The sequence below is a fragment of the Physella acuta genome, unplaced genomic scaffold (assembly GCF_028476545.2).
Source record: "Physella acuta isolate Inbredline_101_S28 unplaced genomic scaffold, ASM2847654v3 ptg001322l, whole genome shotgun sequence".
NCBI classification, from domain to species: Eukaryota; Metazoa; Mollusca; class Gastropoda; family Physidae; genus Physella; species Physella acuta.
Genome location: NW_026732837.1, coordinates 606,770 through 664,972, shown reverse-complemented (window position 1 = coordinate 664,972; position 58,203 = coordinate 606,770). Strand labels below are relative to the sequence as shown.

The window sequence follows — 58,203 nt, the reverse complement described above, 5'->3', positions numbered from 1 at the left end:
ATTTAAAAACCAGTGCGTAGAACATCCAAAAAATATGGGTTTCGTGAGGTCTCTGATGAGGATGACTGGACTCTGTACTGGACAGATTATTCTGTTGCCTTGGAGAGGGTTATGGACATGAAGAAGTATCAGGTAGGCTGTTTTTATCTTGTTGAGGAAATTTTTCTCTGAACGTCAATATTTTATCTGGCACATCATCTGTTATAAGTCACTGCTTGTATAATAGGGCTTATAATGCCACATACGTAGCACATAACTGATTTTATCACTCAACTATAAACTCACTGGTATACATTGAAAGTACCCTCCCTTGTTACATTTCAATGTAGTAAAAAAATATGCCTTATGATACACCATAGATACACCACTGTGGTGTGATAGGTAAAGTTACATAGACAAAGATAAAAACTCCTGGACTAAATGAATGCCACTTGATTCTGTTTTTTTCCCTTCCAGAAAATTAACCATTTCCCAGGCATGAGTGAAATCTGTCGCAAAGATCTGTTAGCCCGCAATTTGAACCGCATGCAGAAACTATTTCCTAAAGAATATAACGTGTTCCCCAAAACCTGGTGCCTACCTGCTGAGTAAGTCGTGCGGTTTTTTTCATTTTAGGAATCAATTCAGCTTAATTGTTACTCCTTTTTTATGGATATTCAATTTTTAATTTAAATAAAGTCTAATTTAACTAAAACAAAAAAAAAAAGATAAAAATAATTTTTCCTTTCAATATTATTTATAAAAAAAGACGTATTATTTTCCAGTTATGGTGATTTTCAAGCGTATACAAGACAGAAAAAGAACAAAACGTATATACTAAAGCCAGAGTCTGGGTGTCAAGGCAAAGGTATTTGGGTGACCAAATGTCCCAAAGAAATCAAATCAAATGAACACATGATCTGCCAGGTCTACATCACTAAAGTAAGGCGTGCTTTACAGAAATCTAACTAAGATTTTGTAAAGTAAGGTGTGATTTACTGAAATCTAACTAAGATTTTGTAAAGTAAGGTGTGATTTACTGAAATCTAACTAAGAGTTTGTAAAGTAAGATGTGATTTACAGAAATCTAACAAAGATTTTGTAAAGTAAGGTGTGATTTACTGAAATCTAACTAAGATTTTGTAAAGTAAGGTGTGATTTACTGAAATCTAAAAAAAAAAATGTCAACTTTATATAGCAAAGATTTTTAAAAAATTAATCTAGCTTTGTTATTTTTATTGGAATCTATTTTTAATTGAATCTAGCAATTTAAAAAAAAATTGAAGCTAGACAAAAATGCAAAAAACAATTTCTTACGTTCTATGTCAAGTGATGTAAAACTTTGCTGATAATAAAAGATGCCAAATTTTATTTACTTTTGAATTAAAATTAAGTAATTACAACAATGCATTATTAAGTAGCTTACAAAGAATGTTTAGGTTTCAAATTTTGTTGGAATATATAAAACCAAAAAAAATTTAAGTTGCAAAGTAAAATATCTGAATTTTCTGTATATGATTGTTGTGTATTATTCTGCTTTTTCTATTGTTTTATCCTATAATTTATCATTTCAAAAACGTCCTCTTGCACATTGTTATCCTTTTTTATCTGCAGCCTTTTCTGATTGATGGGTTCAAGTTTGACCTTAGAGTTTACGTACTGGTGACGTCATGTGATCCCTTGAGAATATTTGTTTTTAAAGATGGCCTGGCCAGGTTTGCCACCAACAAGTACTGTGAGCCAACTCACAATAACACTGTGAGCAGTTAATTTGGTCACACTTTTCTCATTTTTATCTGGCATCACCTCATTTTTCAGATAGTCACTGCACTAAATATCTATGTATATGGTTCCTGTTTGCCTCTGGAGACAATGGATTTATCCAGTGAATTGAAATCCACTCTTGGATAACTACCATGGCAGCAGATGAAGAGATTATGGTAGTTCATTCAGTGTGATTCCTCTCTCAACCTTTTGGTCCAAACAAATGCTAAGCATTATGTTTGGTACCAGCTTGGGTTGCAAAAGGAAACTGGACTTAGTAATCATATCACCTAATCTAATGGGCTCAACTCCTGATTTGTTTTACAATTTACACCTAATCTAATGGGCTCAGTTCCTGATTTGTTTTTCACCTAATCTAATGGGCTCAATACCTGATTTGTTTTAGGAGTATTCTAGGTGGCTTTCTGTACCCAGGTAATGAGCCTCATCTCCCTGAGGCAGAATTTGGGACTTTTGGGTTAGCAATTGTGTGCTCTCCCATCTGACCATACACAATTTATAGACTGGACAAAGTGTTGTTCCATTCATATGCTGGGGTTACAGAAATGGATGAACATCTGCATCTTAGATCCTGACTAGCCAGCTTGTAGCTAAAATAATGCTGAATTAATTTTTATTTGATAACAATAGTTATTACCAAGTGCAGAATATATTATTTTAAAATTGAATTGATTTTTTTTTGCTTGCAGGACAATGTGTACATGCACCTGACAAACTATGCTATAAATAAGCACAGCCAAGACTTCGTTAGAGATGATGAAGCTGGTAGCAAAAGGTAATAAATAATAGTCTACCTTCATTAGGGCCATGAGTACAAAGTAATTATGGTCTACATTTATTATGGTCTACCCTTATTATGGCCAGGGTACAAAGTAATTATGGTCTACCCTCAATATGGCTAGGGTACAAAATAATTATGTTCTGCCTTCATTAATTATGTTCTGCCTGCATTAATTATGTTCTGCCTTTATTAAGGCTGGGGATTAATGCTAATTGTGGGCCACATGTTAGACTTAGAAAAAGTAACGGTCCTTTCATTTTAGTTTTTATAAAGTGTGTGTGGGTTGTCAAAATATGTGAAGAATTTTCTTGAGGGCTAGAGGGAAAAGTTATGTTATTTTTTTATAGTTAATCATTGAATTAAAATCTTATCAAAATAGAAGAGCTTTATATTTTCTATACATTAATATAAATAGCCAGAAATGTACTCTTAAATGGTTTTATTTTTAATTGTGTAACCACTTTCACTAAACTATAATTAAGTATTCTTCATCAATAAAGCAAATAACATAGCACATATTGAATTGAGATTTTGAAAGCCTTTGCTTTTTGACAGACGCATCAGCACGATCAATAAATACCTGAAAGAAAACGGTTATGATGTGGACAAATTGTGGACAGAAATTGATGATGTCATCATCAAGACCATGATCTCCGCTCACTCTGTGCTGAAACACAACTACCGCACCTGTTTCCCCAACCACGTCAAGGGTAGTGCCTGTTTTGAGATTCTCGGATTTGACATCATACTAGACAGGAAGCTGAAGCCTATAGTGCTTGAGGTTATTGTTTTTCTGTTTTATGACATCATACTAAAAAGTGATTTTTATAGTAATAAGTGTCCACAATATTTTTTCAAAAGGGGTGTTTAAAAACTTAGTCTTATAGTTAAATGGCAATGAACAAAACTGCGATCCTTAAATATTTATTGATTAACATTGATTATTATTTGAATGTTCAGTCTTGAAATCTGTTAGCTTCCCTAATTTTCTTTTTCATTTTGATGGTTCCGTTTAAGTGGTTCCGTTTAGTTCCACTAAAATGTTCTTTTCATTTTGATGCTGTCATTTAAGTGAACTATTCACCAAGTTTTACTTATTTTCTTCCTTATTTAGCTTCTGTCATTTAGGTGAACCATTCACCAAGTTTTACTTATTTTCTTCCTTATTTTGCTTCTGTCATTTAGGTGAACCATTCACCAAGCTTCACCACAGATGCTAATCTTGACAGAGAAATAAAAGGAACCCTGATCTGGGATACTTTAGGTCTGGTCAACTTTGGAGCTGTGGACAGGAAAAAGTGCATGGAGGAGGAGAGGCGGAGGATCAAGGACCGGCTGCTGGGCAAGACTGTCAAGAAGGAAACAAAGTCAGTACGGATGGGGGGGGGGGGGGGGGGGGAATTGTTTCTTTTTTTTTACATCAGCTCTGCAGGGTCTAGTGGTAGAGTAGGAAATTCAAAACAGTTTAGTAAGTTATCTTGGGTAGTTGACTTACTTGACTTAGATCTAGGAAAGTAAAGTGGCTGGACATAGTATTGACCATACTGTCCATCACTTCATTTGCTGAAGCAAACTTAATTTATTCTAGGAAAATCTAGATAAAGATCTGATTAGTTTTTGTTTTTATGTTAGACATAGGAAATGATTTAGGGTTGAAGTATTATATTCTGCTATTCTAGCTGTAAAAATATGAAGTTACAGCTATTAGACATGTACACATCTTTAAAAAATCTGAACCCTTGAGTTTTTCTGTTCTCCATCAGAGAAGAGCTAGAAGCAGCCTTCACTGTGTATCTGGAACAGTTGGAGAAGTATGAGGAGAAGCATTTTGGTAACTTCCGCAGGATTTATCCCATGCCAGGCTTTGAGAAATATGACAAGTTCTTTCACAGCAGTGGAACTCTTTTCCAAGAAACAGCAGCCTTCAAAGCCCGACAGGAAATGGCCAGGTAATTTATACATTTTGTACAAGCAAATGGTCAAGAAATAGTGAAGTGGTTTATAAATGGTTACAAGCAAATGGTCAAGAAATAGTGAGGTGGATTATAACTGGCGTACAAGCAAACAGTCAAGAAATGGCCAGGTAATTTATAGGTAGTAAAGAAATGGTGAGGTTTATAAACAATGGTTATATTAACAACAGCTTAGGAAATGTTGTGTTCACAGCACATTGTCTTGTATATCCCTTTGAAAGCCTTGATCGAATTTCCACACACAGTCTAGATGTTTCTTTAAAACATATTAGTACAATAAATAATGCAACTTGCTAGGAACCTGAATAGTTTATTGATATATTTGAGTGCAACACTCCACAATAAAACTGACATTAACTATCCTCACAGGCAACAGAGGGAAGAGATTCTGAGAAAGAAAGAAAAAAATGAAATGATGCTGAAAGGGAAAGTCAAGAAAGATGTTTTAAGGCCAGAGAGCCCTGGAAGGAGAAAGAGGAAGTTGAGCAGTCGACCTACTTTACCACTCAGACATCTTGGAAGTCAGAGGATTTTTCCTAATGAGGTCAGCAAAGGTCAAGATCAACATAGAAATGCTGAAATAAAATACTTTTTCTGTTGTTTTTTTTTTTTTTTAATTTTAGAATGGAAAAATTGAAATATTAGGGACTAGTAAGTTTTAGAATGGGAACAGTGGGGACTGGTCAGCTTAGAATGTAAACAGTGAGGAATGGTCAGTTTTAAAATAGAAACATGAGGGAATAGTCAGTTTTAGAATATAAACAGTGGGGAATGGTCAGTTTTAGAATGGAAACAATTTTTGTTTTCAGCTACCACAGTCCCCTATATGTTGAAAATATTTGTTTGTTTCTGCTTCCTGGTTGATTTTTTAAATATATTTAGTCCCCATCTTAAAGCAGACTTCACACTTTTAATTTCAAACTATATTAAATAATATTTATCTGTCTTAACTATCATGCCGAAAACTTAATATGTGATTTTAATTTGTTTTGTTTTTATTTGCTGCATTGTTGTATCTATTAAACAAACAAAAAATAAACTGCAAAGTTGATCTGAAATCTTTTTCTATTTTTAGATTGCTGAGCAGATTCCTGTACTTTTTGTAAGTTTATTTTTAACCAACATTTACCTATTTGAAGTAGTTTGCACTCTTAAGACAGATTCTTAGCAAGAATAGCAATAAAATTTCTTCCTTTAATAATTGCTTTATTCACCTTATAATTATTTGTACCTTATTTAAGAAATGTTAAATAGTTAGTGGTTTACTAGATTATAACTTAGGGGTCATCCATAAATGACGTCACACGTTTTTTGACAATTTTTACCTCCCCCCTCTCCTCCGTCATACGTCGTCACAAAAAGCCAGATCCCCTAAAATGACGTCACACCTCAGTCTACAACCACCCCTCAAAATTGCAGTTGAATTTTTTTTTAAAACATCGATATTTTTAAAAAATCTTGTCTGAACTCTATCAAAATAGAGTATTTTAATCAATTCCTTTTACAATTTATTAAAACAGTTTTCTAAAATGCGAAATGACGTCTAAAATTCGGTTTCTAACATTGCTTTTTTTAAATAATGCAAAAGTGTGACGTCGCACCATCTGAACCCCCCCTTCCCCTCATCACACACCGTCACAAAATTACAGACCCCCCCTCCCCCCTACGAGTGTGACGTCATTTATGGACGACCCCTTATAAATTAAATTTACAAAGCATTTTGAATATCTGAAATTATTATTTTTGCACACTTTTTACCCTTAGCATTAAAAATTGATTTTAAACCTTTTTTGTTTTTATTTATTACTATAACAAAATATTACATTTTTAAATTTAACAAGCTGTTAATTTTTGTGAATGTGAAACAAACATGTTCAGATTAAACATTTGTTAATAAGTTTTATCATTAAGGTAACTTCTATAGCCCTGTCATTTCAACTGTACTTGTCTTTTTACAGTACTCCAAAACTATGCTTGTCTCACAAAGACATGCAAAGTTTGTAAGTTGCAGACAAATAACCTTACCACATGTAATATTGGTTGTCTTCTCTATGAAACATTCCTAAATATATAATGCCATTTATACTCAGCATATCACATACATAAAATAATACCATATATACTTCAGCATATAAGATCTATAAAATAGTAACACATATGCTTTAGCATATTAGGTGTATTTAATAATACCACATATAAGCCTATTTCAGCAAGTTAGGTCTATAAAATGATACCACATATATATATATATATATATATATATCAACATATTAGGTCTATAAAGGTATAATACATATAGTATAAAAGGTATAATACCTTATATGTATAAATCAGAATATTTGTAAAATAATACTTCACAACCTTTGGCATCTCAGGAACATAATTAATCAGGATATTAGGTTTATAACATAATACCACATACACTTTAGAATAGGAAGCTAATATGTCCTGCTTAGCATGCAAGATTATTAGTTTAAAAAATCAGTATCTGTATATATTCTGGTTTTATATTTTCTTTACCTCAAACAAAAAAAAATAGTTTTTTTAGTTTCACCCATACACTCCATAAATAAACAAAAAATGTTTTCTGTTTATGGTGTTGTTGGACAAGTATATTTTTAATGGCATGGTAGTATTTTTTTTAAATTAAATCATTTATGGTATTTTTAAAAAGCAAATTTTATAATGGACTCTACAGTTTGATTGATATTTATCTCCCCTATACTGCATTTGTTGAACTCCTCCAAGTAGTGCCTAGAAGTTTTATATCTTACTTATTTTGACATTAGAAATTGTCCTTAATATTTAACATTCCCTAGTAGTGGTACTTTTTACTTATGCATGTTCAAAAATGTATATTTGATGCACACTATAATTACTGCAAGCTTTATTCTTATGCTAGTTACAATATGATTTTTCTTTCTTAATTATTCATATACATTTGAATCTGCACAAAATTGTTATTAAATTTGGTATTCTTTTTTATCTTTATTTAAAAACTATATTGCTATTATTACAATTTTACAAAAGGTATAGCTTAAGTTTTGGTACAAAAAAATTGTGTAGATGAGAAACAAAATCTTTGTTAGAGTTTTTATACAGTTAAACCAATACATCTATTAAATGTGTTTTTGTTTTATACTGAAGTATGTCTGTTCATCAATTAACTAAGACTGTAAAGATTAGGATCTCATTGATACATTAGAATGTGTGTTTATCATTAAAATTGGATTTTATACATGGGATCTTATTGATACAATACTAATTACTATGTGTGTTTATAATTACATTGGGATTTTAAAGATAGGATCTTATTGATACATCAGTATGTGTGTTTATAATTAAATTGGGATTTTAAAGATAGGATCTTATTGATATATTACTATATAACTAAATTGGGATTTTAAAGATAGGATATTATTGATACATTAGTATGTGTGTCTATCATCAAATTTGTGTGTACTTTTGTCTTTCCATTAGGATTATAAAGATGAGGACCCCATTGATACAACAAAACCCATGGACATCATAGAGGAAGAAGAGCTTGAGCGCTTGTCTGGTCTTCTGCAGCGAGACAACCTGGTCCGTGGCCTGGGTATTGTGGAGCATGCATACCGTCTGCTGCACTGTACGCCTGGCACACTCAGCAACGTCAGGTCTGACCCCAGGGTGCAAGGGATGTCTGGGGGACTTAGTCAGACTTTGGTAAGTTTTCTTTTGTGGGAGCTTTTGTGTTTAGTTTGGTGAACTTAAAAAACTTATAATAAAGTTTCATCTTTGTTGCGTTTAACATTACTTGTATTAATAAGACTATAGTAAGACTTTACATTTGTTCAGTTTAAACATTATTTGTGTATTTAGAAAACATCATAAGATTATAGTAAGGTTTTACAGAGTGTAGTAAGTTAGTTGTGTAGATAATAGTAGTAAATTAAGAGCATGATTTTTTTGTGGTTATTAATTTTTAGATTTAAAGTAATAAATTGTTTTATGTTTGTGGATGTTAGAATTATTAAAACTTCTACTTTAGACAAGGGAAGCAAATTATATGATTATTGACTTACTGAACAAAATAGGTTTCTAAAGTTTCTTAATTTTTTTTTTGTTGAGTAATGTTGGCTTGATTAACTTGATCACATAAGGGCTAAGAGGATTATTTCCTTTTTGATTTGTAGCCTTCATGAAAGCAATCAGAGCTAAGATAATTTACTTACCTCCCCTGTCATAGTAATATGGTGGCATATTTTAAAAGAGGGTTTTTCACTCTAAAACCTCATAAGTTTACATCACTAGTTAACAGCTGCCACTTGCTGCTGTCTAGTTTCACTGTTAGTTATTTAATTTTAGACTCTACTTACATACCGACAAAATACATTACACAGCGATTGACTTTATTTTTGTTTTATGCTACATTCATAACACAGTATACTGAATTCCGCTCATGTCCATATTTTAAATTATAATTTTTTTACTGGAATTTATATTTATTTAAATATTTATACATTTACTGTTTATTTTTCTGACATTTTAAGAGCACTACTATAACATTTTTTTAATGTTGCCAGATACATTTTTCACAGATAGATTCATCCAAATCACATTTTTTAAACTATGAATCACTTGTTCACAGACATATGCATTGAAATAACATTTATAAACTTTGAATCACATTTAACTGTGGTTTGTCTGGTCAAATTGTTTTCCAGGTCTGTTCTTTTGTTGGCCAGGCAAATCTTTTGCTCATAGGTTTGACTCACCTTTCTCTCCCTTACGTAGTTTGGTTTCAGTATTTCTTATGTTTTAAAATCTGTTTTCTTGATCACATATTTTATTGCAACAAAACATAAAGTAGATGTGATCAGCTTTCACTATTGCAATCACAAGCAAGCCTTTAATTATATTTTTCCTTTCTTCTTACACTGATGTGATACATGGTTGTCATTTTTTACTTTAAAAAAATGTTTGCTGATAAACATTGTTTTGAAATGGTTGTAAAAGCTATCAATATATTCTATATTTTTAAAATTATCTCCCTTGAAATTTTTTTTACTACCATTAATTATGAAACTGTGAAAGTAAGATTGTTAAGCATCTAAGATCATCTCTCTACAGCATTCCCTACCAGCACCTTATAGGTTAACTCAGGTATGTTCCATCTGTTTGGAATATAATCCTCTCTAGCAATATTAACTACAAGGCTACCTTTTAATTTTAGTAGATTTTTAAATCAAATTTTAGCTTAAAAACATAGCTTTAAAAATGTATCTTTTTCTAAAACATTTTTATTACAGCTGCTTGTGTGAAATATTTACTAAACTTTTTCTATTTTTCTAATCATCTAATTCAAGATACATTAAATTTTTTTGGTTATTTCTTTTTATTGATTGATTGTGTCATGATCTATGAGAAACAGACACTTAAATGGTGTCATTATTTGCTGATTAGTCTGATTTTAAAAACCTTTCCCCCCTCTTATATTGTAAAAAAGTTTCATAAAATAATTACCTGTTTCACTTTAGGTTATTGAATCTGAATAATACCTTATATGCTAATAGAAATATTTAAAAAATTTTATCAGATAAATGAAAATTGCAAAAACTGAAATTAAAAATTTCTTATTATCTTATTTCTAAATGATTTTATTTTTAGTTGATTTGCAGCAGAATATGTAATGATTCAACTCAAAGACATAAATTTTAATTATGTTGTTTTCTTTACACTACTTTTAATAAATGATTAAAGCTTTGAAACAACTTCCTTTAGGAAAAAATAAAAGAATACTCCAACTTATTGTAACAGTCTAATTTTTTAAAACCAATATCCACTTCTGTTAACTGGGTACTTGTATCTGTTTACTTAAATTCATTCAGTTATAATAAAAAAAATTCCTTTACAGTTGACAGCTCTTAATTTAAATGATGTCACAGGGTGTACAGATTTTTTTTCTCCTAAATGAGGAGAGCTCTTGTTTTGAATGATGTCACCTAGAACTATTTTCCTAACAGTTGAGAGTTTTTGTTTTGAATGATGTCACATAGAACTATTTTCCTAACAGTTGAGAGTTCTTGTTTTGAATGATGTCACATAGAACTATTTTCCTAACAGTTGAGAGCTCTTGTTTTGAATGATGTCACATAGAACTATTTTCCTAACAGTTGAGAGTTCTTGTTTTGAATGATGTCACATAGAACTATTTTCCTAACAGTTGAGAGCTCTTGTTTTGAATGATGCCACATGATTTAAAGCATTTTGTTCTCCAGCATGCAGGTAGCAGTAAAATGGCCCTACGTCTTGAGTTGGCCAAACGAGAACTCGAAATGATGAAACCCATCCCTAACAAAGCTAAAGATACATTTTACTACAAAAGCCTGCTTGACCGTTACTTTGGGCCAAACCATGTTTTATCAAAAGAGGGATCATTCCAACAGCTGCAGAGATGTCTATCCAGCATTTCCTCCCCTGGGGTCTCCGCGGTGAAAAAAGTATCAGACAGTCAGTTCCCACATATTCGCTTCTCCCGAACTGTGGCTCCCATTACTCCACCTGAACAGACTTTAAACAACCTGGAACTACAACAACAGCTGGATATCTCGGCCAAAGTGAGCTCGTTTATCTCATCTGCACCTTTTCGACATTCAGCTCAATGCAATTTGAATAACATGAAACACAAATTCTTCTAAGTGATCCAAGTGGTGTGCTGAACTAACAGGTTGTTTAACAATTGCTAAACCTGAAAAATTTAAGTGTGGGCTCTTCCCTCTAACCTGCCATACCACGTGTGTTGCATGCCATGGAACCTGTCACATGGGCCAATCAGTGGTGCTCAAATCTGGCTTTACTATCATACTCTTATACTAAAAACTAGATAATGGGTTGTTGATTTGAAGACTTGTCTTTTAATGTTAAGATCACCACAGAGAAAAAAAGACTGATCTTGTAAAAGCAATCCTTCAGACCTCAAAATATTTTTAAAATTCTCAATGCATTTAGTGATGTGTTTATTTAACATTACTGAAATAGTAATGAATTATTTCTTGCAAAATATTTGTACGTGATGATTATAAGTTTGATAAATTTAAGCACATCTAAGTCAACATGTACTTTTTGTTTTAGAACGTGAATGGATATTCAGCATAAAAATAAGTCCTATTTTTTACTGATTAAGTTAAGATCTAAGATTTATTTGTTTCATCAGTCATCTGTCTTCTATTCTTTTTTTTGTAAAATAAAATTGGAGTAAATTAAGTTATGTGAGGCAATTTATTAAATATTGAAACTATCAAAATGAGACGTTGCTGATTCATTTATGTTTTTTACTGACAATGTGCAATAACATAATAAAATCAGTTTCCTTTTACACACAATGGTTTGACTGCATTTTTAAATTATTTTTAGGACTTTTATTTTGTTTTACTGTTTTTTGTAAGGTAATCAATTCATTAATACATTATTAATCATAATACATATCTAGTCATATGTGATTAGTTTTAAGTATGTTTGAAGTTGACAAACTTATCTATAAAAAAAAAAAAAAAATACCAAAAGACCTGTCATTAAAAGATAGAAAAAAATTTCCCCATTTTAGTCATGACAGCAACTTAAAATATTGATTAAATATTCAATATTTGTTCCTGAGCTATTTTAACATCATTTTATTACTTTGGGAATGAAAGGAATCTTAATCTGTTTCAATAAGTATTGACTTTCTTGTCTTGTTTGCTAAGTGTATACTTGTGTAAAATAAATTTGAGACAATACTTATCTCCCTTGTATATTTGAAATTCTTTTCCTACTTTTGAAATCGATTTGTATTTGTTTATTGTATTTCATAATTTTTCTTTAATTCAACTAAGTTTTCTAGTTATTTGCCACATTTAGCAGAAAATTTTTTCTTTAAATTATTAAAATATATTTTATTAGATTTTTGCATACTTAAATTAAAGTTGTATTCTCATTATTATTTCTGTAAAGCCACATTTAAATAACCTGTTCTAATTTTGTTTGTTTATTTATTCTTTTAATTCAATTTTTTTAAATTCATATGCTAGTGTTTTTTTAACTGCTATCTTAATATTTCTCTTCTAATTCATAGCACTTTATCTTTGGCTTTTGTGTGCTTATTTTCAGGCTGAAATTCAAGAAGCTTCCCAGCATTCAGCCAATTTTCAACTTCCCACTAACGCAGAGCATCTGACTCACCTTGCTCCAGCTCACTGTAGCCTTAGTGCCTTACACCTGCTTACTCACACTGATGCTAAAGTCACTAACTCCACTGAATCGGCTAGTGCTCATGATCTTTTTATCACTAACTTTTCTGCTTTAACTAACCTAAACCCGCCGGCTTATAACAACACTAACAGGACCGTAGATGATAAGGTCAAATACACGTTAACCCACACAGCCAAAGCTACATCAACCAGCACCACACCAGCCACATCTTCTAATCAGCGTGGCATCACTATATCACAACATCTCCACCAACATATACCCAACAAATTGAATTCAAATCTCACTGATCTGACATTGTATACCATGCCAAGTGTCATACCTACATCAGTTAGTACACCCTCAACTCGCTCTGCCAGTGTTAAAGGCAAGAGGTTATATAAGAGGAGCTCTTCTTCAAAAAGAAATAAAATCAAGAGTTCATATTCTGAGTTTTCACCATCATTAACTCTGCATTCACACAACTATCTCTCTGCTCGTCTCAATGTTCCTGCCTCTTTCTCATCGTTAAACAATTCCGCTAAGCAATCAGCCTCTTACTTACTTCAGCCAAGCTACAGCCAGAAGCCACAGAATAGAGCAACCTCTGTCTCTAACTTAAATGAGCCTGCAGCTGCCTCACAGCAGGTAACTAATAGCTTTCATCTGGGTGTTGAATTGGTAGAATGTCTTTGAGAGTGTTCACTAAGCTCTAGTAGGTACCTGATGTCAGTTTGTTAAACTGCTGTAGGTGCAGCAACAGTAGATGAAATCTATATCAGTAACAACTCACTGCCAATGACATTTTATCCAGCATTCAGTTTGTCACTATTTTTCAAAGATCATTTAGGGGCCTACTCTTGATAACCCATCTACTCAAGTTTATAATGTTAAAAGAAAAGTCATCTACATCAATAAAATATGATCTTTTTATTTAGTATTTTATTATTATAAATTTTAAATTAGATTAGTAATGGTTCTTGTAAATAACAGTCAAATATGTAAATTGACTCAATTTTTTTCCAGTCCATTTTTCCCCCTCTGTTGTAGGCCTATTTGTAGTCACCTAAAAAATCACTAACATAATATAAGCAAAAAAATTCCAAATAATCATTATTTTAAGGAATTGTTCCTAGAAAGTCTGTTTTATTGATAGCACAGCCACCACTGATGCTAGTAGAGATATTTCTAACCTTGATAATTTTATCTTACAGCGCACAAAATTTACAAGGAAACCTCTTGGAGTTTTGGCCAAGCCTGGTCCTATGACTGCCATGCTACAGGAAGTGGAGTATCACAGTCTAGTAAACATGCAGGAGACGGAGGCAGAGAGAGGGCGCTTGTTGGGGAAGACTAATTACCGCGCAGATTGGCGATCTGATAACAGCACACCCTCTAGAGCACGTTCTCTCAGTGCTAAACATAGGGACCATGGTAAAGTTTTCTTTACTTTTAGTAGTGTCTGTGTGCTATGTTTTATATACTAGTACTCGTATAGCCTGTGTGGTGAATAAGTTTGTTTTTCTGGTAGGTCTGTATGGTTAATTTTTGTAGGTTATTTAAAATGTGTCTTTCTTATCAGATTTTAACATTTAGGCTAGCAATAGAAGAAATTTTCTTATCCTTTCTTTTTTTAATACATGGTTAAAAAGTAATTTATTCATTCAAAATTTTGCTTAAAGCTTGACAATAATAAATTGATTTATCATTTGTCCAATTTCGATTAAAAATTGATTTATTTTCATTCTTCTAGATCTATAGATTGGTACAAAGTTAGTGTAAGTTTAAGGTTAACTTAAACTTGCTAGCCCTAGAGCCTAATTAAGTCTGAATTTTAGTTTTATTTTAATATATTGTGAACCTGTTTTACCTCTACCTATCTCTCTAAGATCTGGTGCGCAACTTGTCCCAGAGCCTCTCTGTGGTATCAGCTCCAGCGCCCATGACTTTTAAACCAGATGTGCATGCAAACAATGGTTTTCATAAAGTAGTCTCACCCCAGGTAAGTCAACACTTTCTTCAGCAGTTATAACCCAACTAAAATTATTTCTGTTAATTGAAAATTGTAACATCAAGTTAATCTGATATAATTTCTGAATGAAATAGAAATAAACCATTTTCTTATATTATTTTTAATTTGTAATTGTTACTTTTTCAACACAGGCTGTTCTACCTGACCAGAGATCAACAAAGTCCCAAAGGTTTCGTGGTGCATCCAACAGCATAAAGCTTCATCAAATGGAAATGAGAGAGAATCAAGCTTATGTATATAGTTAAGCTCCTATCTCCCTCTATAATGTTTTTAGTCAGTTGCAGTTTGATTGTTGCAACTAAAACATTCAAATTGTAGACATGTAATATTATTTATTTCTATTTTATAAGCTTCCTGTGATAAGACACACTCCACAACATTTAACATGGTTATGGATTTACAACTGTATATACATTTTTGTAAATTGATTCTCTTGTTGATTTCAGCATTTCTTTTCCTACAAATAACATAATTTGATATTAGAATAGATCTATTGTCAACAAGTATTGATTTATTTGTACATTTAATTATACAATACACCCAAAACAAGTTTGCTTCATGAAATGCACTTAACATTCCACAAACATTTTGCTGTATGAAATTCCAGTTATGATACTTTTTTAATATATTCTAATATTTTCCAATTATTAATTTTACTAAAATTAAGACAACTTTGATACATCTCTTTTACTTTTATATTTTCTGCAGTTTATGCGGAAATGCCAAAATTATTAATTTATCTTTATTGAACTCCTTGAAAATATTTATACAAAAATTTTACATGCTCAAGTACTTCATATAAATATATATCATTATGTACATAAGACAAATTTAGTTAAACTAGTTAAAGGGGTGTATTGCTAAATCAACTATCTAAACTAGCTCCAAAACCAATGTGCTTGTTCACCTCATGAATCATGAAGATATGTAATATCTTTAAGGTTATGTTTTAATCAGATAATAGATTCTTCAGATTACTTATATTTTATTGCTAGCTTACTAAACTTAATTAAATTATGTATTGCATTGTTTTCAATAGCATCCTCAAGGAAATAAAGAAATAAAAATTTTAAATGTTAATCTGTTATGATTAAAGCTATAGCTTGCAAGAAATTTTTTTGCCAAGATCAATAAAAAAGGAAAAACAAACAAATGACTAGATTAAAAAAATCCTTAAGTTTGATATAAATCTCATTCAGTATTAAAAATATATTGTAATCAGAAACTAACAAAATGTGAGTTTGTTTTAACAGTGTCCAATCTTTTATTTTAAATTTTATATTAAGTCTATTATATCACTATTCTTTTAATGCCTGTACAAGTTTTTGTGATATTAAGGGAAAAATGTGATAATAAATGTCTTCCTTTAATGAACCTTTCATTATTTGATTTATAAAAATAATTATAAACATTAATTTTGTGTTGAATGTATTTTTTTTTCATCAATGTGTTTTTTGTTTTTTTGTAGTGTAATAACCATACATTAACCTTATTCAACGAGAAAAATGGCCCGTTGAGGAAGGATACACCGAGCGCTAGGCTGATAGTGCTGTCTCTTTTCTCTAAACTAAAACCACCCCCCACCCCCCCCCCCACACCCCACCCCCCACCCACACACACACCATCCCCCCCACACACACCACCCCCCACACCCCAAAAAAACATGTATACCGTCCCATTCAACGAAATATAATTATATACTTTTTCCAGTGTCCGCCCCCTCCCCGAAAATTCTACCCCCGCCCGCGAAAATTTCAAGTACCCCCACCCCTCTCCGGGGAGGAAAAAGTCTAAACTAAAACCACCCCACCCCCCACACACACCACCCCCCCCCCCCACACACACCACCCCCCCCACCCCCCCCCCCCCCCCCAAAAAAAAAAACATGTCTACCGTCCCATTCAACGAAATATAATTATATACTTTTTCCAGTGTCCGCCCCCTCCCCGAAAATTCTACCCCCGCCACCGAAAATTTCAAGTACCCCCACCCCTCTCCGGGGAGGAAAAAGTCTAAATTAACCCCCCCCCCCCCCCCCACACCCCACCCCCCCCCCCCCCCTAAAAAAAACATGTCTACCGTCCCATTCAACGAAATATAATTATATACTTTTTCCAGTGTCCGCCCCCTCCCCGAAAATTCTACCCCCGCCCCCGAAAATTTCAAGTACCCTCACCCCTCTCCGTGGAGGAAAAAGTCTGAAAGAAACACTGGTGTCGCGCATAGTCACTACGCGAAGAATTGCATTAAAGAAATTGGCAAGAAAACCACTTTTTAGATTAGACACATTAATTAGGCGGTAATTTTATTATAGAGTATCGATGAGGAAATTTCTTTTGAGTTGGGGAGGGGGGGGTCTCAGACGTTCTTACGCGGGGGTGGGGCTTCGCCCCTACCCGAAGAATTGTATGAAAGAAACTCTTCACGCAAACCACTTAGATTAGACCAAATTGCCTTTGTATTGAATGTTTACTCGATAATCAATGACGTCATATTAATGTGTGCACTATCCGGCTTGAGATTATTTTCTACTCTGTGCTAAATGTGTCGACGTCATACTTCGTTTTTCGAATTACTATGCATGTTTTTATTTTCCTTGTGTTTTCTCTACAGCGTTCTTGTCAGACAGATAGATAGATAGATAGATAGATAGATAGATAGATAGATAGATAGATAGATAGATAGATAGATAGATAGATAGATAGATAGATAGATAGACAGACAGCGAAACTATTATATAGAATGAGGAAGTTAAGTTTTATCCCATAAGGCCTACAGAAAAATATTGAGTCTCTCTTCCCATTTCATCTCAAATACTCACTTGTATAGTAACTTAGCAGCTAAAATGAAAAATAACTAAGGTGTCAAGTCTTAAATTTGTTCTAGACTCAGGTCTGCAGAAAGTACCTGAATCCACCCAGCTCATATGGTACTTAACTCAAAGTTAGTTACATTAAGGGAAAAACTTTATAAAATTACACAAAAATACAAGAACTTATAAAATAAGTTTTAATGTTGCTGCACATCTAGAAGAAGCCAGTACTAGCAAGAGACATTCTTTTATTCAGTAATGTCATTCTGTAGAGCTGGACAGATAATAACATAAAAGCATGTGTGGCTAAAAATGTCATTCTGGTTTACAAACAAAAAAATAGATAATGTCACACTAAAAATAAACTATAACACTACTTGTAAAATGTGGAGTAAATCTGTTTTGTAAGTTTTATACTTAAACAATTCTTTATAAATACAACAATCTTTAAACATATCCAACAAAGTAAAATGCAAATTCTTATAACACCTGTTGATGCCTACATGAAAGTAAAATTTTAGATTCTTATTGTAAAGTATTTGTATAAAAATAATATCAAAATCATTCAAATATAGTATAAGGATATATAAAGACTTATAGAAGGTTAAAAAGGAAGAACTAGTAGTGATAAAAAATACTGATGTTTTAACCATAAAGTAAAACATTTTAGAGATATTAATTAGATAAGTTTACATTTCTTAAACTGTTATTGTAATATTAAAAAATACAGATTTGTAAAATGAAAAATACTAGCCTTTCATTAAAAGTGAGTAAAATTATGGTTTTAACTTCACAAGTGGAATGCTTTTGGTGTTTAGACATCTGTCACACACCCATTCAGCATATACTTCCTTTTTCAACATAAAAAATGCATCCTGAGTCAACCCAGTGCACATTCGATGAAACCAGAAGTTGCAGCCACTTTCACACAAAACTGCTTGATCATTCTCATGCACCTCTTTGTGACAAACACCACAAGGATATATTGGAGGGGCGCTTGGGTTAGATGGATTAAAAACCATTGGCTGATTAGGAGGGTATACTTTGCCATGAGATGGAGCCACCTGACCAGGACCCATTGGTCCTCCTTGTTGCTGAGGCATTTGCTGAAGAGGTTTGCCCTGCATAGAGTTGATTGGCACATGATCATCAAATGGGTTTTGTGCAACTATAATAGAGGCTGAGGTTGACACAGGTGGCGGAGACGGACCAGGTAAAAGCTCAGCTAGAGTGTTCTTTAACTGAAAAGAAGAAAATAAAAACAATAATAAATTATTTACACAAAAGTTGCAACATCTAGATATATATAGATCTACTATAAGTAATAAAACAGGTCGTGTTACCTCACAAATTAAAGATAATTAAAGGTACATTGGACATTTGGCACTGTTGTGTGCTGCCAAAGACCTTGGATTAAAACGTCCATTGTACCTGTAATTGTTTTTAATTTATGAGGTAACTAACATGACCTGTTTTATTACTTATTGCATTAGCCACAATGCAGCTAACAATTGTATTTATACTATGTATAGTATTTTATAGGCAGATAATAATAGGCCTATAAATTATAGCAGTAATCTATCGTTTTGGGTGCAAAATTTGGCCAAGGCTAGTAATGTGCGAAAAAGTTACCTCATTGTTAAGGCTTTAATAGAGGTATATTATGATATGTTTGTGTCAAATATTGTAGATAACTGAATAATAAACCAAAATCAATGGCTAAATATATCAATATAGGCCAGAAATTAACTTTAGACAGCAGCGTTTGGCAAGATTTGCTATATAAACAGCAGCCATCTGTAAAATAGAGTGGCTTCCCCTGAATCACCCACTATAATTTTACCAAAAAAAATAACTTAAACAAGATGGCTGCTAAAGTACATCAGCTTGGTTGCATCTGATGAAAATATCACTAGTCTTTATTTATTACTGAAAAGTTTTAGCACAATTGTTTAAAAACAGGTACATAAATGAAACATTTTTGTAAATTTTAAAACATGAATCCTCCTAAAAATGTGAAATAATTACTAAAATTTAAGGAGTCACCTTTTTTTTCACATTACTAGTCTCGGCCAATTTTACGTACTTAAAACAATAGATTACTGATTTACTAAAGTTAAAAGTAGTAAGAAGAACTAGAACAATGTTTAGTAGCAGCAATAATTAGTACCTTACACTTAAAATAATTAGAAATACAAAAAAAAAATAGCAAAACAGTATTTAAAATGCACCTAAAATCAATCCATGCACATTTTTAAACATTGTGTAGGGCCTATTAAAAATATGGCGAAATATAAATGACGGTTAACAGTATTTCCGGAATAGCTCGAGAGACTTCGCCATGGTTTTACTGTTTTTAACTGCTGCACAATTTTGGAATAATAAAATATGACGGTTAACAGTATTTCCGGAACAGCTCGAGAGACTTCGCCATGGTTTTACTGTTTTTAACTGCTGCACAATTTCGGAATAATAAATAATAAATAATAACTGATGCTATATCATTATAAATGATTATTCTTACTTAATTCTGTAGCTTAAGTAATTGTTTTATTTTATCGTTTAGGTTACTTTTTAATTTTTAGGCATAGATCTAGATCTAGTTTTTGTGTTTAATTTAAATTTTACCTGACTTGAGGACGACTTTTTGTCATCCATTTGTGGAATTCTCATAATAATAGTTGAATAAAGAAATGTATAGTAAAGTAAATGAATATGGTTTAGATTGTAAAAACTAATCAAATTGCATTCATATGGATTATTACTAGTTCTAGAGATTAGAGCTAGTTGTGGATCACTACTTTGTAATTTTGTGTCGAATTTTTATTAAACTGTTGTTGTTTCGTTTTTATCCCGTTCAATCGCATCCGGTATATTTTGCCAGTTAAGTATTTATCTGTTCCTTTTAATTTAAACAATAATGTGGGTAATTTGGTTGACAGGTGGAGTTTTAAGAAAATTTCTATAAACATTTTTTGTTAACATATTTCTATCTATTTAAAATTCTCAGCCAAACAATAAAACATGGGTGTGGTTTTCAATAGATAATAAGATAACTTTGACTCTGTATATACATTTTTTAAAACTTGGCTTTTCTAGATGAAATACATTTTACTGGTCAGTAGAAACGAAATTAAAAATCTTTCAAAATTGGTTCTAGAGAGTCTATTCGAAGAAAGGAATTTGTAAAATCATATAATTAATTATCACTAATATTATATTTATATGCCATAAAGATCCAGACCCTAATTGTATTATCAATAAATTTAAAAAGTTTTTATTATCGTGGATAAATTAGACTTTTTAAATATTCACGGAACGATTTAGAAAGTTGCCTCAAAAATAAGAATCCTAAGAAACGTAAGAAAAACAATCATGTCGCGGATCAACACTGATCTTTGTTATCAAATTCTTAAAGAATACTATGGTGAAGTACTCGCTGCTGTCGGTATATTTTTAGTCCGAAATAAAACATCATCTTGCGGTATTATTGCTCACAAATCTGGACTAACGATATTGCAGGTACACGAATGACAATTGAAATTGATAGCCTACTTCACTTCACTTGAAAAGTTGAAGTTGACAACTAAGAACAACTTGATAGACTAGTTGAAAATTATTGAAAACTTAAAAACAATATGACATATTGATTTACTATGATCAGACTTGACTTCACTTCTAAACTATTTATTTAATTAAAATCTTACAGAGTGACCACTTGGAAGATTTTTCTCCCCGTCTCCACTTAGCAAAAGATAGCTCTGCGCATGCACAGTGACCTATGGTTGTTAGGGTTAGGATTAGGGTTGGTGTTAGGGATCTGCAGTTGTAAACACACGCATACGCAGTACCATCAAAAACATCGCCGCGATGGCAAGTCATAGTTTCTCTCCATTGTGCATGCGTATCGTATTCCGGCTAGCATCGGCCAAAATCTTATGTTAAAAGTAAAATCTAATTTATTATTAGAGAGACAATTGTGAATTTATTTTAAAGTTACCATATTCAATCTTTAAAAAAAGGGGAGACAAAATATTTTTAAAAACTCAATCTCTTAATCAGAGGGCCGTATAGGGTGAACTGTTTGTCCATTGGTTCACGGTTGGCTGATTTCTCATTGTCCACAAAAAAAGTTGGGGCAGCTTAATATCTTTTAGAGTTCACAAGCTACTGATTGGGTTTTACTTCAAACATTTGTAGTCTTAGCCTATAGGCCTATAAAATATATAGTGTCAACTTCATTTGAAATAAGTGGAAAATTTAACAAATAAAAGAAACTCTTATAATTAATATAATATTAATAAGTGGAAAATTTAACAAATAAAAGAAACTCGTATAATATTAATATCAAGCTGAAAACAAGAAAATAAAACAAACTTGATTAATAATAGCTTTGATCTCTAAAATGTGTAATGAGTGTTCATGACAGAACAAAACTTTGTTTTATTTTCTTACTTTTAGTGCATTTAAAAAGTTTGATATCACAATGGTTTTTATACTTGTTTTATTATTTTTTAAGTTAAAACAGAAGACTAGAAGTGCAGAAGTCCTAACTTAGATTTTAGATCTAGAGATTATTTTAATTTTACTTTTGATAGTAATTAATAAAGTCTAATTAATTTACCTCATGTATGACTGTGATCTTTTACTCAACTTTTAGTGACTTTAGACCCTAATTTGTTAATCAATAAATTAATTATAGGCCTAATTAATAATTTTAATAAAATTGTATTTAATAAGGCCTGTTTACTTGTATGTACATTCTGTGTACATTTTATAATTAAATTTTAATAATTATTTCCTATACATCATCCTTGCATTCTATCTATAAGTTAATGACTATAGTTTATATAGGCCTATATAACGTTTTTTTTTTTTTAAAGTTTTGACATTGGCTGGTCATAATTGTGTTCAATTAACCACCAGTAATCCAACACTCTTTTAAGAAGTTTCTCTTATTTTGGCATTATAGGATACTGCTACAACTACAACACACATTAATTGAGGGTTGTTTTTTTTTTTAGGTGAAGCAAGCTATACGTTCCCTAATTCAGCAGAACATAGTAACCTTTTCTCAAAGCAAGTCTGGCTCTATAGAGTATATGGCATCAGCAAATGCTATTCTTTGGAGATTAAGATACCCACGCTATATTCACTGTGCTAAAATGCTCTTTGGTGATGCAGCTGAGTTGCTTGTTGAAGAAATTCTTTTACAGGGACAATCTAGGTTAGGCAGTGCTGTCTCAAAAACAACATCCAAGTTAAATGATTCTTTGGTATCTATTGCCTCAGGTGAGCATGTTTGTAGTAATTGTAGGCAACTTCTTTGGTGTTTATACAGTTACCATACACATACATAACTTACTGTTATGTTAAAATTCTTTGGCTTTTACTAAACAGCTCTCCCTGAGATATCTCCTAGTCTTGTAAAGGATAAAGTTACAACTCTTGTAAAGGCTCGGCTGCTTCGTAGATGTGAAGATATAGTTAAAGACAAGGAAGGAAAATTTGCTGTAGCATCAGGCACTGTTATTGATCCTGAGCTGTTATTTTCATTGCCAACTGCTTTGGACTTTGGTAAAAGCTTTGGTGTTTTTAAATTTTAGTAATGATTATGATGATTTAATAAGAAGAAATTTTATTTTGGTGAAATTAAAAGAATTAATATGGGCTTCATGTGACATTATTTTTTAGAACCTGTTGTTGGATCTAAGCGTCCTGCTACAACAAATCCTGAAACTTCTAGCAAGAGACTTAAACTAGATAGTGGAGATGCTGCTGATGTACAAGTAATGGTAAATGTAATATTTAAATATATAATTGTTCGATAAAGTGGATTGAAATGTAATTTTCTAACAATAATAAGGATATGATAATTTAGTTTTACTTTGCAAAATGCTGGATTTCTTGTGTTAGATGTATTAAAGATTTGATTGTTGTAATTTAGTTGTTATGACATACAATCTTTCTATAGTCAGATTCAGCTGGTTGTGGAGCATCTGAATACTGGTGTGTTAATGTACATCAGTTCCACCATCACTTTCGAGACCAGGCAATAGTTGCTGCAGTTGCCAGAAATATTGATCAGGTTCTATTCTTTTGCACGTTATGTATTTGGAAAGTTCAGACAAACTCATTAAACTGCAACCCCAAAATGACAAAACCTGCGCACTTATTACAGTTTTTTTTTAATGAGAGTTGTTTAATGATAACTGATGTTGACTTTGATTTTGTTCAGAATTTAAATGAAGCTCAAAGATGTTGATAAGAATAATAATATTATTACTAATATTAAAAATTGTCAGTTGGTCATTGTGTCAGGTCAAATGTAAACAAGCAGTTGGTGCATATCATGAAGTGCAGTAAATTTGAAAACTAACAAAAATTATTAACTAATACAGAAATCAATTATCTTTTTCTTGAAATTCACTTTTTTCATAATTAAATCATTAAAAATGTTTTTTATTTTAGTAATTCTGAATCTACATTATATATTCTGAGTTGCATAAGTTTTGAATTTCCCTATGTTCAAATTTAAACCAATTGTCTTGTGTTTCTATATTAATTTTACCCTAAAAGGCTAACTCTCCTTATGTGATTGTAAAACTTTTACATTTTGTTGCAATTTCATTACAAAATGAACAAATAATGTAAAAGACTGGCAGATCCAGAAGTATTCGCTACATACATTCATATCAGTATAGAATTTTCATTTTCAGAATTTATTTTTATACAAAATTTTACCTAGAGTTTAGTGATTACTTGTAACAACAACAAACTGAATAGTAGATTGTCAATTCAAGTCAACATATTTTTTAATGCCAGAAAGCTTCAGAAGTGATGAGGACTATGTTACGTCTAAGTGAAACCAGAACTCTACCAACTTCCCCAGAGAGTGTCCCTCTATCACTGACAGAAGTAAGTCACTAATCTTCAGCAAATAATGAACTGACAAAGGATGGTTTAAAAATTATATACTGTAGGGATTGAAACTAGATACTATGTGGGAAATAAATAAAATTGCTAAGATCCAATAAGACTTAATTAAATTGCTATCAAACGCGTCTCACAAATGATGAATCAGCTGTTTTAGCTCAATGGTAATCTAGGGGTTTTAAAGTTTAAAAAAATAAATCAGCCTGAACATGTTTACAAACCCAATAATGCCTCTATCTACTTGTGGCCTTTTCTTTGAGGCTACTATACATAAAGGGACATAACAGAAATAATTTTTAAAGTTTGTGGTAAAGGAAAATTTTCAGTTCTTGATTTTATTATTGTTGATAACATAGAGCTTTCAGTTTTCTTTCATAAAAAAATAAAATATAAAATATCTGTATTTTCAGATTTATAATGCCCTTCCTAAAGACAAAGCCATGCAGAAAACTACCCTAGAGCAGTATTTAAAATGTTTATCAGAATGTTGTGTAAGTTGCATGTTTGTGTTAATGCAGTTGTATAACACTTAAAATGTTAGTGTTTGTTTTCTCCATTCCATTTAAAATATCTTTTTTTTTTTTTGCAGTTTGATTTTGTTACCAAGGTTGGGGAGAGTGGAGGTGGAATGTATCAAATTAGTATCCTTTGGGGTTAAAAGCCTTCCTGGATAGAAAATTACTTATACCACAACCTTTCACATTATCAACAACAATACTCTTCCCATTAAAACATTTACACCCTATATACATACCTCTGAATTTTCTTTTGCATATATATATCATATATTTTATCATATTGTGGTGTCTGGATAATTGCATGATCAACAACAATTGCACTTCCCATTATGATTAAAGCAGTAACACACTCACAAAAGTTTTACAAGTAGTAATTCTTTTAATATGATGTTATTTGTTCATAAATCATTCCATTAACCAAGTATTTATTTAAAACATCTTTCATCAAGTTTGTGATTGTTCCCTAACTATTCTTCAGATTTTTTTAAAGCGATCAAAGCAATTTGTATATCACATATTGAAACTATAATATTAGAAAGGTTTGGGTCAAAAGCTCTACGCATGTTTCGTGTTTTGTTAACTGACAAACAAGTAGAACAAAAACAGGTTAGAATGTAATCGGTTATACAAGTTATATTTTCATTTTAGATAACTTATAATAATATTACTTTTAGCTGGTAAATATGGGTTTAGCTGTTAAAAATAATTCAAAATGGCCATTGCTGTTGAAGTTATTAAATACAGATTTTAAATATATTTTATACGAATATCAAATCATTAATTTTTTTTTTAATTTAAATGAGTTTTCATATAATTATTTATCTAAAATTGAAAATACATTGCATAACTGATTATGATATTTGCTACTTAAAAGTTTTACCCCATAAGATATCTAGTATATTTGTTAATCTTTTTTGTTTGAGTATGAGCTTAAAATTATTACCACAATTGATTATCAATAGTTGTATTTAAATTTAAAGAATGCTAACTAATACTTTTATTAAATTGAAAATTTAACGAAAAGAAAATTATATCTGATTTTTTTAACAATGCAGGTTGAAGAGCGAGCCATGCTGCCACCAAAAGAGGCCAAAGAGCTCTTGTATAAGATGTTTGCTGAAAATTTCATTGCTCTCACAGTAAGTTTTTGCAATGCTGGTTAAGTAATGACCAAGTATCCAATAGTCCAAATTTTTTACTCAACTTAATTTGATTACTAATTTTTTGCAGGAGCTTTCAAAAACACCTGATCACGCCCCCACGCGCACATTTTATTTTTTCAATGTAAATTTGATACAGCTCAGCCGGATGCTTTTAGAAAAATGTTATCAAGTAAGTAAAGAATTTTAGAAACATGAAAAAACACAATGTAGTTTTCAACGGTTAGAATAGTTGTTAGTTTTTATTTATGAGAAAAAAAATTGTAGTTCATTTTAAATTGAAAGCTTCATATTTTAATAAAGATGAGTAAACACTATAAGATTTTGATGTGATATCACCCCTCAAGTTGGATTGAGTTGCTCTCTCAAAATAATCTCTATTATGCAAACAAATACTATTAGATTGTTTTCATGTGTTATAGGCAGAGGTAAATGTTATGATCCGAAGAAGGAAATGTATGTCTGAAAACAAGTAAGTAAACTTGTTTTTGCTTTACTTACAAATATTCTTTCATGGTATTTTTCAAAAATACAGCAGTATTCTTTAAAATGTTAACATAAATTTACAAAACATCAAAAAAATTTTGCCCCCCCCCCCCCCCCCTACCTCACTAGTGAGGTATTTTGTTTTTTACATGGTTGTTGTAAACACTAATGCTGTTAACCTATTCAGTAATGTTTCATTATTGAAATAGGTGCTATAGATATATCTTAATTGAGACACTGTGGTTATCATTTTGTTGTCTTAATTGCTGACATACATTTTTAATTATTGCATATGATCATGAGAGTAATTAAAGCAAACCAGAGATACTGGTTTACATTAATGATATACATTTTTGAAAAGTTTTTTTTTTAAGCCACTACTTTATACTTGCTAAAATGAACCGCCACATCTGTATGCTTTTTTATTTCCAGACGTTTACTGGACAAACAGGAAAGAGTGGAAGCAATCATTGCATCTCTAGATGCTGATGGTGCCATAGAGCAGAAAGAAGAAGTGGAGCAGATGGTGACACCAAGTGAACGTGCACAGTTGAAGAAAATGGCTGAAGCAACTAAAATGTACGAAAAACATTACCAACCTTTCCATCTGTGACTTATTTTTTACTTTTATTATCCTTTACCATATTTCCTTGTCTAAGTTTTCGATCTTTTTTTTATCTTGCTGAATTTTTAGCATTGTAAATTGTGTTATTGTCACAGCGATGTAATCAGGATCTGTATTTCAATTATTCTCAATGTCTGTTCCAGGCTAGAGCTGTGTGAGATACAGCTGGATCACACCATTTTTATTTTAGAGACTTATCTCAGCTACACACTCCAGCCACCTCCACCAAAGAAATAATTTCCCTTGTGTTATGTTGAATGTAATGTATTTATAACTGTTACTTAGGTTGATACCAAAATAAAATTATTTACTGACATAAAATACTTTTGTTGTTTGTTGCATAAAGTAGAAACGGTATAAAACTTCCACAGTGGACACCAATTATTTTTTATACTGCATCATGGTAATACATCCATTCCACCTGACATCAGATTTCTGTCTATCTGTAGATTTTACTTTTAAACATCAAAATATTATATTCAGAAATGCAAGTGAAATAAAAATCAATGATGTTTTGAAACCTCAATTAACAATATGATTAGCTCTTCTGGTTTTAATACTGTGGGTCTGGTTCTTATAAGCCCAAAAGCCCTGAGTTTGAACCCCTGGGCAGTTGAGACTTGATGGCTGGGGAGGGCAACCTTCCTCAATCAAATAGGAGTGTAGCCCTTTGGGCGATAGAATTGCCAACTCTGGTTTCCTTCGGGTAGCTCTGTCACACAGCTGAGGCCAAACTCTATAGGTAATACCTTTCCCTTGGGGACCTCATCTGTGCTGAGAGAAGGTGCCTAACAGATGGACAACATCTGGCTCTTCTTAATTTACTGCCCAGGCCTTACACCTTAATTTCCAAGGCATAATTATCCAATTAGTTGACTATTGAGCCATTTACTTTTATGTTAATTTAACCAAAGCCAGTTTAAAATAAACCGCTAGTGCCTTAAAAGTTAAACCGTCAAAATCATCGAATGTCATAAAAATCAAGTGAACCAACTAAATTCTAGTCAGTTTGATAGGCTGAATTGACACAAAGCTGCCATACACATGATCAAACAAGGTAATGAAAAAACTAAAAAAAAAACTTTCTAATAATAATCTTTTAAATGCACTGAAAATAAGAAAATAAAACTAATTTGCTTTCTCTAATAAAAGCATTGGTCACCAAAATGTGTTGAGGATTTCATCAAGACCAAATTATCGGCTAGTTCACAGTGGTCGGATAGCTGATCAAGCAATCAATAATATTTAATCTTATCTCCCATTTTATTATTACATTTTTTAATCTATTAATATGATTTTAATGTCTAGATTAAAATGAGATATTTTTGCATTGTCATCAGAGAAGAACATATCTGGAAAGTTTGAACAAAATCAATGCATTAGAAGTGGGTCAAAATTGAATTACAAGATTTGCCACATGGCACAAACAAATATAATAAACCTTTAGCAAGAAGCTTTTAAAGGCACTGAAAATAAGAAAATAAAACTAATTTACTTTCTTTAACAAAGCTTTTGTCACTAAAATATGTAAAAGATCTCATGAGCAACCTGTTGCTATAAAGGTTTTTTATATTTGTTTTATTTTCTACTTTTTAGTCTTCTTCTTCTTCGTTCTTAATTTTAGTGTTGGAAGGGATCCCCTCCAGCACATTTAAGTATATGTGTCAACTGGTTATGCGCCATTGAGGCCATTGACTCCGAATTCAGCCTGCTTTTCTTTTTGGATTTGCTTCCATAGCCTTTGTGCAGCCTAGAACAAACTACAAGGCAGCAGTTGTTTGATTTTGGAGTTGTCTCTCCTAGAAGAGTGGCTGTCCCCAGCTAATGAACTTCATCTGCCCGAGGGTTTGAACTCGAGACTTTTCAGTATAGTAGCCATGAGTTTACCGACTCGACCATGCGGACCACTACTTTTAGTGATTCCTAATTTATGAAGTTGACAAGACAAAAAATATTTGTTTTAAAATCAGTAGCTCACCATATCTAAAAGCAGATTATTTGGCCCCCTTGAAAAGCAGCAGCCTATGACCACAGATAAGTGCAGGATAGTTCTTAATCTTGCTACCTCCCCTAAGTTTCAAATCATATAAAAATATATTATCTGCCCCTAATAACCTTCACTGGGACGACCAGCTATACGATTGCAAATATTTTCATGAACCAAAGCTCACCAGACTGGGTGATATCATCTAGCTAGTTACCTCCCCTTCTGTTATTGGATATAGTAATATATTGCGTGGTTAAATTTTGTTATCTCCCCTTAGTTCCGGAACTGTTTAATTAATCTCTAATGACTAATTAAACATCTAATTAAATTAAAAATTGATAGACTTGTATTATCATTGATATGGAACAAATTTGGAAAGTTTGAATAAATTTGCTGTATTAGAAGTTTGTCAAAATTGAGTTACAAGATTTGCCACAAACCCACAAACAAACCTTGCAAACAATATAAAAGCTTGTAAAAAGAGTTACAATTTTTTTTACATATGATACTGAAATATAATTCTTTTTATTTTAAATATCTTTTTGTGAATAATATTTCTTTAAACCTTCATTGAAGACATCAATATTGGCCTTATGTTTCATAAGAAATTTACCATCAAGATGGAACACTGGAATGTCATATCGATAGGCTTTCCAAAACTGTTCATTGCCTGGTGCTGTAATGTCTACTTTTTGTAACACAACCTGCAGTATATATATATATACATTTTCTTATTAGTATAGATATTACTTTCTTAAATAATTTTTCAATTTTACTTTCCCTGCATGATTTCTAATGATTGCAGAACAAATATTACCTTGTTCTTATACTAAACTACTTCAAAAGATTTTTTATTAAAAAAAAAATTCCCAAGCTATCTTAAAATTGAAATCATTACATCAATAAAGTGTACACTTTAATTAATATTAATAACAATCTACATCCACCAGTAGTGGTCTAGCTACCTGATTGAGTAATGCTGGTCCTAATGCTTCTAATGCTTCATCACAAAGGGGACAGGGATCCTTTGTATACAATGTAAGAACTGGTCGTGCTCGATTAGTGGACTCATTGTGAAAATTGGTAAGATTTAAAAATGCGTATGTCATTTTTTTGCCATCAAATTGGCCTAGTGTGCCTGCTTTGCTCGAAGCCCATGATGGAGGATTGTTAATGCATTTTATTGTAATAAATCTAGATATAATGCTAGAAGTAATACTAGATCTAGATCTTATCGAACGCTTTGAGCTGATCCCAACAGAATAATTTACTAACAACATAGATCTAAATAGTGATGTTCTCATTTTATATAATAATAATTAAATTAGTCTTGGGGCCTATAGTAACTATAGTTAAGTAATAAGTAGATAGATTCTAGGTTAAATCGAGGCCTAATTCTACGATACTTGCATAGCAGGATAGTATCGTACTGATGTTTATTCCTGTCGGTATCGTTATTCAAAGTTAGCGATACCACACCAAAAAAAAAAACAGATCGATAATCCCGACGCCCGTCTTTTTAAAAAAAAAAAACACCTACATAAACAAATTTTCTATTTTATTGTTTATAATTTTATTTTCCTTGACATTTTTACTTGATTATTCCCACTGACATTGCCTCTTAGGCAATCTAGATTCATTATTAAATTTGCTTAGTAATAAATTTTCGCTTTAAAATTTAACTATCAAATTATTATATAGTTATGCAACCTCACTTAGTTCGTTTACTTAAATTGTGTCGTATTATAATAATAATGTTTTAAATTATAATAATATATACTGCTACTTTAACCCTTTTGGTGTTGTTTTGACCTATTGTCGACAGCTGTGAACCTGAAGATTTAAAAAAATATATATATACTAACACAAACAGATCTAGAATCTAGAATGACCTACTCTGACCGAGTATGGCCTATTGATCTAGAACTATCTAGTCTATATGCCTAAACTCCAATGATAAAATATCTCAGCAACGATTTCAAGAAAAGTTATAAATTTAATTAATCTAGATTCTAGATAGATCATTCATTCGTTTTCATAAAATCGATTACATGACAATTATATTATAAATAAATCCATCTGTTTCCGGTCTGTCTTCGCCTGCCGAACGGCAAGCCGGAGGTAGCAAACCTTCGGTTCTTCTAACCCTAGGTTTAATTCTTACGTTCCTCTATTGCACCCTGTTTTTCTTTTTAGGAAAGTTTCTTAACAGGAGAGGTACTTGAAAATAAAGAAACTGTCCAGTTCGGCAACGAACCAGTGGCTTAAACAAAGCAGAATCCGAGACAACAAAGAATTGTTTGTTCTTGGAACCTGAGACTGACCCAGATATCAAGGGTTCGTCCCTGGTGTTTGGGAAATAGCTCAGAAATGTCTTTGTAAAATTAATCCTTAGACAATAACGCCAGTTCTAGACCTTCGTGTCTTTGTAGCTGACACGTATTGTTACATTTTATTTTTTAAAAGGCAAATCATATTTAAAATAAGTGTTCGGCATTTTATTTCGTGGTTCTTAATAAAAAAAAAAATCTTCATTGTCTTTTTCAGTTTTTGTTTTCTGTTTTGTTTAGTTTAGAGTCTAGATCTAGAGGAGCTTACACTTTTCGGACACACATAGCGAAAAAACGCAACGTAAAAATTCCATGCGGTCTCATTCAGTAACCGCTTAACATAGAAAACAAAAAAAAGTATCATATCTATCCGCAACCATTCTACTTTAATAATGTGTGTGTCATTTTGTATTCATACGCATAGAACTTAAGCTATTCTTGTTATAGTGACTGGCGGGTCTTAACGTGTGTTCGAACACATGTAATACAGTTTTACATGTGTTCGGACACCTTTACCCGTCATCGGACATAGCACTTTTTGTTCATTTAGAATAATTTAAAGTCAATTTAATGAATAAAAACATATATTATATGCATTTATATTGTGTTATTGATTGTTTGTGAGGTAATTTTAATAGTATAAAACCTTTTCCCCACACTCCCAAAGTTCATCCCATTCAGCCATTGCGGCTCGCGCAGTACGCTGCTAAGCCAGCCAGGTCACATGATTCCCCCTCCTCTTTCGCATTCCACTGCCTTCTTGACCTTATTTTGACCCTTTCCCTTCAATAACCAGCCCCTTTTATGCTCTAAATTCTTATTTAATAATATTTTTGTGTTGCTGTCCGCTCCCATGTAAGGCCAAATAAGTTAGCGAACACCCCTTTTTTATTGTTCAAGCACGAAAAAACCCATTAACCTTGACATTTACGATGTTCCATACATATATAGAAGCTATTTATAGTGTAACCTTTTAGCTAAGCATTGATTGGTTCAAGTTTTGCCCCTAAGTCCAACCCTAGGTCACTTCATCCGGCTGGTGTAAAAATAGAAATGTGCGTACCATGCAACGTTAAAAAATTTCTAAAAATAATTCTTGAGAAAGGAAACGGAAGTACTTGACACGGAAGTGTTCATAAATGAACAGTTTACGTGCAGGCGCCGTGGTTTCGCGTGAGACATGCTAATTAAAGTTTCTATGAGCCAAAAACCGACGAAGTGTTCGGTCCTACGTAATTTTTGGTGTGTGTCCGAAAAGTGTAAACTCCTCTAGATCTAGCTTGATTTTACAATTTTAATATTACATATTTGATCATCTTGACATTTTAAATTTTTCCTTAACAATCTAGATCTACTTACTGTGTTACTAGACCTAGATCTAGACGCAGGATCTTCAGATTGATATGTTACTTATCTACTGCTACTAACAACTTGATATTTAAATTAGGCTATAGATCTAGATCTAAGCTTTATTTTATACAACAGATGGCAAGAAAATCGAAACATCTGGAGCCAGATCTGTTATTCATTGACTAAATAATAAATATAACGAGCCGACCCGCGGCGTATCATACACCGCTATTTAGTTTTTTTATTTTCTACTTTTCAGTAGGCCCCCTACTTCATAATTTGTGAATTCGACAGTTCCACTTCTGTCACTGAAAATATTTGCTTTATTTTAAAACACGATCAGTAAGTCAAGGACGATAACCCCCCCCCCCCCCCTTTCCCCCAAATGGGACGAGTTCGAATCCGGGTTCAAGACAGTAGACCGTCCCTGAGTCCACCCAACTCTGATGGGTACCTAACTCACGTTAGGGAAAGTAAAGGCGGCTGGGCCACACTATCTCTTCATATGCCGAGGTCACAGAAACAAGTGAACTCTTCTTCACTTGCCCCATAGACCGTCAGGTTTGAAAGGGAATCTTAACTCCTTTCCCCTAACCACCACACCCGTGAAAGCAGCCTCCTTTTAGCTACCTCCCCTAAGTTTAAAATCATTTCAAACTAAATTATCTGCCCCTAATAGTCGTCACTAAACCCGGCTCTACGCTTGTAAATATTTAGCGTGAACCACAGCTCACCAGACTTCCAAGAGAGGGGACTGCAAGGCGCGCTTACAGCTTGTTTTCTAACGTCTCCAAGAAGAGAATTATTTATATAGATAAATTATTATAATCGGAAATACTTTAATTAGAAAAAAGCTGTATGTTTATGTATTTGAGCAAAATCAACACAAATAATGAAATGAAAAGAACAATTTTGTGTTATCAGTTATTACTGACTAAATCTTACACCTAATTTATGGGGACAGCATGGCCTAGCAGTAGAGTGCTACTCTGCTAACCCGAAAGCATCAAATTCAAATCCAGGTTCAATCAAAAATCAGTAGAACGTCCCTGAGTCTACCTAGCTCTGATTGTACCTCACTTACATTAAGGAAAGTAAAGGTGGCTGGGCATAATGCTGACCACACTTTCATTTCATATGCTGAGGTAACAAACAGGTGAACTCTACTTGCTCTATTGACCATCAGTTTCAAAAAGGTAACTTGGTCTTTACTGCTAAATGAAATAATTTTTGAAACCTTTACTATATGATATCTTAATAGAAACTATTGCAAAACCTTGAAATAAATAGCAATTTAATTATCTCAGCTTATATTCCTTCAACCATATAACATATTTATTAATTTACATAGCAGTTTTGCCATAAAGAATAATTTAACAAAAAGGAAGTGGCTGATAATAGTAATTTCTTTATGACTTTATGTCAGCTCCTTTCCTGAAATAATGATATGATTAACACAATATTTTTATATTATATTTATGTATGATTAACACAATATTTTTATATTATATTTATGCAAGAAATAGGCTACTATTGATATAAGCCTTCTGGTACCAATAAGCACTTACTAGAATAACTTGTCTTGAAAGGATGAAATTGTATAGAATTTTAGCCACTCTACTCAACCATTAAAAAAGAATGTCGACTGGATTTTTTCACCAGGGCTTGTGAAAGGCAATTTAATTAAAAGGTGATAAAGCTGTACCATGAAATGAAAAATTCAATAAGTTGACGAGATGAGATCCTTTCCTTATGCGAAAAAAATAATATAATAATTATCAAACAAACATTTTCCATATACAATAAACGAAAAACAATTTTCAAAGGTTTAATCTTTTATGTCAAATATGTTGAAATGATCATGGTAACACCACAGGGAGTCACAACAGGGTGGTCAACATCATATATAAACAATAGTTGTACTTTTTTTTTCAATCTTTTTTTTTTCTTGAGTTAATAAAGGCATAAAAATGAAGGTGATAACATTAAAATTTGACATTCAAATGACTTACCAAGAAACAAGACAAATGTAAAGTTTAAAAAAAAAATTCAATATTTGTGCTAAGAAAAAGTACAATAATCTTTCTTCTATTTCATGTAGTTTGTAATACTTGATACTGTGCCCATGCTTCCTTAAATCATATAAAGGTAAAGCACTCAAATTAATTTCTCTTTCCATGATAGATTTTATAGATCTCCCTCCAATCACAAAACAGGTTTTATTGTGGAAACAACATGAAAACCAATTGATTGTTAATATTGAAATAAAAATTACAAACACCATTAGTTTAAATTTTAAGCTTTAAAAGTTTTGAATATTAGTATTATTCAATTGGTGATTTTAACAGGGTCAAAATGTAAGCATTAACAGTTTACATGCTGTATTTATTTCAACACCTGAAATTTCTGATCAGACTATGCTGCTAAAATTCTAGTAACTGAGCTGGTCAGCTTCACACAACACTTAAAAGATGAGCAGAAATAATAACAGTTTATCATGAGTACAAAATCAGGCCAAATGTTGAAAGGTCGGAGAGGAAAATTACACTGTCTAAAAAACAAATGCATGGTAAATGAGATACTTGTCTCAATTACCAAAATAAACTATCATAAGGAAAAAATGCTGCAAAGAAATCACACTGCACAATTCTTTTTATTGGGGACCCACTGGCAAGGGTTTATAAAGCTACATCTCAACAATGCTTCAAGGAAAACAAATATTATGCACTATTAAATGTGGTTATTTTTTTTTAAACCATCAGGCGGTTCACTTTTTAATATATGGCATAAAAGAATACAAAAGATTATCCCTTCTGGATAATGCCTTCTAATGCAAAAATAGTAACATTACTATCATACAATTCAAGATCTGTCAATATTCTTTCCATATGCTGCAATTTTTTGACAAGATAATTTACATTTTAAAAACATAAATCACATTAACTACAACATTTAAAGTAGTTAGAATATTTACCAGCAAAGAAAAGTTAAGCCAGCTAAGCTCATATCACAAGATAATGGTTTTAAAATACACCACCAGAATAAAAGAGTTACCACCATCCACTAGCTTTAATTTGGGGGGAAAAGGAGTTTTTCTACTAAAGTACTTACTGGAATACTAGCAGATCTATACAATTATTTTTACACAAATTTTGGAATGTTTTCTTTTTTCAGTTGTATTTTGAAGTAATCTTTCACCTGTTTTTTGTCTTTACTGAACATCTTAACTTTCACAAAATGTTTTACATTATACAGATCCACAAAAGCTTGAATACAGCCATGATATTGTATCATTAACACTTACTGTAATGTACGGTAAAAAAAACTGATGTGAGAGTGCACAAGACACAGTGCTTATAACATAAATACAAGTTAGCTTCTTACATATTACATGAATCTTGTATTTAAAAAATACAGATTAAATTTTAAAAAAAAAGAAATCTTTTTAAACAGTCAAAATGACTGTATTACTACTAAATTCATGTGGCATTTTTAAAAAAAAAAAAGAAAAAGTATTATAAAACTTCTACCTTTATTTACAAGGTGCCTTTTAGTGAAGTGCAATTTTTAAAAAGTTACAGCACTGAAGAAATTTACACATTGAGACTCATTACATAGTTTTAATTCAAATGCAATTGAATCTTTTAATCTTAATATGTAGTTCAATGTTATTTAAACATTTACTGAACATTCAAGTAATGTCAACAACAGAAAACAATTCAACACCCATTTATACATTTTCTTTAGTTATTTTTCTTATTAAAACAAGGAAAGGGACAACACGGTAAATAAATCTTTTGGATAAATCACCTTAAAAATTATAAGTTAATAAAAAAAAAACTATGTCATGGGATATTTTAAAAACGCTGCAACAAAATGTGAAGTCCAGTTAACATTGGCTTGAAAAAAAGTTACCTTTTGATCATACTCTCCAAATAATTTCAAGAAAATTATCATGATTTTAACAAAAAGAAAATTTAGCATTTTCTAGGAATGGTTTTAAAATTGATGTTATCACTGTGTAGTCATAATTACCTAATAACTGCTAATGTGAAAATAAATTACAAGAATGATTCATACTTATTTAAAACAAGTATTACTGAAACAATAAATTACCGAGTTGGACGTTAATTTTTAATTGAGAAAAAGTCAACTCCAAATTATGCATAATTATTTATTTGTCGATGCAATCTAAGTATTTTTTGCACGTTTTATATTTAAAACTAAATAAAATAAGTGATCAACACTTAACTAAAATAAAAATCTGTTAAAACCAGTACCTTATCAGAAGAAAAAAAACAGTGCTAAAATTTCACAGTAGGCTTTGTTTAAAATATTACAAATCACTAGCCTTGGGCATAAACAATTCTAGAAATTTTTATAGGATGCTTTAGGGTGAAATTTAAAATTAGATCATACTTTTATTTTAAAAATAGCCTTTGCATATACATTTTTTAAAGTATAAATAATATATACAGTGTAACAGCCAACACAGCCATACTAATAGTCTAAATGTTATTAAATAAAAGCTTATTACAAGTCTTATTTGTTAAATATCAGAGAATGTTTAATGAAAGTTTAATTTTCTTATATTGCCAACTTTTCAAGCATGAACAAAAATAAATCTACCATCAGCTCCTGCCAACATATTTATATAAAGCTGTGTAATTATTTAACTAGATTTATAAATAAAACTTTTACATTTGTTCAGTAAACGCAAATATATTTATAAAACAGCACTGCAGGCTATTACAAAAACCTCGGACTTCATATATATAGTTATTTGAACTATAAAACTTGCAGTTCGCTAGGGTAATGTAAATTCTACTTAAATTTATCCATCACTTTTGCAGTCTAAGGCACACAATTTTATATATCACTCTGAACTTGCTTGCAGATCTCAAATCCAAGGGTGGAATTTGTTAAACTTAGTAAGCTTTTATAGTTAAAAAATTAGCCTAATTGTTGGGAGCCATTATGCAACTTCAACTTGTATTTGAAATGGTTCACCAACATGATGGGTTATAGGCCTTCTATGATACTTCATCTGCTGAAAGTAAAGCTAGTGTTGACAAGTTTATTTTTTTATGTACAATTTTGAAAATTAAATTGAAAACTTTAGCACAGGTTTGGTGAAAACAAATTGCGAAATATGTATTACCATTACATTGCCATTTACTACAAAGGCAACTGAAATAAATATTTGTATCAATAGTATTATCTTTTACTATGGAAGTCAAAAACTTGATATTTTTAAAAAGGAGTATTGACTGGTACCACCTAATCTTAATTTCATCAGTGTACATGTAAAAAAAAAAAATTTAACTCGTTTTCAGTCTTACAAAATTTAAATATAAATAGATTTATCTAGAAAAACATTTGTGTTCAATCAATGTCACAAGTGTGGCATATGTAACTAATTCATGATTGCACAGTTAACTTGTCACTTAATACTTGAGCTGGTAGTTTACAAAATCAGTTTTATAACTTACGAGTCTGCTACATTCAAGAAAAAACTAACAGTTGCAGGAAAAAATGTTGGCACAAAGAACAAATAAAGGGGCCAGTATTTTTTTTAACATACGTTTTCAGCATACCAGTAATCATATTTGGCACCAAAATGAGCATCTATTCATCTAAATGTTAACATTCTTGCTTGTTTAGATAAACACTACTGTTGATTTTAAAAGATTACTCAGAGATCATTCTATTTTGTAGCATTTAATTACAAATAGCAAATTTTCCTTTTTGTAATTGGCTGAAGATGATAACCTGAGAAAGTTTCTTACCATTACTATAAACTGACTTGTTTCAAATAAGACACATCAAATATGTGTTATGAAAACCTAACAAGTTAGACAACATAGGAATTAGGACAATTAGATGAAATGGTTGGTACTTACTCTCAAGGAGCATGACATGAAGCCTACGAACATGATCATTCATAAAATCTCTTTGTTCACCATAGATGATTAAAGGCTCACTGTATGCAAGTTGCAAAAGCAAGACAAAGTTGGCTCTTTACATACAATACAAATGTACAATCTTCAGCTTTTCCTTATACAGATTATATAATATCTGCTTCAGTATATTCATTTGTGATTTCAGTTTATTCACCCAAAGGCCATTTCATTAAGTTGAAGAGTTTTATTTAAAGTTTACAGAGGTTTGTATTTAACATTTGAAATGTTACACAAGAAAAGGTATATTTATGTCACCTAAGAAAAGAAATTGATGATTCTTAAATTAAAATCTGTTTTGAACACTTGATAAAATTATGTTAAGAAGAATGATAGGCTTTTCTTTCAATTAGCAGAAATTACCATCATGTATATTGATTTACTCAGCAGTAGCAACTGGTAAGTGATCGGCTTTGGCTGGTTTTTTAATTTTGTTCTGGGGCTTCATGACAACATGAGGCTATCTCTTAAAATCTCTTGGTGCTGACAGTTGCCCTGCACTGAAAGAATATTGTACTGCTGGCATGAGAATGTTGGTTTAAAAACATGATTGTAGAACACATTTCTCTGAAAACTGGGGCAGTTGTGCACAAAAGTTGATGGATTTCCAACACCAAGAAACGAACACATGCGTGAAGAAAACTGTAGCAGTTACAAAAGTTTCTGAATCAAATCTTTTTAAAAAATCAGTATGAGTCATTACAATCTGTCCAGTTTAAATGAATCTTCTGTGGCTGGGTCAGCTACAAGGCTAGCATCTGTCAACATCTGAATTTCATCAAAGTCTAATGGGTCAAGGCCAGCTTTGAAAGCTTCATCATTAGTAAGAAAGTCTGCATCAAAACTATCTGACATGCCTGTAATGGCATTTCCCAAATCTTTGGCAAAATCCAGAGGTAATCGGCACATATCATCTGCACCTTTAGACAAATAATAAATAGTTTTAAGAATAGCTCATACAAATTTTGGACAATATTAAACCATTTTTGAAAATTAAATGGAGTATTCTATAGACAATTGCTGGCCATAAAAAAAACCTGCATATACATTATTTCAATAAGAAACAATTAATACAAAATCAACATTACAAAATTACTGCAAAGATATTCATTGCTTTATTTATATGAAAGTCAGAATTTTTTTTTGTTTATATCATTTATTAAAACTTCAAAGAGATACTATTTATCTAAATAGACCAATATTTACAGTAAAGTAGTCTTGAACAGGATATGTTACATTTTACCTGTAAGAATAATGTCAGGAATTTTGCTGCCAGAGGTGGGAGAGGACAATGAGTTTTGCTGATTCATTTGACGATTGTTTTGAGAGGACATGGTGAGTTGGCTATTAAACTGACCACTAGCCATGACATCTATAGGACCAAGAAAATGAGGCTGAAAGATGTCATCATTGCTGGACATTGCCAACATGGCTGCCTGTAAATATAAATTGGACGGTACTTATTTTTTTTTGCGTTGAACTGAGAATTATATAGCTCGGTTTTAGATTGTGCTATACAAATGAGTGCCACTTTAGCTTTTTATCTCTTACAGAGTATGAGCTACTCATGAGAGAGACATACCTGGGTGTACTGTAATGCTAATCCAAGCTGCTGTGAAAAGGCCAAGTCGTTAGCAGCACATGTACTGTTACTATTACTAACTAAATTCAAGCCATTTGTGGTCATGACTGTTGAGCACATGTTGGTTGAGGTAACTTGAAGGGGACTCTGGGAAAAAATGCCAGACATAGGACAGGGATTATTTTTAATGGCTGGCATGCCTTACAACCAAACTATCTACATCCCAAACCACTACTTTTCAACAAAGAAAATAGGACATGCTAGGTGACATTTCATTTTATAGCACAATTTGTTGAGGAGCCTGAACTGAGAATTTCCATTAGTTAATGTACAGATACATTTTAAAACATTCTATTTTAAGGTGCACATGGCTACAAAAAAAACCAAGTGATTATAAATTGTGCTGCGTTACAACATTTAGGAGACCATAAGTTTTTATGTGCATATATTTTAAGTTAAAATAAAAAACAAAAAAACAATGGAGTATCCACCTAAGTTTAAATGAATAAAAAAAGTAATTAAATTATTGGAGTTATCTCTATCAGAAAACAAACTTTAAATGCTTTTATGTTTTGCAAAATGTTATTACAAACAGATGTAACATCAATTTATGTTTATTGACAATTAGAAATTAAGATGTTCACCTAATATTAGTTAAATTAGCCAGTTTCTTTTATAAAATACTTTTTATTATGTTTCCACCATGAGTCAGGTCTGATAAGTTGTTACTTGAAGTTTACAAAAGCCATTACAACAACACACAAACTATCAAGTAATTTCCGTTGCCTTCACTTCAAGTTTTTTATGAATACTTTTTGTTAGCATTACATTCTAGTTAAATATTTTTTCTGACAAAGATTTCATTTAAAAATTGGGGTCAAATAATCATTAATCAAAATTCAAATGCCGCTCATATATTATTTTTAAAATTCAAATATTTTTATAACATTTCTGACAAATAACTTACACAATAAAGCTGAACTATAGCACGTGCAGTTAGAATGGAATTTTGAAAGAACAAATTTTGTACAATAAAAAACTTGATAAAAAGAAAATACATGCCACTACATACAAGTAAAACAATTGCTTAAATTTTAATATAGCTATTTATTTTTCACTGCTCTGAATTAACATACGTTCTTTAACCCATAGCAAGCTAGTATAGCTGGGTTAATTATATTATCCTGCAAATTTTTATCATTTTGAATCTTGCTTACAATCCTTTTTTTTGGTTAACTTTGGCAAACTTATTCTCACCTAACGAACTTGTTTTTCAACATTAAAAATGTGCCCAAAAAGGTGTAAAATTTAACAAATAAAAAAAAGTAATCTCACCATGTTATTGAACTGTTCAAGTTGATGCTGCAAGCAACCAGGATAGTTATTTAAATCAACATGTGAAATGTGAGGTTATTGCATAGTAATTAAATATTTGTTCTAGTACACATTCAGACATATCATACCATGTTAAACTGTTCAAATTGATGCTGCAAGGCATTTGTTTGCTGTTGCTGCTGTTGAATGTAGTAAGCGTCACTAAAAGTTGAGTTAACTGACTGGCTAGTAGGAGTTATTCCTGGAGATTGAGCAGGGCTGTATGATGGCGCTGAGTGGGGAGAAGTAGGTGACTGACAGTTGGAGTCAGAAACACTTGTATTTCGATACTGTGTCATAGATGCCTAGGAAACAAAATGTAAAAGATAAGCACATCATTAAAACTACTATAGTTGATATTGGTACAAAAATCTATTAAATGCCAAGATTAACAAAAGTGTAGTGGCAATCTGTCAAATTAAAACACTAACTAGCTTGAAGTTCAAAATGGTAAAATGCAAACTTTAAAGCAAATAGTATTCATTACAGTGCAATTAACTCTATATCACATTATTACAACATCGCTTGAAAAGTGCAACAATACAAGGACAGCCAATTTGAATGTGAAAATATGTTAGGAGTTAAATTTGTACTACTTTTTAAAACTATCCTATTTTTTATTTCATACTAGGTATTTTTAATTGGTGTAATTGTTAAGTTATTAGTAATGCTAACGATAAATTTGCATAACATTTTTTTTTTATCTATCAGCTATTTATACATCTCTGCTTTCGTGTGGTTATTTACATACCATTTTTTAATTGCATGCCAGAATAATCTCATTTTAATGTAGGATAAACAATATGAGTCACATTCATATTAAATTTCAACACAAAAACAAAATTGGCACAACATGCATATCATCAACGGTGCTCTACAAATGAATTAAGAACAAAGAAAAAAGAAACTGCCACAAAACGATACCTTACCTGACAACCTAGCTCATCACAATTAGTAATGTGAACCTGAGGCACCAAAGGAGTTTGTTGTTGCTGATGATTATGTTGATGGTTGTTATTTTGATGAAGAGATTGTGTGAAATTAGAAGAATGAGTCTGAGATTGACTGGGTAAGTGTGGTGTTTGAGTAGATAACACAGCTGGGGACGATACATGATTGTGCTGGTAGCATGGCAACGATGGCTTTGTTGCCTGTCGATGGTTTAATGACTTCTGATGTGTTGGTGAGTATAAAGGTGAGACAGGGGTGGGGTAGGGTTGGTTTAAGGGTGATTGTGTGCCCTGATGCCTCAATTGCTGCTGTTGCTGTTGTTGAAGCTGCTGCTGCTGCTGCTGTTGTAAACATAAGTACTGTCGCATGCAGGGGTCCATATCTGCCATCTAAGAACCAAACAAACAGACAAGCTGACAAAAAGCACAACAGCAAGACCAGCACTAAACTAATAAAGCTATCAATTTGATAGAAAAACAAAGCATGTAAATCAACAATAAACATACACATTTCACAATAAAAATTAAATTGTTAAAAATAAAACAAACAAAGAACACAATAGTGCTGTGTACTTTAACCATTAATGACCCGTAACGCTCGCTGCCACCAGCAACCCATGATGGACCGTATCTCCCGCTTACAAAACACATAGAAAAATTAACTTTGTTTCATAAACATTTGGCCTACAAGTCCCAATTTTTAACTAAACAGGAAGTTGGATAATAATTTCAAAGGTGATTTTGAAATATACATAATATTAGTCTGTTTCGATCCCGAAATTTTAAACTTAGCCGTCTTATTTTTAGTTGATTTAAAATAAAAACATGCCTAAAAACATATCTATGCATGTATTTTACAAATTGTAAATCTTAAACATAACTACATTGTTATTCAACTATTAAATTTGACGCTTAGTTGTTCAGACAAAAAATAAATTAAGTTGACTAACCAAAATGACCTATTTAGGATATTTTCTGACATTTTTCATTTTTATACTGTACTTCTACCGAATATTGTACTCCTACTGAATACATTATGTTCTATTTGACACTGTTGGGAAGCCATATGTAATTCCAACATTAAACAGTAGTTTTTAATCTTAATTAATAATTTCATTTAGACAAAAATGAATGTTTTGCGACTGGGTTCACTTGTTCATATCAAGTTATGCTCCTTACATTGGGACGTCAAGGTTGGTGTTTTGGTAGAATGAATGGGTCATTAGTGGTTCAAAAAGGTACTATTAATTAATTTAACATTTTGCTATGGTGAAAAATGTTTGCATTTATTTTATGAAGAGAGTAATTAATATATTAATGCTGAAAATGATTAATTTTGAAAAGTGGCAAATACAGTAAAATGTGCTTTCTTAAGTTTCACAACAGCAAAGACTCAAACTGAAGCTGTCCAAATATAAAAGTTAACTTGTATTACACATACAACATTTAACTAGTCTATAACAACACAGATCCACATGATGATTCTTTCTCCAACTGTATATCATTAAAAACTATTAAAATTTTGATAGTTCTATCTACAACTTAGTTTGAACAAAAATATTCAATTTATACAATATCTTAAATCTGGAGGTCACCGAAATACATATAATTGCTAATTAAAATAGGGTACTGGTCATTCAGCAATTATTTGTTATTGAATATGCATCCTAATTCTTTTGTACACTTAAGAGTTTGTTTCAGCTATTTTAAAATTCCCGAACAGTATTTAAATGAACCCAAAAAAAAAAAATTACTAACTTAAGGTAAGTTTAAAATTTTTCGAATTTGAAACTAGATTAATAAAAATATTATGTATAGGAAGATCATTTTTAAGTTAGCTTCTATTTTTCTTTTAATAAAATAAAAACGTAAATTTGTAGTATAAATAAACTTCTCAATAATAATACATCATCTCAATGTGAAACACCTAATATTCCTTATTCTAGTATACTTATAAATAAATATATTGTATCAGTTTAAAAGCTGAATTTTTGGTTAAGGGGAAATTATTTGAACAGAAAATGGAAATTTTTTTTTATGATATATAATAATAAATTGGAAACTATAATATAGTGATATAGATAATACAGTGCTTGTTTCTTCATAATTGATAAGCTGTTTTGACAAGTAAATGTTGCAGGTTGTAATTGGGTTTTGAGCAAATTTAACAGTAGTTATATCAGCTCTCAAATTTCTTTGTAGGAACAATGGAGGAGCCTTCCATTGTCATCATGTGGTATGGAAAGGTAGATGGGGATCCGCTTATGAACAAGTCAGTTTGAGGAGGATTATATAAGGTTAATTCCTAATAAATAGAACAAAAAGCTGAAATTTGAACATATGAAAAAATACAAATGAAGACACTGTGTGGTTATATAAATCGGAATGTTAAAATTGTTACTATGTCATATTGCTGTAATCTTGAAATGTCTAGTTCTTTAGAGTTGAGGAGAATGTCTGCAAAACTGGGGCACCACAATGACACAAAAATAGGGATAGACACTAGCAAAAAAGGACTTACAGAAGTGGACTGGCCACCAATCTGATTTAGAACAAGTGGACTGGGTAGAGATATGCCCGATGTTTGCCGTCGTCTCTGATTGGGGCTCTGTGGATTTTGATGGCTCATAGGCATGTGTCGGGGACTAGTAGGACTTAGACTTACTGGACTGTTGCCAGTTCCGCCTGTGTTATAAGGATCTTCCTGATCTAATGGGGTTGAGAGTGGTGATGGAAATTGTAGCACTGATAGGTCAGGTAAAGATCCTGTGTTGCTGGTTGTCATTGGTATAACAGATGAAGAATTCTGGCCATCATGCTCTTGGCTTGGGTAAATGCTAAAAATATATAGAATAACAAAGGTATTTTTGTAGTACATGATTCAAATGATTAGCTAAAATACAAAACAAAAATACTTTGAAGATAAAAATTTGTTTAAAAGCATGAAGTGTCACATTTTCTAAAACTAGATTTAACACTAAAATAAAATAAAACAAACTTGATATTTGGAACTTCACAAGATTTAGGACGAGAAGGGCCACCCATTTTTTTAGAATCCCAATAATTCATTTGCAAACCATCTCCAGCATTTTCTCCAACCATTTCAACAACTGCAAATAAATATTTATAAAAGTATTTTTTTAATCAGCATAACCTATTCAGATAAATAGGTAAAAATATGAGCTACTTACTACGACGATGAGATGGTGGAGTCACTGGAGGATGTGTATAGTTCTTGTTATTTGCATTTCCCATTGCATTCATATGCAAAGAAGGATCAGAATGAACTCTGTAAAAGCATCAAAAAGAAATATTCCTTTAAATAATTTAGATACAAATTTAGGACAATAAATCATAAGTAACAGATTTTTTAAAATCACCATGGTTGTCTAATAAACATATAGTACAAAAAGTTTAAACAACATAAATAAGAGCCATTATAAAACACATTTATCTAAAATTGGTTCAATTAAAAAAAATAATGGATTGGTATTTATCACTAGTGTTTTTTAATGCTTATTACCTCATCATGAATTTGCTCCACTCAGTATAAAATGGATATATTAATAGCATACATAGACACCAGGTAAATTATTTTACTTTAAAGCCTCTATATACAAATTAATAGGCAGTGAAAAACTTTGCTACAATCTAAAACATTTTAATGATTGCTTTAAATATTTTTTTAAATAGACTGCTAAAATGTTATCGCCTAGAGTAGACAGACTGACTAGGTAATAATACTAATAAAATAAATGTTAAATTCACAAAGGATCTGATAAATTAAATACTTATATATATGTATTAATGTGAAGTTGATATTTTCAGCATCACATAATTATCATAATTGAATGATTTCAAATGAGTTATCAAAAGCAGATAAATATTCTCAGAATGAACAGAAAGTTTTGAGTACAAAATGTGTGACAAATAATTTCCCCTAAAAATACAACTTGTATGTAATACAGAGACATTTTAATCTAATTTTTATTTAAATGATAATATAAAGTTACAAATAAATCAATTACCAAATGATATTAATGCTATATAAAGGGAATCTAACAATGTCCTCCCCAACTTGGAAACTAAGTACCAAAAAATTTAAGGGAAGTTTCAAATTTATTTTATGCATTTTGTTTCTTTTAGATGAAAATTACATGTCAATAAATGAGTTATTACTAAAATAAGATACGTTTTATTTTTAACTCTTGCTTAGATCATTTAAAAATTCCACTGGAAAAACTAATTGTATTGTTATAGTTTAATCAGCAGTTATTATTAGTGCTACAGGCAAAAATATTGTATATACATTTTTTTAATTAATATGTGCAGTTTGCTAAGGCAGAGATTAGCCTAATCATTCTTTGTAATATATATATATATACACAGATAGATAGACAGATATATATATATACATATATAAATAAGGTATAACAGTATTAGGAGTACAGATGTTAATTGTGAAATACAATATTGATAGCACTTTATAAAACAACATTTTTATCACAAGCAAATAAATAATAATAAAAAAACACCATCAAGTTCCAGTTTAAAATGAACCCTTTGGCTTCTTTTGTATTAAGCATTTAGATACAATTGCAAGATACATTTAAACAGCAGACACTTTGCATAAAAAAATGTAAAGATGAATGATTAACTAAAATATAAACAGGTCTCAAGTTTTTTATAAATACAGTTAACATCAAATATAGAAGCAAAACTATTGTCAAGCCTCAACTGCCAAAGAGTTATAAAAGTATAAAAGTCTTGATTCAAAGACAGGTTTACCAATCTGAAAAACCCAACACCTACAAAAATGCATGCACAAGATGCCAATCCAATGCAAGGGTCAGGAACTGGGGAGGTACTCAGTATACAAAGGCTAGGAGGATACACTCACCGAGACAATGAAAGGCCACTATACAGATAGCGGTGCGTCCTGGATAGCCCACAACTGGCAAAAGGAAAATCAATCAAAATAGAAACAAAAAACGGGTGGTAAACAAAAATATAGTAAAAGCAATGAATTAAAATTAAGCTTAAAGAAAGGGTTAAAAAGTTATATGCAAGGTTGCTTAAATAAATAACACATGCTTAGCAACTTAATAAAATATAGTGATCTTGAAAAAAAAAACTAAAACAGAAAAAGAGAAATAATTGTTGAATCTGATGAATGATGGCACTGTGGGTACAATACTATTATTTTAAATTATTTAAACTGTCATGGTCTAAGGTATTAGTCATCACCTATGCCAAATAGATCGCATGCACTATACAAAGAGGGTTAAAATGGGCTAGTGACAAAAATGTCAACTGAAAACGTTTTGTCAGGCTACTTTTTACCATTAAAAATTGGAATGGCATCTAAAATGTTAAGCAGTGTACCTAAGATAGCCTGCATGCTCGTAGCAAGAGAAGCAGCCAAATTAATAAAGATAAGGATCAATATGACGGATATGCATGCTGTTTAATATTTTATTAAATAAGCATCTATCGTAATCAGGTCTGAAACAATTATCACTAATGAACAAAACGACCCTTCATATTATGATTTTAAGCTTAATCAATGTAAATAGCTAAAACTGTATAACTTTCTAAACATAAAGCAACATAACTTTTTAAAAAAACGTAGAAGTTTTAAGAGGGGTAAATTTACCAAAAGTGATCAGTTGGTAACCTACTACAATTTATTAAATTTATCACGTTAAATATGAATTTTCCAGTGTCACATGAAGGGCAAATGTTTCTTTAAAAAATAAATTTATGTGATTGTAGTTCAAGTACTTAGTATAACAACATGGGACTTATCATTGTAATGTAACTAGCTGTCACAACGAAAATGAATCAATGATAATATATTTATGTGGTACAGAGCAAAACGGGAAGAAGTTAAAACTATATTGTTTTAATTAAAATGGACTAATAAATATAAAAAGTAATCAAATAATATATTAGACTACAATATTTTGTAATAAAATAAATACCGAAATGCGTTATTAGCATTTTTCACAGGTTTAATATGGTTCAAATAGGATTGTAATTCAGCGTCTTGACTAAGTTATGGTAGTATGAATTTTGTTTTTAATTAAATAGGATTTTATAATGCAAATTATTTGTATACTATTATATAAAAAGGCATGCAAACCACTACACAACCATTCTTTCTAGTTGTATTTGAAATATAGTGGACACATTTTTAGGATTTTTAGCTATGGAAAGCATTGAAAAAGTAATGGCCCCTTAATAGTATTACCAAATGTGTATAAAAGGATAAGCAGTTTAAATTTAACTGCAAAAGGACGAAACACAATGAAAGTGTATCTCCATCATAATTTTTAAAGTACATTTTACAGTATGGTGTTTTAAAACAAATGTACTTTAAGCCTGATTGACATTACAATGTAATTCAAATATATTATACAAGGCTCTGAATTATTTTAGACACTATGGCACAGTGCTTATTTCATACTTTAACAGTCAAGTTTTTTAACAATATCGTCATTATCAAAACAGGATTGCATCTCGACCTGTAAAAAGTGAAACTATTTACTAAGAGGCGTTAAAGTAAGATACAAGTTGTTAAAAAGCATGTATAGATCATTTTAAACATATTGATTGATTATGATTAATTTAGAAACTCCAGTAATCATCAACATAATCCTTTACCTTTTATTAGTGTACAAAAACTATAAATGTAACAGAACAATTAGATAAAGGAAATAATTCTCTCATATTGCAATCATTGTAAGCAATTTCTAAAATAAAATTTTAGAAGATAATGAATTTTGGGGTTGTGTAAGATAAATCAAGCAGAATGAGGTTCAGTTTTCTAAGCCCTCAGTTAATTTTGAAAATAACTTATTGATAAGAAATAAAATTTATTTTATCAAAGGCAAAATTATTAATGAGTCATTTATATTTAAAATGTATTGCTGAGGAAGGTTTGAAATATGTAATTACATTTTAAAATTTTAATTTAAAAAAAACCTGTAATGCTTGATCATAAGTATAAAACTGAAGCAGTGAAAACAACATTATGCTACAATATAAAGAATACACCCATGAACATAGTACATTTGAACTAAGCAGTAAAAGACACTAAGCCAACACCAGAATTAATGTTATTCCTTCTATAAATATGACCTAAATTAATTTAGCAGCTATCCAATGAAATACAGACAACAACCCTTGTTTGTGTTGTAAAGATAGAGATTTAGACAACCATGGATTAATTGACATTCATAAACCTAAACCTGAATCCCATGATAAGGGTTAAAAACTCACCTACGCCAGCTTGTATCTGGTGGTGGAGACAGGTGATATGCTGATCCATAAGGCGAAGAGTCAATCTGAAAATAAATATTTTAGATTTTATAGTAAAGCGTTTTAAATTTTTTTTTTAAATAGCTAGAATTGGGTTTGCGAGAAAGGTTACCCTTTTATCTGTGGGAAAATTTCTTCTGTGTGGTCCTATTTGCTGCCTTTGTCGTTCTTGTCTACCATGGACCAATGTTGACCGACCTTGCTTCATATCATCTAAATGCTGAAGTGTGGCCTGATAAAAATCAAACTTAACATATTAAACTGGATTTCGAATTATAATAATAGTTGCTTAATAAAATAAAAGAACACAGAAGTAAAAAATAATGTAATTTTTTTCTTTGTTATACAAATTTTTGTATAGATGACAATAAAATTAATGAAATTCAAACTGGTTAGATTACATCTGTTGATGAAGCAAGCTTTGATTACAATGTAAATAATACTGTGACATAGAAGAAAAAAAAACACCAGTATTTAAAATTAAAAATGCTAAAAACAAATTCTAAGCATTCTTTTTTTTATATTAAAATTAACATGATAGTAAAAGCACATTTAAAAAAAAACTGTTTTCTAGGTTTCATATTATTTTAAAATATGTATAAATTATTATATTTAAACCTAAAAATTATAAAACTAAGTATTGTCAAGTATAATGCTTTTTGTTTTAATTTTTTTTATAAATGTTATTTTTAAATTGTTTTTTTAAAGACGCATATATATTAGAAACATATTTTGCTTGCCTGTATGGGAAGCTTAAATGTTTTTATAACACAAAGACAGTTGACGGTTAAAGATGTGTGCACTAATTTTAGGAAAAAATATAGGTGCAACTTTTAATTACCTGTAAATCAATTCCTTGATTAGCACTAATTTGGTTAACATTGGGTAAAGATCCACCCCTGTAAGTTCCAAGATTTGGTGCAATGTGCTGTTGCTTCTGATATCTTGGTGGATCCTGAAACAAAATAATTTAGTTAAAGCATAATATTCAGAAGGCTCTTAAGAATACTTAGAGGTTCTTGCATTAGCAATAATAATATTTCAATTATTATAAGGCACTATAATGTTTTCTATAACGTTGAAGCTCTTAAAATATTTCTTCTTCCTAATAACTAATAGATATTTGTAAAAAAACGATGATGTGGGTATCCTTGGAATATGGCTAGTAGTCAAAAAGAATTTTTTGATTATAAGGAGTAAACTTGCTACTGACTAAGTGAGTTGATAACGTGAGTCAGAACAGCTGATGCTTCTTTTAGTGAATGCTTATTGATAAGTAGCTATGGCTGATTCTAAATATTAGGCCTAAATTATCTAAATTTAACTACTCCTTTTCCTGTAGTTAGTTCATAGTGTAAAGTTCAGTTAAAAATTGAAACTAATGAAGGATTGAAAGCAGAGAAGGTTGGTTGGAGTCTCTAAGGTAGTTTGAATATTTTAATACTTTAAAAAACTGCTATAGGCCTACAAATTTCATAAAGAATATTATTAAATTTAATGTATTAGGTAACTAAATAGAGCTTGAAAAATTTGCCAAAACAATCTGTGGATTGTGTCTAGGCAACAAATCTACAAAACAAAAAGAAGTTTGTAGGAATTGAGCCTACCTAACACCATTTTTTACAGTCTATGTACAGGAAGAGTAGCTGATCATTTAGGCCATAAAGTAGTAGAATAATTGTGTTCTTAAATATTCAATGGAAGTTTGTATTTCATTTTCAAAGGTAATATTTCCATAATATTTCGAGGAAACATGCTGAATAATCATTATCATAAATGACTTCATGGTTTTTTGATGACTTTTACCACTTTCTCCTCATCATCACAACACCCAGACTGCCCCCCCCCCCCCAACAATTATACCTCAGCCTACACCCCCCCCCCCCCTTCAAAGATGCAGTTTTACTTTATAAAACTATTTCTTTCACAAATATTTAATGAACTCTGTCATCACTGAGAGAGATCATTTCTTTAAGGGCCTACAAAAACAAATGGTGTTTTAAAACAAAAAATATTAAAATTCTGTTTCTAATATTAGGCCTAACTTTCAAAAACACAAAAGCATGTCATCTTTTATTAACCCTCAATCCCCTTTGTCATAAAAATTCCCACCTCCCCTCGGCCCCGGAGTATGATGACATTTTTAAACAATAACTAAGTAAAAATAAATGAAGCTTCAAAGTAAAAACATTAGGGTAGACTGGATCTAAGCTGTATTTGCAAGTTCTCTGTAGTTTCCTTTATAAGGGCCTACATAATTTCTTCAAATAAATTTCTAATTAATTGAGCAACAGGCTTAAATTTTACCTAACTCTGATAGCTTTACATAACTAGGAGTAGAGCTCTAGATCTAGGCCCTATAACTTGAAAATCTCATTTGGGACCATCCATAAATGACGTCATGCTTTTTATCTCCCCCACTCCCCTCCATCACACATCGTCACAAAAAGCCAGGCCCCCCCTCCCCTAAAATGATGTCACATCAGCCTACAACCCCCTTAAAAATTGCAGTTGAATTTTTCTTAAAACAGATATTTTTTCCGAAATCTTGTCTGACCTCAGTCAACATAGAGTATTTTAATCAATTCCTATTAAAATTTATTAAAATAGTTTTCTAAAACACGAAATAACGGCTAAAATCCGTTTTTCAGGAGAATGTTTACACCGGTTCTGGTAATGGAATCTTCTTTAAAATAGGGGTGTTAGGTTACTGGTAGTTAACTAAATGCTCCCATGGCTGGCTAATGTCACTGCTAACCCTGTCCCTAACCCTAACCCTGGTCCTACCATAAGCCTAACGTTAATTTCTAACCATAAAGTTAGTCGAGATTACAATACTACTAACAACCCAACACCCCTTTTTTAAAGAAGATTCCATTATCGGACACCGGTATCTCTAATCATCCCCGTTTTCTAACATTGCTTTTTTACAATGCAAAGTGTGACGTCACAACATCTAAACCCCCCTCCCCCTCATCACAAAATTATGGACTCCACCCCCTCGCCCTACGAGTGTTATGTCATTTATGGACGACACCTTTAATCTTTAATAACCAACCTAGCTCAACTTTTGACCACCACTAAAATGAAAATCTATAGGCCCTAGGCCTAGATTCTATTTACTTATCTCTAAACTTAACTTTATCTTACAAGAAGGACCATTAGTTCTGTTTCAGACTAGATCTAGATCTAGGCCTACTGTTTTATATTATTTTGTAGGCCGGATTGTTGCTTATATGGCTGGATTGACCTCTGACCCTGAAACGTCACGCGTCGTTTTTTGACGGTTTTTACGTTTATTTTAGGGGTCCTATCCACGACAAATGAAAAAACTGCTAATATCGCAAATTCTCATCATTATTTTAATGCGATATGCTAAATAAATGGACGCCATGCCTGAAAATAACCGAAAAAATCGCCAGATATGTGGTTTTAATTAATACACGCTATTCTTGTCAAGTACTCTTGGGAAAAACTGAACTGCCGCCTTAAACGGCCCAGTACATGGTCGAAACCCCCTGGTACAAATGCAGAAATATATAATTGAGATATTTATAATGAGTAATTACAGTTATGTTGATTCGCCTTTTTTATATCGAATTTCCATATGAGGTACCCATGCAAACATTTCTGTCCGCTTTGTTTACTATCGTGACGTCATTGTTACGCTAGTTACCTCACAGAAACAACTCGTTTTTGTTTTTTGCGGAATGAACTGTTAAGTCTAGTATTTTAATTATAATTCAATTGTAGCGTGTGCAGAAAAAGTAAAATTATGGAAATTATTTTTGTATTAGTAATTTTATTAGTATATTGATTTTTTCTTCACTGTGGGCCGACAGTGGCTGCATTGAATTTAATTCGTGACCGGTGGTTAACCTCGTCAACGCTGCGTGGTCTATTCGTTTATATAATTAGTGATGCTCGTTCAGTGGCCTTTTTCAGAGCTAGGCCTAATTACGGGCGTTTTTTTAGACTTAATTGATCGGCCGTTAGCCCTTTTCATTGCTGCGTATTTTAAAAAATGCTCGTTCAGCGGCCTTTTTTTTTTTTTTTTTTTGGTGCTAAATAATCTGTTTACGGGCATTTTAAGCGTTTATTTATTTTTTTAAGCTAGACGTAGATCTAGTTTAAAAAATATTTTTTAATACAGCTGGCTGCAGGGGGGGGGGGGTGCAAATCGAAAGTTTGAGGGGGTGGGTGCAAATCGAAAGTTTGAGGGGGGGGGTGCAAATCGAAAGTTTGAGGGGGGGGGTGCAAATCGAAAACTTGGGGGGGGGGGTGCAAATCGAAAATTTGAAAGAAAGTTTGTCCCCGGGAAGAGTCGCTACGCCTTTGGGGGGGGGGGGGGCTGACACCATTAAGTGCCGCACCGGGTAACACCCGACCTCGCTACGCCACTGGCTGGCTGTCTTGCATGCCTGATATGTGAACTTAAAAAAAAAATGACCGAACTTTTAAAAAAAATGACCAGAAGTAGGGAAGTAGGTCTGTTTTTCAATTGGCTAGAGGGAGGGGGGGGGGGGGAAAGAGAGAGAGAAGTGAAGACACCGACCATCTCGTGTACGCGTGTTCATGCTATGACGTGTACTATAGGCCTGCTGAACTCACGGTGACCCGCGACCGTGGTGGGATTTTTCATCCACAGGATAGTAAACGTAAGCAAGCAATCAGGCTAGCGACGATGTTTGGAGATTTAAAAAAAAAAAATCACATACGTCATGTTTTCAAGATGAAAAAAAATGTAATGTAAAAAAAAAAAATACCATGCATGAACCTCAGCTGCCACACTGTTGACTCAATATAATGTGAATTGAGTGTAAAATGTATTTGTATTTATAAACGATCATAACTGTTACTATCATATTATTTTAAGCATATTTATTATTTATTATTTAAAATTAGAATTTGAAATAAAAATATTTATTATGGTCATTTGATTTATGCAGGTGTTCATTACTTCATAAAATGGTATGAATAACATGTAGAGTAGAATTTAATAAATAATAAAATAACTAGATCTAGTTTTATTATCAACCAGTTGCTTTTTGTTATTTTCCGGTGAGTAAATTACCTAAGCTGACGCAATTACCATGGCGGGAATTAAAAGCTCGTGTACACAAGTCGACGACGTCATGTTATGCCGAGAACGCTGTTTTGTCATTCATTTTCAATTTTGATTAATTTTCAAATTCTCTCTTTTCTCGTCAACCGAGTGAGCTAGATATTTAAATGTGGTGTCAAATGTTCTCTTAAGGGGTAAGGAACTTAATGGTGTATTTGAAATAACAGAATATTTTATTTTAAAAAATCCATAATTTAACCTATTATTTTGCCACAATTGTTTTGTACATTTTCCCAACAATGTTTATTTTAATTTTTTGTGGCCATAGAAGTCAAATGCACCTCTCTGACTGTACTGTAATACAGATGAGTGATGTTATCAATGTGTTATGTAGATCTATAAAGTGAGGAGTTTATGGTTATGTTACAGGTAGACTCGTAATTTTAGATTGTTCGGATAGAAGGTGATCTGCAGTTGGTAGAGAAGTGCTTTCGTTTATTTTTCTTGACTTCGCTATTTTCATATTGAGACCCTTTTTTTGAGCAACCACAGAAGTGAGAATATTAATAAGTTTCTGATTTTAACCATTTACCCGAGTTGCAGAATTAACCTCTTGTAAAATTGCCTCAAAAGCTGCCGTTTCTTCGGCTTGCTTTTGAGTGTGTAAGGCTATTTTCTCACTAAACTTCCGAGGGTTCGCCATGATGGCTGAAAACGACAAGCTTGTTATGATTCCGACATACAAAAGGTAAAGCCACCAATCAAATTATAGACATCCTGTCATGTGACAACCATAGATGGCGCTTGCTTTATAATGCACCATTTTGCAAAACTCCGTCAAATTAAATTTTGATCGGAGAAGGCTAAAACTTTTTATTATAATGCTATCCTAGTTTAATGAGTTTATGGTCATATTTGAAAATAAAATGTAAACTGATATGCAAACTATTGGTATTAACTGAACAATTTTTCACTACTAGATCTAGATATAGATCTAGATATATCTCTAAATACGTAATCATCTTGTAATAGACTTGATTTTTCTAAAAAAAATTAGTGCATGATTTTAAAGTTTTGCATCTGATTTATGATTTTTATTCAATAACTTAAAAAAACATTGTATCGGCAACTGAAATCTATATAGAACATTTATTGAGCAAGTAGTTAGACCTAATGATAATACAAATTATTTTATTGCATTAATTTACGTAGGCTTATATTAAAGACAAAAATGAAAAGTCTCTAAAACCACACTTTTGTATTATTGGCCTAGGGCAGGCGGGCAGGGGTCGGCAACCTGATGTCAAGATGCGGCTCTTCAGCTCCAGGCACACATTAATCACACATATCAATAATTATTTTATTTTATTTTTAAAAGTCATAAAGATATTAGTCTGCAACCAGTGTTTCTTCCAGGCTTTTTCTCCGGGAGGGGGGGGGGGGCACTTAAAATTTTCGGGGGGGGGGGCGGTAGACTTTCTTCGGGGGGGGGGGGCGGACACTGTTAAAAGTATATATTTTCTATATAAATTATATCAATTTCATTTCGTTCGGGGGTGGGGGAGGGGGCGGTAGAATTTTTTTTTTTAGAATTTTTGCTGGTTCGCTTCAAATGAAATTGCTGCATTTGAAAATCAAACATTTGTAGAGTGATTAGTTCACAGAAATTAAGGGCAAGTTAAAATAGTCGGAGGGCCAGTAAAACAAGCACGTTTCGCTGCTCTAAAGGAAATCCCGCGAGTTGAGGCAGTATTATGTAACGCATGGAATACTCTTCCAGAATGCTACAATGAGGTGAAGAAGTTGTTATTTGGAGTGCTGACGATCTTCTGGTCAACATATTCATGCGAGCCAGCGTTTTCTAGCATGAATATGTAATGTTTTTACTGCTCTCAAAATGTACTGTTATATTGTGATATTCTTGCTTCTATTTCTCACTCTCAGTCACAGTCACAGACGATCAAGAACGAAGAATAAGCAGTCTTCTGCAAATCTTTATTTGACTATCTTTCTTGAGCGGGAATTGTCTGTGTAGCGCGCATCTAACAAGACTATAGCGCCAATACGTGTGCTGCATAAATTACTGACTAGGGCCGTCGTTTCTCCATCCCCTCTAAGGCTAACGCACCGGCTTATATACCCCACCCGCGAGCGTCTCGGATGACACCTTGCTCTTGGCACGAATTCTAACGCTTACCTGTGAAAATTTCCCTCGCTTTTGTGCTAACCGACCCCAATTAACCCTATATAAAAACTTAACGCGATCTCCTAAAATTCTAATACGCTTATCCTCTGAAACCACAGACAATTCCCTTTACAATGATACGAATTACAATAAACATCAATTAGTTGTTCTTCAACAATAATACTTCAAACATGCAAATATTATAAAATTATAATCAAATACACCTAATTAAAGTAGATTTCAATAATATCGGCTTGCTCCTAACTAACACTAAGATATTCTAATTAAAGATCAAGCTTGGCCTAATAGTTCTTCCAATTTTCATGCTATAATAACAACTATTTATTAAGATATGAATTTTTCTTCTTGCCCTACTAAGCACAATTGACTGATTTCTAACAAATTCACTACATTTGACCCTACCTTTAAAGTAAGAATTTTGTCCTCAAAATTGATTTAATTTATTAAAGGTTTTGTATATTCAACATCTTAAATCACATCTTCATAAATGTGATACATCATAAACATCCATTATAATTATCAAAATGCAACATAATGTTCAAATTAAACAAAAAAACAATCAGAAACTGGCTCCATTGTAATATCGATTAACATGAAGTTATTATACAGTCTTGTTTTGCATTTGTAATGTCTACGTTCCTTCTGGTTAGATCTGTACATCTTATAATTTCAATGTTCCTGTGGTATGTTCACAGACCGAACCATGAGCATAATTGTGATGGTTCTAAAGCTTCTATAGTGGTCCTAGCACAAAGCTAAACTGTATCTACTTACATTTCGTTGG

At 31.8% G+C, this 58,203-nt stretch overlaps 5 protein-coding genes across 17 annotated transcripts; 2 read left to right on the top strand and 3 right to left on the bottom strand.

Annotated features, from left to right (window-relative positions):
- Positions 1-18: 18 nt before the first annotated feature.
- Positions 19-16,144, top strand: LOC131958367 (tubulin polyglutamylase ttll6). 6 transcript variants are annotated; one of them, XM_059323367.1, is made up of 18 exons: positions 19-132; positions 457-587; positions 765-921; positions 1,594-1,737; positions 2,454-2,539; positions 3,101-3,326; positions 3,731-3,912; positions 4,309-4,494; positions 4,888-5,062; positions 5,594-5,620; positions 6,477-6,548; positions 7,999-8,223; positions 9,631-9,663; positions 10,779-11,117; positions 13,294-13,371; positions 13,938-14,157; positions 14,613-14,725; positions 14,887-16,143. In XM_059323367.1, exons 1-18 carry the CDS (start codon positions 112-114, stop codon positions 14,998-15,000), a joined length of 2,529 nt encoding a protein of 842 aa, XP_059179350.1. In that variant the 5' UTR covers positions 19-111; the 3' UTR covers positions 15,001-16,143. The 6 variants fall into 6 exon arrangements, with proteins under 6 accessions (XP_059179350.1, XP_059179351.1, XP_059179352.1 ...); XM_059323368.1 differs by lacking the exon at positions 9,631-9,663; XM_059323369.1 differs by lacking the exon at positions 10,779-11,117 and having other exon boundaries at positions 14,887-16,141.
- A 1,603-nt stretch (positions 16,145-17,747) lies between these two features.
- On the bottom strand, positions 17,748-20,424 carry LOC131958365 (protein pygopus-like). The gene is made up of 2 exons (XM_059323362.1): positions 20,196-20,424; positions 17,748-18,808 (listed from the first exon to the last, which is right to left on the bottom strand). Exons 1-2 carry the CDS (start codon positions 20,238-20,240, stop codon positions 18,344-18,346), a joined length of 510 nt encoding a protein of 169 aa, XP_059179345.1. The 5' UTR covers positions 20,241-20,424; the 3' UTR covers positions 17,748-18,343.
- A 479-nt stretch (positions 20,425-20,903) lies between these two features.
- On the top strand, positions 20,904-27,617 carry LOC131958375 (DNA-directed RNA polymerase III subunit RPC3). Of its 3 annotated transcripts, none has more exons than XM_059323388.1 (14): positions 20,904-21,089; positions 22,592-22,859; positions 22,968-23,144; positions 23,262-23,356; positions 23,542-23,655; positions 24,393-24,485; positions 24,914-24,994; positions 25,093-25,144; positions 25,500-25,627; positions 26,077-26,160; positions 26,252-26,353; positions 26,604-26,653; positions 27,100-27,246; positions 27,436-27,617. In XM_059323388.1, the coding sequence occupies exons 1-14, from the start codon at positions 20,943-20,945 to the stop codon at positions 27,527-27,529; spliced, it is 1,632 nt and encodes a 543-aa protein (XP_059179371.1). In that variant the 5' UTR covers positions 20,904-20,942; the 3' UTR covers positions 27,530-27,617. The 3 variants fall into 3 exon arrangements, with proteins under 3 accessions (XP_059179371.1, XP_059179369.1, XP_059179368.1); XM_059323386.1 differs by having other exon boundaries at positions 23,262-23,362; XM_059323385.1 differs by having other exon boundaries at positions 23,262-23,368.
- Positions 27,618-29,552: 1,935 nt separating this feature from the next.
- LOC131958376 (glutaredoxin-like protein C5orf63 homolog) lies at positions 29,553-30,720 on the bottom strand. The gene is made up of 2 exons (XM_059323389.1): positions 30,245-30,720; positions 29,553-29,983 (listed from the first exon to the last, which is right to left on the bottom strand). Exons 1-2 carry the CDS (start codon positions 30,581-30,583, stop codon positions 29,810-29,812), a joined length of 513 nt encoding a protein of 170 aa, XP_059179372.1. The 5' UTR covers positions 30,584-30,720; the 3' UTR covers positions 29,553-29,809.
- Positions 30,721-34,773: 4,053 nt separating this feature from the next.
- On the bottom strand, positions 34,774-55,950 carry LOC131958363 (CREB-regulated transcription coactivator 1). Of its 6 annotated transcripts, none has more exons than XM_059323356.1 (14): positions 55,806-55,950; positions 50,990-51,103; positions 50,261-50,380; positions 50,110-50,174; positions 47,726-47,779; positions 46,017-46,114; positions 45,824-45,935; positions 45,347-45,662; positions 42,805-43,215; positions 41,965-42,180; positions 41,837-41,863; positions 40,502-40,648; positions 40,163-40,355; positions 34,774-39,839 (listed from the first exon to the last, which is right to left on the bottom strand). In XM_059323356.1, exons 1-14 carry the CDS (start codon positions 55,914-55,916, stop codon positions 39,619-39,621), a joined length of 2,205 nt encoding a protein of 734 aa, XP_059179339.1. In that variant the 5' UTR covers positions 55,917-55,950; the 3' UTR covers positions 34,774-39,618. The 6 variants fall into 6 exon arrangements, with proteins under 6 accessions (XP_059179339.1, XP_059179341.1, XP_059179342.1 ...); XM_059323358.1 differs by having other exon boundaries at positions 45,491-45,662; XM_059323359.1 differs by lacking the exon at positions 40,502-40,648.
- Between the last annotated feature and the right edge of the window lie 2,253 nt (positions 55,951-58,203).

What these genes read in the sequence shown, in the direction of transcription:
- LOC131958365 (XM_059323362.1), bottom strand. Translation starts at nt 20,240, where the DNA reads ATGAGAATTCCACAAATGGATGACAAAAAGTCGTCCTCAAGTCAG. An exon ending in AAAAGTCGTCCTCAAGTCAG is followed by an intron (nt 18,809 to 20,195) that starts GTAAAATTTAAA and finishes TCTTCTTTTCAG; the next exon opens with TTAAAGAACACTCTAGCTGA.
- LOC131958367 (XM_059323364.1), top strand. Translation starts at nt 112, where the DNA reads ATGGACATGAAGAAGTATCAG. An exon ending in AGCAGATTCCTGTACTTTTT is followed by an intron (nt 5,621 to 6,476) that starts GTAAGTTTATTT and finishes GTCTTTTTACAG; the next exon opens with TACTCCAAAACTATGCTTGT. An exon ending in GGGGACTTAGTCAGACTTTG is followed by an intron (nt 8,224 to 12,645) that starts GTAAGTTTTCTT and finishes GCTTATTTTCAG; the next exon opens with GCTGAAATTCAAGAAGCTTC.
- LOC131958363 (XM_059323356.1), bottom strand. Translation starts at nt 55,916, where the DNA reads ATGGCGAACCCTCGGAAGTTTAGTGAGAAAATAGCCTTACACACTCAA. An exon ending in ATTTTCCCACAGATAAAAGG is followed by an intron (nt 50,175 to 50,260) that starts GTAACCTTTCTC and finishes ATTTATTTTCAG; the next exon opens with ATTGACTCTTCGCCTTATGG. An exon ending in TGTGAAGTTCCAAATATCAA is followed by an intron (nt 45,663 to 45,823) that starts GTTTGTTTTATT and finishes ATATATTTTTAG; the next exon opens with CATTTACCCAAGCCAAGAGC.
- LOC131958376 (XM_059323389.1), bottom strand. Translation starts at nt 30,583, where the DNA reads ATGAGAACATCACTATTTAGATCTATGTTGTTAGTAAATTATTCTGTT. An exon ending in GACCAGCATTACTCAATCAG is followed by an intron (nt 29,984 to 30,244) that starts GTAGCTAGACCA and finishes TATATACTGCAG; the next exon opens with GTTGTGTTACAAAAAGTAGA.
- LOC131958375 (XM_059323385.1), top strand. Translation starts at nt 20,943, where the DNA reads ATGTCGCGGATCAACACTGATCTTTGTTATCAAATTCTTAAAGAATAC. An exon ending in AGGTGGAATGTATCAAATTA is followed by an intron (nt 25,145 to 25,499) that starts GTATCCTTTGGG and finishes ACTATTCTTCAG; the next exon opens with ATTTTTTTAAAGCGATCAAA. An exon ending in AAAATTTCATTGCTCTCACA is followed by an intron (nt 26,161 to 26,251) that starts GTAAGTTTTTGC and finishes AATTTTTTGCAG; the next exon opens with GAGCTTTCAAAAACACCTGA.